The sequence below is a fragment of the Ananas comosus genome, linkage group 10 (assembly GCF_001540865.1).
Source record: "Ananas comosus cultivar F153 linkage group 10, ASM154086v1, whole genome shotgun sequence".
Taxonomy (NCBI): domain Eukaryota; kingdom Viridiplantae; phylum Streptophyta; class Magnoliopsida; order Poales; family Bromeliaceae; genus Ananas; species Ananas comosus.
Window position 1 is genome coordinate 2,486,955 of NC_033630.1, and position 67,054 is coordinate 2,554,008.

General features: G+C 36.9%; 9 protein-coding genes across 14 annotated transcripts in view; 5 read left to right on the top strand and 4 right to left on the bottom strand.

Moving 5' to 3' along the window:
• Positions 4,353-5,430, top strand: LOC109716619 (pentatricopeptide repeat-containing protein At5g08305-like). The gene is made up of 2 exons (XM_020242156.1): positions 4,353-4,947; positions 5,342-5,430. The coding sequence occupies exons 1-2, from the start codon at positions 4,353-4,355 to the stop codon at positions 5,428-5,430; spliced, it is 684 nt and encodes a 227-aa protein (XP_020097745.1).
• LOC109716367 lies at positions 7,835-12,189 on the top strand. Of its 2 annotated transcripts, XM_020241770.1 has the most exons (8): positions 7,835-8,372; positions 9,164-9,352; positions 9,734-9,915; positions 10,168-10,313; positions 10,393-10,660; positions 11,000-11,177; positions 11,266-11,302; positions 11,626-11,783. In XM_020241770.1, exons 1-8 carry the CDS (start codon positions 7,910-7,912, stop codon positions 11,639-11,641), a joined length of 1,479 nt encoding a protein of 492 aa, XP_020097359.1. In that variant the 5' UTR covers positions 7,835-7,909; the 3' UTR covers positions 11,642-11,783. The 2 variants fall into 2 exon arrangements, with proteins under 2 accessions (XP_020097359.1, XP_020097358.1); XM_020241769.1 differs by having other exon boundaries at positions 7,837-8,372; positions 11,000-11,302; positions 11,626-12,189.
• LOC109716620 (RING-H2 finger protein ATL80-like) lies at positions 13,368-17,966 on the bottom strand. Its single transcript, XM_020242157.1, has 2 exons — positions 17,304-17,966; positions 13,368-13,800 (listed from the first exon to the last, which is right to left on the bottom strand). The coding sequence occupies exons 1-2, from the start codon at positions 17,831-17,833 to the stop codon at positions 13,368-13,370; spliced, it is 963 nt and encodes a 320-aa protein (XP_020097746.1). The 5' UTR covers positions 17,834-17,966.
• On the bottom strand, positions 22,831-23,448 carry LOC109716621 (RING-H2 finger protein ATL39-like). Its single transcript, XM_020242158.1, has one exon. It carries the CDS (start codon positions 23,446-23,448, stop codon positions 22,831-22,833), a length of 618 nt encoding a protein of 205 aa, XP_020097747.1.
• On the top strand, positions 27,930-32,816 carry LOC109716791 (protein IQ-DOMAIN 1-like). Of its 4 annotated transcripts, none has more exons than XM_020242368.1 (6): positions 27,930-28,078; positions 29,261-29,359; positions 30,213-30,371; positions 31,090-31,317; positions 31,768-31,881; positions 32,131-32,816. In XM_020242368.1, the coding sequence occupies exons 2-6, from the start codon at positions 29,300-29,302 to the stop codon at positions 32,509-32,511; spliced, it is 942 nt and encodes a 313-aa protein (XP_020097957.1). In that variant the 5' UTR covers positions 27,930-28,078; positions 29,261-29,299; the 3' UTR covers positions 32,512-32,816. The 4 variants fall into 4 exon arrangements, with proteins under 4 accessions (XP_020097957.1, XP_020097953.1, XP_020097954.1 ...); XM_020242364.1 differs by lacking the exon at positions 27,930-28,078 and adding an exon at positions 28,135-28,309; XM_020242365.1 differs by lacking the exon at positions 27,930-28,078 and adding an exon at positions 28,354-28,498.
• On the bottom strand, positions 34,790-36,888 carry LOC109716864 (transcription factor PCF5-like). Its single transcript, XM_020242466.1, has 2 exons — positions 35,270-36,888; positions 34,790-35,177 (listed from the first exon to the last, which is right to left on the bottom strand). Exon 1 carries the CDS (start codon positions 36,549-36,551, stop codon positions 35,322-35,324), a length of 1,230 nt encoding a protein of 409 aa, XP_020098055.1. The 5' UTR covers positions 36,552-36,888; the 3' UTR covers positions 34,790-35,177; positions 35,270-35,321.
• Positions 53,348-54,235, bottom strand: LOC109716723. Its single transcript, XM_020242277.1, has 2 exons — positions 53,907-54,235; positions 53,348-53,827 (listed from the first exon to the last, which is right to left on the bottom strand). Exons 1-2 carry the CDS (start codon positions 54,225-54,227, stop codon positions 53,804-53,806), a joined length of 345 nt encoding a protein of 114 aa, XP_020097866.1. The 5' UTR covers positions 54,228-54,235; the 3' UTR covers positions 53,348-53,803.
• Positions 61,845-63,973, top strand: LOC109716409 (nudix hydrolase 15, mitochondrial-like; the record flags this gene model as incomplete). The annotated part of the gene is given in 4 exon segments (XM_020241838.1): positions 61,845-61,908; positions 62,007-62,149; positions 62,911-63,030; positions 63,518-63,973. Coding segments are annotated over 4 exon segments (552 nt in total), but the record flags the coding sequence as incomplete, so codon positions are not given.
• The window catches only part of LOC109716406 (uncharacterized protein ycf45-like), a 5,445-nt gene continuing 2,474 nt past the window's right edge, over positions 64,084-67,054 (top strand). For both annotated transcript variants that reach the window (XM_020241835.1, XM_020241836.1), the window contains exons 1-5: positions 64,084-64,720; positions 64,825-65,039; positions 65,377-65,527; positions 65,916-66,107; positions 67,011-67,054. The exon at positions 67,011-67,054 is cut by the window's right edge and continues 119 nt beyond it. In XM_020241835.1, coding sequence (XP_020097424.1) covers positions 64,274-64,720; positions 64,825-65,039; positions 65,377-65,527; positions 65,916-66,107; positions 67,011-67,054 — 1,049 coding nt within the window. In that variant the 5' untranslated portion in view covers positions 64,084-64,273. The remainder of the gene's footprint in view (positions 64,721-64,824; positions 65,040-65,376; positions 65,528-65,915; positions 66,108-67,010) is intronic.

Genomic DNA, 67,054 nt, shown 5'->3' on the forward strand with positions numbered 1-67,054 from the left:
GTGCACCATTTAGCTACTATCTGCGTGTTGCACATCTAGGAAAAAGAAAATAGCTAATTATTTTCAGTAAAAATTTCTAAGCAAACATATTTTAGAGAGAGGAGGATAGATTAAGTAAAAAACCAACATTTATAAATATTGTAGTAATTGAAAAAACAGAGCATGAACAATTCAAGGCTTTCATTTTTGAAAGTTTAGACGGTTATCTGCAAATGGACAGGAATTTGCGTGACTACTTAATTTGTAGGGAACAATCAGTGTTTAGAATTTATGATTTTTGAGATGTTGGTATTTTAAACATACGTTCTAGAACGCATCCAATATCAAGGATTATAAAAAATTAAAATGAGCGAGGAGCTAATCAGAAGATATAAAATGGTTATACTAATATGAGAAAAATTAAATTATGTCAACACATGTGAATGTTTAGAAGCAAAAAACTTGTAGGAGCCAATCTGCAAAATCAAAATAGTGCAGGGACTATCGCATATGTTTTTCGCTTTAGCGTAGTCAAGTCAATCCGACAGGCACCCTAATCAAATTAAGCACGGCAAAGACTCAGGTCATCTTAACTTTAGTATTTTTTCCATTTTATTTACAAAATTTAAAACGTGCATAAAAATAAGAGTCATCTTACTAAATTCACGACGTTCATAACATAGATGGACTGTGTGATTCAAGTATCTGATGAGATTCACGATGAGTCACTATCTACTTTTACTACTGAAAAAGCGGATCCTTCTTTGGAAATTCGTGAAGCATATGTTAGCGTAGCATTATTCAAAGAGTCTACGATTAAGTGCGTGCTAGTTTTGCCGAAAGTGAAGTAACGATTGAAATAGATTTTTAGTTGAACTAGAGTATATATGTGTTAATGAAAAATTTAAAATCTTTAATGTTTATTTATTATTTATTTTATTTTATTTAATTTATTTAATGTATTATTATTTATTTAATATTTCTTTTTNTTTTATTTGATGCTAATTAATAAGTTAAGCATTCTAATCACTTTTTTTTGCTCATTTTCTTAATATTCAAAGGGTTTTTTTTTAAAGAAAAAACAAATTTGCCTATAAACCTCCGCATCCATAAAACTTCTTAAATATTCATGTCAATTTATTATCCAAAAAATAAAGATTTTAAATCCTATTTTTGAATCGTAGGCACAAGAATCAATTCCACAAACTCTTCGTCCGCAAATCTTATATAATGACTATTGGACAAGCCTAATAATAATAAATAAATATAATGCGGTGGTCTTCGTTATAATCAATGCACGAAGGACAGAAAGAGAGAGAGAGAGAGAGAGAGAAAAGAAGAGGCCTTAAATAACAAATAAATGTACTCTATTGTTGATTGGCATGCCAGAAAAGCAAGGGTTGTCGGCCAACCAATACAAGATAAGGTTGGCCCCACCATCAATAGCTAAGATGGATTATGATACGGCAGAAAAAATCAATTGGAGTTATGGACCCTAGCTGGATCTGCCACTTTTTTAAATTTTTTCTTTTATTTTAAGTTTGTTCTTGAACTTTCAGTATACACATATTATTTTCGTAAAAAGCAATAAGTAGATTATTTTGAATTGTCTGATCAACCTTTGGAAATTTTGTTTTCACTATATGGCATTTTAAAAATATTTGATTTGAGTCGATTAACAATACTCTGACCTCAAAATTAAAACTAATTACTTAATTACTTTAATAAATTTACATTGCACGTAAAGCATAGTACTAACTAAACATATAAAAATAAATAAATTTTGAAAGCCGAAATATCGTTGACTAACTCTAATCAATTAAATTGAAATGTTGGATAGTTAAATCAAAATTTTAAATTATTTGGATAGCTGAAACAAAATAATCTATGGCTGAGATAAGTTTTGTACATTTTGATCTATTACTTTTAGTACTAAGAAACTAGAGAGCATAGCTTTTTTTTTTTGTGCGAAAATCAGCTTATATGCCCCTATAAAGTTTTCGACTTTCATATTTATCCTTCTTCGAAGGCTAGTATGAAAACTATCCTTCTAAAGTTTTACCCATCTAAAAAATATTCTTATAAAATTTTAAGGTTGGTATTATTGATAGTATAGTAGCATAATTCTATATATATATATAGAGAGAGAGAGAGAGAGTTGGACTGGGCTACTATTAGTAGCAAAATTTCATTGTTGCTACCAGTTTTTTAGCCTTTAGATCAATTCTTTTCATTATTTCTAACCATTGGATTAAATACTATAACCCTGGAGACCACTCAATCCTAGGGGGACCACTCAATTCTAACCGACTAATATCATCCTGACCTTATAATTTTTCATCCAAAGGTTAAAAATTTGATAGCAAAAAGAGCGTTTTACTATTAATAGTATTCCAGCCTAATTCTATATATATATATATATATATATATATATATTCAACTCGCTATGTCCACGCATAACTACACGTACATTTACTACTTAAAATTACAACATCCGTATTATTTAATAGACTGTCATGAGAACTTCAAAAATAAAAAATAAAAAGTGTGGGTCTCATATCATTTCAGCCATTAGAAACATCTAAATTTTAGGTGCAGTCATGATTCGAGAGGCATAATATTTTTTTATTCTTAAAAATAATAATTTTGTATAGAAAAGATATTGAAGTGAGCGGTGGATTGCTAACTATTTTACAAATTATTTATCAGTATATTAGAAAGGTAAAACTTCGAAAGTATTTTTATATTTTTAAAGTTTTTTAAAGAAGTTGCCACTTTTATGTGGGCAGGCTGCAATGGAAATTAATAAATCATGAACGAAAAAATAATAGAGAAGCTATCCGGAAACATAACTAATTGTATAAAATTTATATTTAAAATTTAAAAAAAATTGAAAATAGCAAATAGCAAATGAGGCCTTAGTAGTTATAGCCGGCTTCTCTTTCGATGTTGTTCTTCTACTCTCTCTCTCTCTCTCTCTCTCTTTTCATAAGGGTTCTTCCACAAGATTAATTAAACTCTAATTAATAATTTCAATTTATTAATTAATCTAATTAATATTAAATTATTATTTATGGATAATCTGCTAAGGGTGGGAACAGTTATTTCCACCTCTATTTTTATTTATAAAATTTAAAAATTTAAAAAATTAAAATTAAAATTTTAAATTTTATAATTTGTAATCTCAAAATTAAATTTTATAATTTTAAATTTTAAATTTTATATTTTAAAAATTAAAATTAAAATTTTAAATTTTAAATTTTAAAATTTTAAAATTTAAAATTTGATATTTATATTTTTTAAATTTAAATTTGATCTTAAATTTAAAGTTTGAAATTTAAATTTTAAATTTTAAAATTTTAAAATTTAAAATTTGATATTTATATTTTTTAAATTTAAATTTGATCTTAAATTTAAAGTTTGAAATTTAAATTTTAAATTTTAAAATTTTAAAATTTAAAATTTGATATTTATATTTTTTAAATTTAAATTTGATCTTAAATTTAAAGTTTGAAATTTAAATTTTAAATTTTAAAATTTTAAAATTTAAAATTTGATATTTATATTTTTTAAATTTAAATTTGATCTTAAATTTAAAGTTTGAAATTTAAATTTTAAATTTTAAAATTTTAAAATTTAAAATTTGATATTTATATTTTTTAAATTTAAATTTGATCTTAAATTTAAAGTTTGAAATTTAAATTTTAAATTTTAAAATTTTAAAATTTAAAATTTGATATTTATATTTTTTAAATTTAAATTTGATCTTAAATTTAAAGTTTGAAATTTAAATTTTAAATTTTAAAATTTTAAAATTTAAAATTTGATATTTATATTTTTTAAATTTAAATTTGATCTTAAATTTAAAGTTTGAAATTTTAAATCTTAAAATTTAAAATTTGGATTTTAAATTTTAAATTTTAATTTTGAATTTTGAAATCTAAACGTTAAAATTTTAAATTTTAAAAAATATATATAATTTAAAATTTCAAATTCAAATATAATGAGAGGGTATTATTATTATTTTTTTTATATATAACAACTCACTATTCTTTTTATTTTATCTTATATATTTAAGCACTATTTTTTTTAGGAACAACCTAATTTTTATTCAAACGTAAAATTGATGTACATTTTTACTTATATCTGAACTTATACTTATTCCTGAAATATGCCGTTCTTTCTTATAGCCGAACCGAACTATACCTTAACAATTATCCTCACCTAAACCTCACATAAAATTTTACGATTCGAATAAATAAGGATTTTGAATAATTTTATAAGATCCGACCCGTTACACACATCTCTCGTATCCCCACTAGGTATATGTTGCAACCTGGCGCTAGAAAGTAATTGCTTGATAAAACCTCCGAATGTTTCCCCGTTGTTTACAACAACTAAGACTCCCGCGCTCCTTCAACGGTCGCTACAAACTCCCCTTCTTCTCTCTCTTCTTCTCCCACTCCTCTTCCTCTACCCCTCCATTTCCCGAGGGAGATCCCAATGCCTCCTCCTCCTCCTCCTCGTGGACTGCTGCGATCCGCTCCGCTGCCGATGCCGGCCGCCCTCGCCGCGCCCTCCACCTCTACATCTCCATGCTCCGCTCCGGCCCCCAACCCTGCCCCTTCGCCGTTGCGGCTGCGCTCAAATCCATTTCCCGCCTCCCCCCTTCCATTTTCCCTCCCCTCACCTCCTCCTTCCACGCCCACCTCCTCAAGCTCGGCCTCCGCTCCCACGTCTACCCGCACACCGCCCTCGCCGACCTTTACTCCCGCCTCCCCCAATCCTCCGACGCCGCCCACAAGGTCCTCGATGAGGTCCCCGTCAGAAACATCGTTTCTTGGAACTCTGTTCTCTCCTATCACCTGCGATCCGGTGATCTGCATGCTGCCCGGAAGGTGTTCGACGAAATGCCCGCCAGGGATGTCGTCTCGTGGAACTCCATGGTCGCGGGGCTCGCCAAAGCCGGTGATATNATATATATATCACTAATTATTTTTATTTCCCCTTAATTTTTCTACTTTTCTTATTTACTCTTAAACGATTTTCTTTTTTTTAATTTACTCTTACAAAGATCAGCTTTTTTTCTCAAGCTAAAAAGGAAAAACTTCATCTTTTTTTTTTTTTAATTTACCCTTACAAAGATCATCATGGCCGAAGAAGATGAAGTTGTTTCTTCTTATCACTGTACCCCCATTCATTGGTCCATCCCACTTAACGAATATCACAAAATCAAGCCCTAAATATACAAAAATTCATTGCTAGTCCAAAAAAGATTAAAATTATGTTCTTACATACGAAATGAAAATGAATCAAAATATTCATATTACCTTTATTAGAATTTAGAGTAATAAATTATTAGAGAAATTCTTGGTCGAGAGACCTCTGCCACCGCCACTATCATTGTCGTCGGAGGTGTCGCTAACGAGGACCCCGAAGGAGAAGATCTGATCAACATGAAGGAGAAATCCTAAAGAGAGAAGGGTTGAGAGGGATAGATCAGGATAATAGATTATTAAATAAAAAGGAATAAAAATAGTATTTCATCTCTGTTTTAACTTGGGTAAGACGTAATTAAAATTTAGTCCGAGATGAACTAACAGCTACTAACAAAAGACAAATTTAAATAATGAAAAAGGTTTATAAATATATTTTTAAAATAATTTTTTTTAGAAATATATAAAAATATTTTTTAAGTTTTAGAGTAAGTGGGCAATTATTATTATTATTCCATTTTAATATGCAATATTGTGAACGGATGTCCTCTCTTTGCAAACTTAAGTACTAGCTACTTGACCGACCGTTCCTAGCGCAAGTGGCAAATGGTTTGGTAGTTGGTACTTGAAATTTCAAGTTTGAATCCTAATTGATTCACATTTCTATCTAAATTTATTTCTAACACGTGGATCTTTGGTTTCAAACTATCCCTGTGACTTTGTGGCATAACCACATACGTGGATCCCTTGTTTTCAAAACTGTGAGCCCAACGACAATTTATTGAAAAAGACAACTGCAATTGTAAAATAGCCTAAATAATTAAATAATCACCGGTAAGGATGTAAATAAATTTTAATTGGTGGAGCATCTGTTTCGCTTCGTTCCGAATAACATGATTAATATGAGATCAAAAATAAATAGAATTATTTTCATCTTTTGATTCATTTTAATTTACCAAAAATTCGTCAAAAATAAACTGCATCTCAACCTATTCGGAACAAAAATGGTAAATAAAAATCAAAACTTTCCAAACACTGAGAACGGAATAATCCTTTTGCAGAAAACTCTGAGGAATCACCACCGTCCAACTGCCGGCGGCAAGCGTCAGTGCACGTCCTGCACCATCGGCCCAACGTGATATCCACGCACCACGTGTTCGACAATGTTACTGTTAGAGACACTTTTACATCTCCATCCCTCCGCACAGACAAAAATTTTATGGGCACTGTTTGGGCACGGTGCCCAGATGGGCGCCGCGTGTGCAGCGGCGCCCATCCTCACCCTCAAAAAAAACACAAAAAAAAAAATGAATGGACTCGATTTTTAGGAGAGGAGAAATGAGAGGGAAAGGGCAGGGGTGCGGATGGCGCACTGCACACGCGCGGCGCCATCCAGGCGCGTGCCCAAACAAATTGTTTGGGCACGGTGCCCATAAAATTTTTGTCCTCTCCGCACCACGTGTTGTCGTAATCAGACGTGTTAAATGTATGCATAATCTCCGTACTATTCCGGAATGTACTTCAATCCGACCCCTACACTTTTAATCAGATGAATATTTTGTTCTTGACATTTATTTATATAATATATATATACTTAAAAATAGAATCTATATATTTTTTTTTATTTATATGTTAATTTTATTTAAATTAGATTAACTGTAAGTAAGCTACTTTATTTTGAATATATAAAATTAAATTATTAGTTAAAAATAGATTTGTGTTATGATTAGGAACTAAAGTATAAAAAAGTTTACAGTTGGATTGACTAAGAGCTCATATGGTATTGAGATCTATTTAATGCCAATAAGTAAAGTAGAGTTAAAAAAATGAATAAAAATATACTTTTTGCCTTTTTTTCCATAGAATCGTAGAAAATATGTTGGAGCCGACTCATCGTAATTTGCAAAATATGATATTATGCGCGAAATACCAAATACAATACTATATACAAAAATAAATGTGATAATAAGTTTAACATATTTTCGCTCTGCATGTAATACAATCTTTTCGTAACTCTAAATGAACTCTGAATTTAGTATAAAATTACATTGTCTAAATACATCTTCTTTTGTATTATAAAAAACAATAATGTATGAAAATACCTAAGAAAATTTCTTTTGTAGTGTTATAAAATTTTTTTTTCTTCAGCGATAATTTCTATCACTATTTATAATATCTGAAAAAATATATATTTTTTAAGTTTTCAAGTTTTTTAACATATAACTATGCGTATATTTACTTAGTATTATAATTTCAAACTACGCCCTAAGGAGTGTTTGGTTAGAAAAAAACAATATCATGACTAGAATAATATATATTTTTTTTATCTATTTAGTTCTTAATTTTGTTTTTTAGATTTTATTTAAAAAAAAGAGTGCTGTTTAATTATTTATTTTTTATTTAAAAAGTAAAAACTGTAAAATAAAAAAAAAAGCCATTAACTTTTGGGCAATTTGCATAAAAAAATCACTAGTTTTGGACATTTGTAAAAATAAGTAATATTTTTTATTTTTTCAAGTTCGATTCGATTTTTCAGCAAACTGGTGAAAATACAGTTCAAAACTAATGAATTTTTTTAATGCAAATTGGCCTTAACTTTTAGCGGGCGTACAGAAATTTAAGAAGCACCTTTCCGTAAAACAACTGACTCAATTAGATTCGCGTATCGCTCTCCTTGTCACGCCACTCCGATTCCCACACCCCCCCCACCTCTCATGGCGTGGCGAAGCAAATCCTCGCCTCTCCCTCTTCCCCTCCTCCTCCTCTTCCTCGTCTCCCTCCTCCTTCCCATCGCCATTAGAGGCGCCGAAGCGCGCTCGATCTCGCGCCCCGTCGCTCTAGGCTCCGATCCCTCTCTCTCCGATGGGATCGACACCCCTCATTCCTATTCCCGATCCCGGTCCGTCCCTCTCCTCCGCCTCCTCACTCGGAGCGAGGGATCGAGGGGTTTTAGAGCTTCGGAGGAGGGTTGCGAGCAAACGTACGGGTTCCTCCCCTGCACGACGACGGTGGTGGGGAACCTGTTCCTGGTGGTGGTCTACGGGTTCCTAATGTTTAAGGCCGCGACGTACTTGTCCGCGGGGTGCGAGATGCTCCTCGAGATCCTGGGGCCCGGGATCGTCGGCGGCCTCTTCCTCCCCATCCTCGGGGCTCTCCCTGATGCCATGCTCATTCTCGGTAGATTTCGAGCTCCGATCCTTGTTCTCTGCCGTAATTTAGCTTTAGATGCTTAAGAACTCGGTTTTAGACCTCGGGTTTTACTTGAATTTTACTGTCGATGATTTAGTTTGGATGCGTGTGCGGTGAGGCAGGTATATTTAGGTTGGAGTGGGCTCTTCTTTTTCTAGTTATTTGCTAGTAATGCGTGTTGCAACTAGGAAGTGTATTTTAAGCTCAGTTTAATTTTACTATTTGGTAGGCGAGATGATGCCTGTTTAGTTCTTTTACACCTAAGACGCATGATCGAATCATCCATTGATAGACAAAATGATTTTAACAGATCTATTGTGTTCTAGTATCACATAAGTATGGAGCAGGCACGTGAAGCAGAGTAGGCAGAGAGATGAATGGTTCACATACTCGCCGAAGTGATATTCGCACTCTCAAGGGCTTGATAGTTTTGCTGAGTTAAATTATTTGTTAAATTGGCTCGAAAGATTAGTTAAACCATTTTATTGTAAAGTTTTTTGCCTTTTTCACTAGTTGCGATCAGTTAACTTTATGAAGGTTTCCAATCATAGTTGTGATCCCTCCAACAAATAACAGATATTTCTATCCCATTTCTCTCTATTACATCGCGGAGATGTTAGGTGTCCCATAATTCTGGAATCTTTGGAGAAATTAATATTTGATCTTAGATATAGCAATAGATGATTTAATGCAGATTAAAATCTTTAACGGAAAAAAGTTAACGACTTATAGACTTTTTTTGCCATGAATAGTAATCTGATGTTCATATCTTTTTTCAGTCTCTGGTCTATCTGGGAGTAAAGAAACTGCTCAAAGTCAGGTCCTTATTGGAATGGGACTGCTCGCTGGTTCAACTGTCATGCTTCTGACATTACTATGGGGATCTTGTATCGTTGTTGGCAAGTGCGATCTTTCCGAGAATTTGACCTCCGTTGATTCACAGGATACAAAAGGTTTCAGTCTCTTTGGTATGTTCACTTCTCTCTCACTCATATTGCTTCTATGTGATAAGTCCCTTCATGGCTTGTACCACTGAATATAAATTCTGTTCCCGAGTATGGATATGAGACCTCGCTTCCTTAGTGCGAAATATTTCTTTTTTTTTTTTGTTTCCTTCATTGTTTTCTTGATTCCATTTGAAGCTTTGTCCGTATCCATCTGCCTACTGTCTTTCACTATTAGTCTCAGCTGTTTTCTTGGAAATATGCTACCTTTTTATTCTATTATTAACATTATTATGATTACCAGTTAATAACTCACCAATATGCTCATACTTGCATTGCTCACTAATGGAATACGTTATTAGCTTTGGTACTTTCTATTAATTGAATTTTTGCATATTTTTTCAGGGTCTGGTGTTACAACTGATCTACAAACTAGCTATGCAGCAAGAATCATGGCCATATCAATACTTCCGTTCATCATTGTCCAACTGCCAAAAATTTTCAAGTTTCCTTCTGGGCAGCGGTTAACAGTCTTGCTTTCTCTTATTGTGGCAGTTGCACTTGTGCTTTCATACTGCCTGTATCAGGTATATTAAAAAAATAATATGAACTTCAATCCTTAAGGTTTCTCTCTTTAGGAAGTAAAAAAACAATGGTCTGTTTTCCTGCTTACATTCATGACTTGATCCTGCAAGTATGTTGGCTGCATTGATTGTCTCTATGGGGGTTTAACTTCATTGTAGCAGCGAGAAATAACTGAAATTTATTATATGTTTAGTATTTACTTATGTAAGTAGCTTTGAATTGTTTAACATTTTTTTTTGTATATAATGGGGCAGATCTTTCAACCATGGATTCAGAGGAGAAGACTAGCATATGCAAAGCATAAGCATGTAATATCTGGAATTCTAAGACATGCTCAAATGGAAACCCTTGGACGGCTACTTTATGATGATGGAACACCTAATGTTTCTATAATTAAAAAGTAAGTTGTTTCTTCTGTTTTCTTTAGATTATTACTGATATCGCACTTTTATTTATTCTCATACTATGTCTTACTGCAGATTATTTCATAAAATAGATTTGGATGAAAATGGATTAATATCACGTGCAGAGCTGCGAGCATTTATCATTGGAATTCAATTTGAAGAGATTGACTTAGATAGGGATGATGCTGTAGATAAAGTAATGGACGAATTTGACACATCAGGCAATGATATTATTGAAGAAGAGGAATTTATTCGGGGAATTTGCAAATGGCTTGAAGAGGCTAAACGTTCTATTACTTTTTCTGGTGCTTACTCCAAGAGGTTCTTGCATGACTTTCATATGGTAATAATTTTCCTCTTGATATTGTCCAACATGTGGTTCCAATGCTTGCTTGGCCTGGAGTTTTGGAACATCTGTTATTTGGTTAACATGCTGACTGGAGCTTTAGTTGTGGCAGAAAGCTAAAATAAGCTTTTGGGCCTAAAAAATAAAAGATCGAAATTGAAGCTTTTGCTTCTACTACAACAAGAAGCTGTAGAGGAGATGACAAGATTTTAAAGAGAAAAAAAAAGAGCTCTACTCAGATGGTGTATCTTTAGAAGCGTCTACTGGGCCAAAGAGGTCCTCACTGCATACTAAACTTGAAATAATAACACCTTTCAAATCCCTTAAAATTTGCAGAAAACACGGGATGAACATAACTTGTTGCTGGATAAGGGTGATGAGGTCGTAGAAAATGTTGATAACCCCGCCTGGACCTGCTTTAAAGCCATCTTACTTGTGCTCCTGGGAACTGTTATGGCAGCCATATTTGCGGATCCACTTGTCGACGCTGTTGACAATTTTTCGCTTGCAACGAGTATACCTTCCTTCTTCATTTCTTTCATTGCAATGCCATTGGCTACAAACTCAAGTGAGGCTGTCTCAGCAATTATTTTTGCTTGCAGAAAGAAGCAACGTACTTCTTCCCTCACATTCTCCGAGGTTTGTTTCATTGTCTTGTAAAATGTTGCCTTAGATTGCGCTATAACCTACTTAGCTTTATGGGGCTTCGTCAAAGCACTTCTTATCTAATTGCTTTCATTCAGTAAGGGTCATGTTCTTTTTCATGTAATCTTTAATTAATATAGTGATTTCCTCCTGCAAGAGTCATTTTAAGCTAGAAATTTCTCTTAGTGTCGTTTCTCTTGCTTTTTAAGAGCGTATTCTTGTGAAAGTAACAATATACATCATTAACTGTACTCTTGAACTTGCCATTTTCGCTAGTGTTCTGTGAAAATTCTCACACATTGTTCAATATATCGCAGATATATGGTGGGGTAACGATGAACAACACGCTCTGTTTGGCCGTGTTCTTGGCCCTGGTTTATTTAAGGCATCTGACGTGGGATTTCTCATCCGAGGTACTTATAATTCTAATTGTCTGTATCGTGATGGGCCTGTTCACTAGCTTCCGGACCACATTCCCACTATGGACTTGCTTCGTGGCCTTCCTGCTCTACCCACTGTCTCTCGTGATCGTCTACGTTCTTGACTTCATTTTCGGCTGGTCGTAGGCTTTTTGTGGTTCAATAATTTGAAGACCTATCTTGTCTGGTACTTTGTTCAAACTCCTTCCTCTTTCCTTTTGTCTGCATCTGTTGTGTTCTTATTGAATAACTATTGTAGAGATGAATCTTGTTACGCAGTTCTGCAGTTCTTTGTTGCCGACTTTTTGGTTTGAGTTCTATTTAACCGGGGACTTTAATCTAGAAGCTATTACTGTAATCAAGTATTCTCAAACGTTTGTTGCAATGCTTGCTGCTGGAGAGTTTTTGTGAATCCCTCTGTTAGAACTCCATAAAGTGAATCAGGTTTCGGATGTTCTTCAATATATATTGCACCAAAAACCCAGAACAGGATTTGCTTGCATCGTGGATTTGAAATCTTTTCGGAAATACTAATTTGGATACATATTAGAAAAGTTTCCTGAATCGAAGTTGAGTATCCAACAGATGATTTTTTTTTTTTTTTTTGTCACAGGTGTAATATAAGTTTTGATTCCTTGATCAGGAATTAGTATTTCTTTAAACGAAATAAATCAAATATCATGCTTATCTCGCAAGTGTTTACACATGGCACGAGTGTACATACGCATGGATGTAAATTAACACTCGTGCCGTTTCCGTTGTTTAGACCCCAGTTGCTCCAGCAGTGGTAGGACATGGTGGGGGATAAAGGGAACTAACTCTCTTTATCTTATGGTGTTAAATTATCTTGTGCTGTTAAACTTTTTTAGTGTGTGCTTGAATCAAAAACTTCAAAACAGGGACAATCTGATCATTTTCTGATACTGTCAAATTAGATTGTGGCCTCTTAAGCCATTTCTTACTAAATTAACAAGATGAAGTTTAAGATCAAATAAACCAATGATGTTATGTTCCACATAGGATCGTCCGTGGCAAAGGTGACTGGCCCTAGTCTCAGAATTTTAGTTACATAATGCCAAGACTCTATGTACAGATGCCGTTGATGAATTGGAATGAAGACTAATCAAAGATTGCAACAATCCTCAATATAATCTTTAATTTTTTTTAAAAAAAAATTATTCTTACACACCAGAAACTTGTTTGAATCTCTCCTTTTTTCCTCTATTATAGAGATGTAAGCCACAGGTTGGTTTATCATGAACTTGAAATTTAGTTCAACAGTTAACAATGTTTGTTGCAGTAAAAATGCACCACAAAGTTAAAAGGGATAGTTTCTTAACAGATGTATAATATTGCGCTGATTAAGCCACAACAACAAGGACATCAAATTTCTACTTCGATTTTGCATCAACCACCTATTAATTTTGATGCATATTAATCTTTTCCTTTTATTCCTGCTTCGAGACCCGCCGTAAAATAACTTACAATGTATCATTTTACTTTGCAATTTTACTATACACGAACTGTTGACCCAAATTGTGACAAATTTATTCATCCTGTTCTACAAAGAATATTTTATAGAATTCTATTTTCTTTTTTTTTCTTTTTTTCTTTTTTTTTTTCCATCCTGCGGTGTGGCCTCAAACAGGCGGCTGGGGCGGTGTTCCGGTGACGTCCGACCGACAAAGCGGGCACGTCGAATGCGACGACAACCACTTGTCGATGCACCTGACATGGTACAAATGCTTGCACGCGGGCACCTGCTTAACCATCTCGCCTCTACTTATCACACTGAGGCAGATCGTGCACTGCGCCCAGCCACCGCCTCCGCCGCGGTGATCCACCGTCCGGTCATACGCGAATGTCGGAAGCGCCGCAGCCGCCGAATCCGAGAGCTGCGGTTGAGCTCTCGGTGGTTCATATGGTGGTGCAGCGGCAGTACGTGCTTCACGTCGAAGCCTTCTGCGCCAGCTTGCGACGGCTAATAAGATGAGCAGGCAAAGGAGAGTGACGCCGATGAAGACAGCGAGGGAGCCGACGACGTTGCCGACATTGGGAACTCTATGGCCATAGCTGTTTCCGTTGTACATGTAATATTGTGGTGGGTAGATCCATGAATTCGAGGACATGGTAACGTGCCGAGATTGGCGAGAAAAATTCAGTAGTTCTTATATAGGTCCGGCTATAATGCTTATATATATATATATATATATATATATATAGTATAAATATATATATATACTATATACCTACTATATGCTGGGTTGGTCAACTCGGGAACAATGCAAAGTTTCGTTGTTTAGATGTTTAAATGAGAAGCTACTTAAAGCGCGTTTTCATGGTGTCAAAGTCAATAGCTTTGTTGATTTTTTTTATTATTGTTTTTATTTTTATTTTTTATTTTTACAACTTTAATTATTGATCATTGATCGTTGACATTGCTCTAGTACTTACCTTGCAAGATAGCAATATTCATCTGGTTGACAGGTCTAGTCAGAAAAATATAAACAATTGAGAAAAGTAATATATATTTAGGCTTAAGATGTTTTTTTTTTTTTTTTTTTTTTTTTTTTTTTTTTTTTTAAGAGATGGGTAGCATGCTACTCGCTTTGTTTATTTCATTTAGAAATAAACTTAGCTAGAAATATGAATCAATTAGGATTCGAACTTGGGTTACATGCACCAATCGTTATGATGCTTCATGTATTCCAAAAGTAATATTTGAAGTATTTTGGAGCTCAATGTTTGAATGCAAATTGTGACCGAATCTTTAGTTAGAGAAACATCGATCTCTCTAAAATGTCAAAGCAATTGCCCATCTTTGTAAAATGTCTTTCCAAATTACTCCGTGGAAAGTTGGAATGATTGAATTTGGTAAACCAATAGCGAGCTGGTTTTTTCGGTTCCCATTTTGAACAGATTCAAACCGACTAAGAAACAAGTTGTCAATTTCCAGCATAGTTTTAGTAATAGTAACGTAAACTATATTTTTAGGAATACACAGCGGAACCCGGATTTGGCAGTTCTCATATTCAAAGAGTTGGTAAAGGAGTGGGATTTTATGCTCCCAACCTAAACCCTAAACCCTAAACTTTTTTTTTTTTTTTTTTTTCGGGGCCCGGGTTGCTCCACTCTTGTAGTCTAGTTCATGTTTCTAATGAATGAAACGGGTAGCGTGCTACCTTTCTCTCTAAAAAAAAAAGACATAAACTAAATCGGAGTTTTAAAAAACCTTCAATTAACAGCACAAATTAAGTCGGTCCCATAAGATTCGGCAATCGGAATATTTTTTTTGACAGAAAATCACGCAGGCAATATTTAATGAAAAGTTTGGATATATACCGACTGTCCCTAGAGTAAGTGGCAAAAGGCTTGGTGGTTGATACCCAAGGCCCAAGTTCGAATTCTAGTTGATTCACATTTCCAGCTAAATTTATTTCTAAATAAAATAAACGAAGCGGGTAGCGTGCTACCTATCTCTTAAAAAAAAAAAGTTTGGATACATGGGGAAAAAAGAAAATAACATTGAACTTTTCATTATGGTCATTTTTTTTCACTGAAGAAGTTGAAGAAGAACATGAGGGAAAATTATTCTCTTTCTTTCTTTTCTTTTTTTTATTTTTCCCTCCATCCAAAACAAAATATTAATTGACGAATAAATGGAAAAGTTAGTGAATAAGAAATTAGAGAAGATAATCAAATAATCAATTAAAATAGTCCACTTAGTGAAAGGAGGAAGTCGATACAATAAGAACTTATATAAAACTATATACAAGAAAAAGACTACTATACTATTAATATTAATAGCACCAAGTCATTGGTGTTACTAGATTTTCGGCACTTGGATGAAGGGATGTGCGGATAAAATAATAGTAGTCCTCTAGGATTCAATAAGTGGTTGGTTGAACAATATGATCTAATAGATGAAAATGATCAAAGAGATAGATTTAATGGCTGAAAACTTGATAGCACTAAGCGCTTGACATTATTGACAGCATAGTAGTCCGACACTTATATAAACAGTATAAACTAAATTAGTCCATTTCAATTAACGGGTCTTTTTTTAAAAAAAAATAAAAATAAAAATTTGACCCAAAAAAGCCAATTTCTTTTCCTTTTTTTTCGAAAATTTTGGATTCACGAATCTAACTGAATCCATTTTCTGGAAAACCTTATTTTGGGTCTGGTTGTCGTACTCAACTAACATTCTTTTTTTCTTTTTTTCTTTTTTTTTTTGAAGTTCGGGTGATCATTCCTACGAAAACTGGTCGTTGCTTTTCAGGGTCACACTTTTAAAATGATTCTAATTAAGTGATGTTTATGTTCAAAAATAATGGAGTACTCAACAGAACAAAACAGAAAGAAAGAAAGGCATATGAAGGATTTGCATAGCCAAAACTTCATACTGCAACTTGGTTAATTAAAGAGCTGGTCAATAAGTTTTTATTAAGATAGTTTGGATAGCCATATAATGCATTCGGTTTTTGAACTTTAAAAATCTATTTCAATTTTAAATTTTTCTATCCAAACCTTAGCGCGTCATATTTTGAATAGTGGATTTAGAGGGAGCTCAATAAAATTGCGAAAGTAAAAATAATTACCAAAACTTTCCAACATCATTGGGAGCCTAATGTAGAAGGATCTAATTGGTTTTAATTTACCAAAAATGTCAGTTGAACTAGATTTGGCAATATATTTCACGTGGAATGGAATCTAAGAGCCTGTTTCGATTCTTCCAAATTCCAAATTCCATAGCATCTTGAGAATTTTTACTACTTTTTGAAAAATAATATTTATATTTACAAAGAGATTGACATTTGGATACCTTTTTCAGGATATCAACATACAAACAAAATAGCTCAAACATTGTAATTTTATGGTCAAAATAAAGAGAGGTTATGTACCTTTCTAATTTTTTTTTAAACTATTGTAACACTAATATATATTCACAATAAATTTCAATATTCTAATAAAGAGCATAACACAAATGATCACCATTCATCACTTTCCTTTTGAAAATATTTTGTTCGAAGATATTGCGATCTCAAGCGCTTGTTATTTATTTATTCCTCAAAAAGCGTAATCTCATATCTTTCCAATCCTTCGTTTTCGAAATGAGATCAGTGTATACCATTTCGATTCAAATCTATACATTCTATACTATCCTTTTTTTTAATTTTTCTTTGTTTTCCCTTATTGAAAATTTCATCTCTCATATGTATTTTGCTCATCACTGTCCATACACAATATTTCTAAAACAAAAAACAAATGAGATTCGATGGTAATAGAATGATGACAAAAATTTTGAAAAAATTCGCATTGTATTAAATAATATATTGTTTTTTTTTTTTGAAAGATATGTACCATGCTACCTGTTTCGTTTATTTTATTTAAAAATAAATTTAGCTGAAAATGTGAATCAACTACGATTCGAATTTGGGACATCGGGTATCAATCACCAAGTCCTTTGCCACTCGCACTAGGGATGATCGATAAATAATAATTTTTAAAAAATATATATATGTATAGACACTACTGCAGCCACCGCAACCGCAGCCACGGCGCACTACACCGGCTACAAAATTGCAGCGTAACTGCTGCCCGCCGCGGCCTTTGCGGCGACATTCGCCGCCTCGACGACGACGGTCCGACGGCACACGGGGCACGTCGGGTGCGCGCTCAGCCACCTGTCGACGCACTCGGCGTGAAACGCGTGCCCGCACTCCGGCAGCCGCCGCACCGTCTCTCCTTCCTGCGCCAGACCGAGGCACACCGCGCACTCCCACCCGCTGCCACCGTTGCCGCCGCCGCTGCTGCGGTCGACGTTTCTCTCCAACTTGAACGACGGAAGCGCGGCGATCGCGCGGCCATCGAGCCCGCGCCCGACGCCGAGGAGATCGTCGATCGACGGGACGGTGGTGTTAGAGTTGCTGCTGCCGCCGCTGCCGCTGCCGCTGCGGCGACTGCAGAGTTTGTGAAGGAGGAAGACGAGAGACAGAAAGACGATCCAGCAGCCGACGAAGATGCCGACGACGGCGAACCGCTGGCCGACGTAGCTCGTTTCGCCTCGCCTGAACTTGTCCGGCAGGTTGGAGAAAAGCGACATAATTAATGGCGATCAACAGTGTTGTGGAAAGAGAAAGGGTGGGTTTAGGAAAAGAGGGGCAATGGAAAGGCGAAATGATCGAAAAGAAAGTATGCAGTAAACATGGAAGCGAGGGGCTACGTACGCTGTGGGGTGCGGGCATTTTTGGTGTGTTCACTTTCCGGATCCTTAATTGTCGACAATTTGGAGGTGAATCAGCCTGATATAAGGAGGGGGAGAACGCCTGTAATAGGAAATTAGGCCTAGTGGTTATAAAGTTTGTTTGGAGAAGTTGGAAGCATATATATATATATATATATATATATATATATNGAAAATAAAAAAATCATATGCCTCATAATTCAAGCCAGAAATTGCAACTAATTAAAATTTAAGGGCTAAAGTACTGCGTGCCTTATAGGTTGAGCAAGAAACTGTAATATATGAAAGTTCGAAAACTATAGTTTCACGGGTCTTATAGTTTGAAGACCAAAAGCGTAATTTATCTTTCTTTATATTTTGTTCTTATTTCAAACAAAGTTAGAGTTAAGTATTGATCGTTTTTATTCAATTAGTAATTTCATATGAGGAAAAAAAATATATTAAACTATCGAATAAAATTTAGAATGCCAAATTGTTAAAATTAAAAGTCGACCAATTATATTTTGGGTACTTCAAAAAATTTTAAATTTAAAATTAATTACTCATCGAACTATAAATATGATAATAAAGTTTAATATTAAAATCCAAATAAACAAATATAAAATATTTCTAAACTATATATGAACCATTCTGAATTAGCTATCCAACATTTCAAAATTTTATTTTTCATATCCAGTTTTTTATAGGTTAGATGCGCGACACTTAATAATACTTTGACTTCAAAATTTGAATGTGTTGATGAGCTTTATAGATTTAGTTAATACATTTTGTATGATTCTCGCAATTAAATTTATCAAAATAAATAATTAATTTAAACTCTATCAATCTTTTATTTTCTATTATATAGTTTATATCTAAGTTATCACTGTTATAAAATTAAAATTTATATTTAATACATACAGTGAAAACTATTTCCAAATTATACATAAAAAATTATATATTTTAAATTTTTATAATAAAAAAATTAATTTGAATTAAAGAGAATATTTAACTTTGATGATACCCTTTCACAGCTTTTTTATTATTATTATTATTATTATTTAATATTTGTTATTTTGTTCTTTAATAAAGAGAAGGATAAATGAGTTGGTCTGCCATTTGCCAAAGATGAACACCCAAACAGTTACGGAATTTTGTGTGCTGATAAATTTTGAAGCACAAAAAAATTAAAGCGATAAAGCAGAATAATTACTGAAATCTTTTGTGTTCTGTCAACTCCACACCCCGGCTGTATTGGGTTTCCCGCCGACTCCGAATCCACCGCTGGAAGTCTGTATAGTGTCATAATTAATATTAATATTAAATCAAAAAAATATATATGAGCGGGGACTCTAAATCTAGAATATTATGCCAAAAAAAAAAATCTAAACAAAAGATATATTAATATCAAATAAAAAGTAAACAAAAACAACGATGGGAGAAGAATCAAGAATCAAACCTTACATCAAATCAGCCGGAGGAGGAGGACGCAGGAAATCGAGGAGTAGAAGAAAAGGCGGGTTTGAGAGAGAGAGAGAGAGAGAAAGAGAGAGAGAGAGAGAGAGAGAGTGTGTGAGTGGGAAGAAGAGTGTGGAAAACTATGTATACAAGGTGAGAGGATTTTTGCTTGTTTGCTTTATTATTGTTGGTTCGTTTTATACACCTTAGAGCTAAAGTAGATAATATTGGAAGCACATATATACACCGTAGAGCTTAAGTAGATAGTATTGGAAGCATATATATACACCGTAGAGCTGAAGTAGATAGTATTGGAAGCATAAATATACACCGTAGAGCTAAAATAGATAGTTTTGGAAGCATATATATATATATATATATATATATATATATAGAGTCTGGCTACTATACTATCGGTAGCACGAGGGCTCCGTGCTACCAAGTTGTTTTCAATGATGCGGCTTCCAAAACGACGATTGGCTCCGTTAGATTTGATCTACACTATTAAAAGTATTTGGAAACTAAATTTTAAATTTTTTGACATCATTTGACTAGTGATCAAAAGATCTCAAATTGACAATTTTAATAGCCAATGTGGTGTGTTTGAGAGTTTAACGGTATAAAATAATTCAAATCCGATGAAAATTTTATAGAAAATTATTTTCACTATTTAGAATAAGATCAGTATATCTGATCTTGAATTTAAATCTTTTATCATTATTTTTTATGAGATTTTTATTTTCAACCGTTCAATTTTAGACTACTTATTTGATAGGTAAATGATATCGAAAAATTATGAAATTTAGTTTTCAAATACTTTCAATAGTGTAGATTAAGTCTAACGGAGCCGATCGTCGATTTGAAAGCGGCATCATCGAAAACAATTTGGTAGCACGGAGGCGTCCGTGCAACCAATAGTATAGCAGCCTAGCTCTCTCTCTCTCTCTCTCTCTCTATATATATATATATATATACACTTCATTTCTACATGGCGTAACCAAGGAAGAAAAGTTTGTTGGGGGCAATTCTCAACACAAGATTAATTATCTTAAATAGTTTTTTATTATTTATAAAGAATAAATTTCACAACTGTATGAATCGTGAATAAGATGATCCCATGTAAGGGACAGTCAGCACCGAAAAATTGTCTAGTCTATTATTTATCACGCAAACAGCACGAATTTCAAAACCGCATGAATAATGAATGAGACGATCTCACATAGGGTATTATCCTCTGTCACTTTCTTTTTTTCTTCCCCTCGGCGAAATTCTAAGCCACCGTTTGGTTCGGAATTAAGTAAAAATTTGTTATTTCAGGAATAAGGTTAAGTTCAGGATTAAGAAGGGGTTAGAGTAATTTTGTGTTTGGTTGAGAATTGGGTTTAATCTAGATATAGATAAAATAGTATTTGGTTGGAGTAGGTGAGATAAGAAGGATAGTTGGTAAAATAGTATTTTGTTTGGTTAGAGTAGTGGGGTGGGGTAAAATTAGCTAACCCTACCCAAATGGGCTATCCCACCCCCCAAATTGGATATTTGGTAATAACTTCGGGGTTAACCAAACGGGCGCTAAGAGTACTTAGGAAACAGCCGCGTACTACTGTAAGATTAATTGTCTTGTCGTTTGTTTATCTCACAGACGATACAAATCTTAAAGCTTCATAAATGATGGACGGAACGAGCCCACGTAGGGGACCATTTCTTCTTTCCCATATTAAAATTGTAAAAGTACTTAAGAATCTACCTAGCGCGGTAATCTATTATATAGTGTTGTTCGATAAAATATTAGTTAAGAAGCTAGTGCTGAAAGGAGAAACACAATAAATTGAGATTTTTCTGGCCACTTTTCTTTAAAGCAAAAGTGGAACCTCCAAATTAAAACTTTTTAAGTTTTTCTATCTCAAAATTATATTTTTAATTTTTTTCTTCCTGCAGTAGAAACTTCAAAAAATTTTATTGTTAAAAACTCTCTATTATGTATAGGTAAATACAGTAAAACGCACAAACGGCTACAAAATCAATCCACAGGGATCATACGATCTTAAGTGGAAAGAGCTTGAGTTGCCACATTAATTAATTAGCTCGCAAATCCGGCTGTCAATCTGTGATGCGTTTAAAGTTTTCAAGCATCTTCTTGAGCCTGAAAGCTGAGAGCTCTTTACATAGATTGATGGAATATCCCTCTGAAAAAGGGTGAAAAAAAAATAGTGACTTTTTTGATCGAATATTCCAGTTCTTGGTGAATTTTGGGTAGAGGCTTCCAAATTAGGATTCTAATATATATATATATATATATATATATATTTACGGCAGATGCTAAAATTGAGAATCATAATGATAATAAAGAATAAAGAAAGTTTGGGATATTTTTATCTTTAAATATGCGCAAAGATAGAATATTTGGAATTATGGTCTAGGAGTGAAGTGTTTTTTTTAAGTGACAAATATAGTATATTATTCGCATTCGTTTATTTTTTAAAAAATATAAATGAAGCAAAAAATTTGAAATAATTATATTTCAAATTTAAAACCTAGAGTGACAACTATAAATTTTTTGCCACGCACCCTAGAAAATATAAAGAATGGGCCCATGCAAGAATCATGAGAATATATACCTGGCTAGGAACCAGCATTTATGTGTAAAATTTTCATTAAAGTGTCTCAGAATTTCTAATTTTGACAATTTGGTCTCTAATCTTTTGTGAATAGTTATATGTTTTTACTGATCAGAATCATCCATTTGATTGTAATTATTTTTAAACTAAACACATGAAAAAAAATTATATCATTCTGATTCTTATTTTATAGTTCAATTTTTCATTCTGATTCTTTATTTTAAACCAAATGTGTCTAATTTTTATTTCTACTTTGGTTTTTTTCCTTTTTTTTGGGGGGGCTTTCTCAGCGCGGCGCCGCCATCTACTGCCAAGGTTGAGAATGTCCTGCAGGTTGACACGGCAGCGCACGGCTATGGGGAAAAAAAAACAGAAATCGTATTTAGGAACAATATTCTCTCTCTTACAATTTTTATTTTTTAATCTTAAGTTTATTATATATAAAGAATCTGTTATAATAATATGCAGAAAAAGCTATAGTTCTATAAACATCTTAATTTTTGAAAATAGTAAAAAAAAATTGCTGAATAATCTGATTCTTTAAAACTGCTTGATAATTCTAAAAATTTGGATTCGACAAATACATATCTTTTAATTTATCAAATTTTTGCCAAAATTTCAAAATTTTCTAAAATGCTTAATTTCTAGCTATTATGCACTGATCAAAACCAAAATCTTACCATCCTTCATTTCATGAGGAATCATTTACACATACATTTTAACAAATAATAATAACAATAATAAATAAAATAGAAAAGAATAATGATTAAAAAGTTATAAACAATTTGAATTACTATTGCCTCTCTATATCCTCCCCTCCATACTCATGTTACTCATCCCTATGGGTCCTCCTCCCCATGCACCAACTCCGACCACACCACCTTCTCGACCTCCCCGGGAGTTTCCCTCTCCGTCGAACGCCGACATGTCGCCGCCAATGTACAAGCAATCCAACCGTGCCACCGCGGCCCTCTTCGGCTCCGGGTTGGCCCGACAAACCGGGCACGTCGCATGCAAGCTCAGCCACACGTCGATGCACTCCTGGTGGAACAGATGCATGCAGCTCGGCAGCAGCCGCACTGTCGCCCCCTCCTCGACCGCGTCGAGACACACCGAGCAGTCGACGACGACGGCCGACGCCTTATCCCGACCGCCATCCCCCGACCCCGCCCTGCTGCTGCCGCCGGTGCTGTAATACGCGAAGGAGGGCAGCGAGGCGATGGCCGACGGGTCGAGCCCGTCGGCCGGGGGCGGCGGGTCGTCGTCGAGGGCGTCAGCTGCCGCGGCTTGGCGGCAGCGTCGCAGGAGGATGTAGCAGGCGCAGAGGAAGAGGATTAGGAGGACGAAGAAGACGGCGAAGACGGTGGCGACGGCGCCGAGGAAGCTGCAGCAGCTGCTGGTGTTTTGGACATCCGAGGACATGGTGCATGATTAATTATGGGAGGTGTTCGACTCGGCCCTTTAATTATTATTAATTAAAGATTTGTTGCTAAAAATAATAATTAAGATATATGACTCTTGTGGGGTAGTTATATGTTTGTGCCACGTGATTTATTAGTTAAATAGTGACAAGGTGCTTAATTTGAGGGCATTGGAGGACACGAAGATGTAATTAGACAAAAATTTGAAGGGGACGATCTGTGTCGAAATTAATTTCTTATTTAATTTTTGAGAGGGATTAAGATTGCATGACAGATGTTGCTGGTCTACTAATTAATTAAGCTTTCTTTCCAGGTAGTGAATTAATGAGTCCTAACACCGTTGGCTCTGGGGCTCTGTTTGCGGAGGAGAGCCTTATGTAGGGCTGGCAAATGAGCGAGCCAGCTCGCGTTCGACTCGATATTTGACTCGCTCAAGCTCGACTCGAAATTAAATGAGCCGAGCTTGAACAAAAAAAAAGACTCGAAATTCATTTCAAGCTGAGCTTAAGTATTACTCGGCCTTTTGTAATCGAATTAGGCTCGAAAGCCGCAAAATATATATATATATTATATAATTTATATATATATATATATATATATATTAAAAAATATATAAATATATTATATTTTAATTATATATAGGTTGAGTGAATAGGCTGAGTGAATAATCTGAGTTTAATTAAAATTGGATCAATATTGTTGACCCATAAAAACAAACCCAATAGACAAATAAAAGATCAAAATTTCACTAAATTTATACTTTTTTTCTTTCTTTCTTTCTTTCACAGAGCTCTAAATTTTTAATATGTTTCTTTTTTTCTCTTTTTCTATCTCTCACCCTAAGTGACCAAGCCGGAAGCCCTTCAAATTACCAAGTAACAACATATATCCGCCATTGCCTACCTTGCTATTAATTGTATGCTTGAGAAAATATACAAAATATTTTTAAAGCAAGAAATTATTATTCATATAAAATTTTAATTTTAGTTATATATGATTGGATAGTTTAATCCAATATTTATCTATATAATTTATTTATTTTTGATTGTATAAATGAAAATGAATAATATAGAGATTGAAGGCGAAAGAAAAGATATGTGAGACGAAAAAGATTAGATATTCAACTCATAAATTTTTTTTTTTCATATTATAATACTATATTTCATATAATTATTTTGTACTTTGAACTATTTGACATATTTTTGTATCAAATTATAGATAATGTTCTATACAAATTAAACTATTGATCGTATGATGTTGAGAATTTCAAGCGGCTCGTTTAGGGCGTCGAGACGCTGCCTGACTCGAAATTAAGCTCGCTCGAGCTCGGCTCGAATTAATTTCAATCAAGCTTGAGCTTAAATTTAGCTCGAAATTAATTTCAAGCCGAATCTGAGCGAGATAAGCTCGCTCAGCTCGCGGCTCGTTTCCACCCCTAGCCTTATGTATGGTAACAAGAAAAAAAATTTAGATAAATCACAATTATTTATATTTATATATATCACGTTATAATGAGACATGCTACGAGATATATATATCATAAATATATTATATTTATTATATATATATTATATATATATATATATATATTATAATTTTATCGGATAAATGAAAAAGAAAGATATTCATATATATTTTCGTCCCAACTTTATTTTATTTATTAGTGTGGGTACATGAATCGTGCATAAATTAAAAATAAAAAAAAATCTTTCAAGTTGCTTTGGCAAATACTTCCGAACAAGAAAAATATACTGGCTCTGAATCTCCAACATTATAAAATATATATGATGTTAAAATTAGTTCTAAATCTCCAACATTCTAAAAAATTTTGAATTAATTTTTGCACACATTTTTTTATTATATATTTACAATCAGTACATGTGACATGATTTATCTGATATCCACCGTTGCGCGAAAAATGTTAAGAGAAACATTTCCTGCTAAATTGATTTTTTGAATAGCAACAAAAGTATTCTGCACTATGAAGTTAATGTGAGGGGATTGTGAGAGTCTCTAGCTTTTATTATTATTCGACAGTGCAAAAAGTCCATAACAATAAATACCTCAGAAATCCATGACAATATTCAAGCTTAAGAGTTATTGAATATTTGAATAAACAAAATATAAAAGCACCTTAAGCCTTTGAAGGATAATAGTTATTTCAAATGATATTAGCATAAAAAATTATAAATTTGAATTCTACAAGTCTTATAATTTGAAATAGAGTGTTGAATAAAAAAACATACAAATATTTTTTCTTTTAATTACGAGAGTATTTTTGTCATGCAGCAACATGCATAAGGTTCCTGTACTGCTGCACATTATAATTAAGTTGCAAAGAATTTGCTCCTTGGGACAAATATTCAGTATGAAGCTTCTAGTGCATTTTATGTACATTTTAATATTTGTATGCGTCTGATGCAAACATTTAGTATATTATTCAATGAAAAAATTTCGTGTCCTTAAACAAATCTGGGCTTTATTAAACAATATTTCAGGAGGAAGAGTGGACATAGAAAAGACTTAGCGACTAATATTTATGTGTTTAATTAGTTTTTCTATGTCCGAATCCATATTCATTTTTCACTAATCAAGTTACATTTAATTACTTTCTGTCCCTATTAATATTTAATTTCAGAAAAATAAATAGATTAGCTACAGTGCACACTTAGCCCAACCATTTTACACCCCTTTTCATTGGGCCCATTATGGTAACCAAGTTGATGAATTGGGCCATGGAAGCCCATATGAGGGTTGATGGGCTAGGTCCCCTTTTGACCCATCTTTTTACGCCGCCTATTGCTGCTAAAAACAAGGTATTTTGAAGCGCATGCAATTATAAATACTGTATAATTATAGATTATAGATGTACACAATTGAATATGAAGTTACTGTATAGTTATAGATGTACACAGTTGGACGCACTTTTACGGCGTTGCTCAAAAAGAAAGTTGTATTATCTAAGAGATTTCAAGATAGGAGGAAACAAACAAACAAACAAACAAACATGACCGATGATCATCCAAATCATCATTAGCAGATCCCCTATAAGGCAAAATAAGCACACGCTTAGTTGGCCAACTTGAACGATCTCAAAACGCCACCTCCCCAGTCCCAGACCCCCAACAACTACTAGTGAGATAAGGACGAGAAACCCAATCAATCAGCATCAGGTGCATATAAAATCTCTCCGCGATTAGTTCTCCCGTCGCTGTACGCACTGTTGGCCCGAAGAATAACCCCCGCAACTACTAGGGATGCAAACGGGACGGATCCGAAGGCGAGAGAGTTTTCCCACCTCCCGCTCCATTTCTTATCTAGGCAGGACGGATTCGGGGCCGGTTACTTTTCATTTTATTTTTGGCTCCCACTTACCGCTCCATTCGGGGCGGGAGCAGGGCGGGAGCGGATTTTTAACGGATCGTGGTAGATTAAAGGAAGAAAAGAGTCTCCTGCCTCCCGCTCCATTTACTTGGCGGATCGGGACGAATTCGGGGCGGGCCATATTTTTCTATATATTTTGTTTCCACTTACCACCCCATTCGGGACGGATCGGGGCGGAGCTCCACCAACCCGGATCCATTTGCATCCCTAGCAACTACCTGTCCCCGCAATCATTAGACCTTCGATCGTCGGTTGTGGCCCATTTTTTGATTTTTCTTTTTATGTTCTTAATATTTATATTCAAATTTTTTTTTTTTTAATATCTGGACGAAAAAAAAATGGAGACATGAGATTAAATTAAATAATTCTAGGAATTTAAATTACTTAATATCTATGTTGGACATCCCACCATTCGATTCTTTTGGGGACTTGTTTTAGAGAGTACTACGCGTCTTTCACGTACACACAGGGAAAAAAAAAAAAAGAAAAAAATTGTTTGATGTAAAAAAAATATTAGACTCGAAAACATGCTATTGGAGTTAGTGCTAAATTTTTTTTTGTTTGAAGAGATTGAGTTTAATTTTTTTTTTTTTTGTTACTCCACGCGGTATGACTCATCAAATTTGTACGATACATATAAATGAAAGTATTGAAACTATTTATTTATATAGTACTTTTTATCTGATAAATTCGCTCACCAATTTTTCTATAGTCAAATTAGAAGTGTCAAGTTATATTTGTTTTTTTTTATAGAATAGGTAGCACGCTATCTGCTTCATTTATTGAATGGATGAATTAGACTACAGGGGTGAGGCAATCAATTAAGACCTCAAGAAAAGAACCGCAACGGACGAAACATGGCAAAAAAAAAAAAAACGATCACAAAAGATCTTTCCAATAAGAAATCAGCAGCTCGAGTTTTTGAACGATTATATTTATTAGGGAGAAAACACTAGAGCTTAATTTTAGTTTATAAAATACGTTACCAAAATAGTTATAGTCGGCGAAAGAATAAAAGCAGGGTCATACAGACACCAAATGCGTAAAATCTTTTTGACTTATAAGGCATAGAATTACGCTCTCATATCATATTATGGAGATATTAATCTAATAACAAATAATTCAGAGATAATCTTAAGAGAGAGCGCAAACTAGTCCCAAAGGGAAAGAGATGATTAAAGCATGCGGAGGGGCACGTGGAGAAGGTACTGAAGCTGGGCCATGGCACAGAAGCTATTTAGGCCAAGGTGCACCTTTCTCTTTTTTTTTTTCTTTCCTACTTTCCCTCACTTCAGTAATCTACGTTGCTTCATCTGGGTGGCTTAACTTTCCTGCTACACTGACCCTTCCTCTTCTGAAAGCCACTACATATCTCACCCACCACAACAACTTTACTACCTCATCCTTCGCGTTGGTTTTTGTTGCTCTCTCTCTCTCTCTCTCTCTCTCTCTCTCTCTCTCTCTCTCTTCTGTATCTGGTGAGTTTATGCAAACATGTTGCTTTTGTTTGTTTGTGTGATAGGTTCTTGCTCATGGACCTTTTTGGTGTTTCAATAAGAGGCATGGAAAATTTTGGTTTTTTTTATTTTTATTTTGGCATGTAGCTCATCTCATCACTTGTGCAGTGTGCTGATGTGTTTGATTGATAAAAAGTTGGTGGATTTATGGTACAGTTTCACCATTCAATTTTCTTCAATTTTTATCTTTTATTCTTCATTTTGATAGTTTAGGATCATACTTTGTAGATTGTGTTCTAGATCATTGATATTTTGGTGGCTAGTTCATTAAGAAAAAGGAGACTAATTAATACATGTATTATTTCTTTGGTAAAGTATGTTCTGACTCTTAGGGACTCCTTATATATTGGCAACTTCTGATCTGATCGACCGTACCTAGCGCAGTTGGCTAAGAACTTGACACTTGGTGTCAGAGATCCCCCGTTCGAAATCTAGTTGCTCCATACTCCTTGCTGAGTTCATTTCTAAATAATGAATGAAGCGGTTTGCGTTGTAAAACTTTCTCTCTCTCTCAAAAGAAAAGACTCTGAAAAATTATAATTTAAGCAGAGATTTTCCCTTGTATATAAGATAGTTTGTCTTTTTGAGGATAATTTGGACTAGAATTTTTGTTATTCTTTTGTTAGAAACCAGTTTATCTGATTGAGGACAATTTTGATAGGAAGGATTTGTTTATGGTTTGGTATTTAACAGCAGAAAAAGCTGTTATTTCTCAAGTTTATATGCTTGTGAATCCATAATCACCTGAGATTGTTGGTTTACTTACTAGCATACATACCTTTCACTAATCACTCCTTGCTGTTCCTCTGAATACAATAGTAACATGGCTAAATGACTTAATAGTGATCAATTTGGTTAATTATTTCCTTTTTCCTTTAATCTATTTTTGGACAATTGCGCGCCTTTTTGCAGAAATTACTTTGATGTCTGAATTTCATTCCAACTAGAGAAATGGGTTCCGGAGACTGGTTTAGGACGATTGTCAGAAAGAAGAAAACAAAGCTACTGAAGGTAACTCCATTCTCTTACTCAGTCGTTTAACCTCATCTTGTGTCTTGTGCTCTTACTTTATCCGTTGGAAAGACGACTAAGCTTGAGCAAGATTCAGGCTAGTAGAATATCATCTTGCGACAACATGTTCGTATGATTTCATTCATATCAGGAAGAGCCATTGATTGCTTATGCACTTTGACTTCCACTGAACTCTTATTGATTTTCGATAGTTGATGATAATACCTCGGGAGAGGTAATGCGATGAGTTTCAAAAGATTATGGCATTCATGTTAAGTATATTAATTTCAATTAGTAATCTGTATCAAGGTGCAGTTGGCAATTTGAAAACTAGTGGTGGATGAAATTATTACATCCCTGTAGGATGATGTTCTTTGACTTGTGACACATGCTAATGACCTTATTTTGATAGAGGAATCATATGCTGAACAATCAGAGATAAGTTTGAAAAGTAAAACCAAATATATGGAGTTGGTTGGATATGAATTGGAGGAGGGCGATTAAGGTTCGATTAAAATTGATCGGCAAGATATGCCTAAATAGAAATTCTGAATTTTGAGTAATTAGCCACAATTAAAGAAATATTGAATAGAATTCGAAAGTAAGAAATAATCCTAAATGCATATGTTTTCGACTGCTGCTCTGTGATAAGAAATCGGAATGAGGCTTAGTAATCTTTTAAAATGAAAAGGGCTAGAAAAAAAAAGTTATCGATCGACCGCTTATTCTGTGATAGGAAATTGGACCGCCGAGGCAGTTGCATGATATGTTTTCTCTATTTCATCACTCGGATCTCGTATTGTTTCTTATGAAGTCACTCTGTTTAACAACTCACCATATGCGTATATGACAGGGATCTGCTAGTCAACAATCTAATGGATTCAAGCAGCGAAACCAAGCAAATAAAAAATTCAGCAAACTGCTTATTGCTGCTTGCAACGGAAACGACTCTGGCATAACCATTGAAGACTTAGCAGCCACTCAAATTCAAACTGCATTTCGACGCTACAGGGTATGTAAAAGAGAGTATAATTTTGTGCCCTAACTAGTTTACTACCCCTTAACATTTTCCTTTAGAAGTAGTTTATTTAGGCTAAGTTTCTTATGATGTATACTCGTGACTCACTTTCCCCGTATGCCTAATCAGCTATATCTATTGCGACATCTCTATAAAATATGCGACATAAATACTCAAACTAAGAATGCTAGCTTTCATGAATAGATTTGGGATTCTTTTTCCTAGCGGTTGTTGGGAGTAAAGTTATGTCTTACTGTTTTATTCCTTAGTCATGCATTTATATGCCTAACATTCTCCAACTTTCTATGAAAGCCTCGGATATGCGAACTCTTTAGTATTTTAGATCGGCATGTTGAATATATAATAATAAAGCATTTTTCTAGCAGCTTAAGCTTTCTGAGAAAACGGGTAGAACCAGTTTTAGCTTTTAGAGAAAAACAAGTATTTCGCATGGTATTAGATTACGAGATCCTGTATTCAAGTGTTTCTAGGCTCTTAGTTTTGTTTAGTTTCCTAATCAAATGCCCTCTTATTTAATTAAAGTTCATTCCTTCGAGCTTAGACATAACAAGAAAGCTTAGTGTTTTACATAAAACACTAAAGCATTTTTGTCTCGCAGTGTAAGCTTTTAGAGAAAACGGTTATATCACGCAACCTACCGAAGTTTTTCAGGTGATTCGGCTAAGTAGTGGTTTATGCACCGTCTTTGTAGGCAAGGAAGACTCTCCGATGTTTGAAGGGGATGAAACGATTAAATGTCCTCGCCAACGGTCATCCAGTTAAGAAGCAGGCGTCCACCACGCTGAGCTATATTCAATCCTGGAGCAGAATACAAGCAGAAATTAGAGATCGCCGTGCCTCTATGGTGACAGAAGTCCGCAGCAGGCAAAAGAGGCAGGAAAATCAGATGAAACTAGAGGCTAAGCTCCATGACTTGGAGGTGAGGAATATCACAAACATAAATTGTCTCGATTGTCTTTCGAATTCTCAGTGATTTTAACTGTTGTTAGAAGGTGAAATTGTTTTCTACAAGGTTACCGTGCATAGGTGATATTACAGGTGGTGTTTATGCCGCTGCGATGAATCCTTGTGGTTTTTACTAATAATAGATGTGCTAAAACACTGGCTTTTCTGATTTCATTTATTTTCTTCTAGGTTGCATTTAGCAATGTAACTTAATCTAACAAATGCAAGGATTTTATGCTGCAGATTCTGATTCTGTTTATCACCTTGGTTGTCCACATCTATGTTCCCTTGTCACCCTCTTGCATAAAAATAATAATAGTAATAGTAATCAAAACAAAAGGTCGCAGCAGAAAAATTTGGGACTTTTGAATCTACTCTTAAGTTTTCTATGGATTCTGGATTTTATTCGTGTGTGTTCCGACAGGTCGAGTGGTGTGGAGGCCCCGAATCCATCGAGGAGATAATTGCGAGGATACAACTAAGGGAAGAAGCTGCAGTGAAGCGTGAAAGGGCAATGGCATATGCATTTTCTCATCAGGTCTGTTATTGAAACCACGCCACTACATGTTCAAGTTCATGAATTTCTACAGGTGTTGAATTATTAAACAAAAATGATTTGACTTTATCAAATGGTTAATTTGTAAGGGTGTTGAATTGTTAAATAGTTATAGCTAATTCATGGTTTCTTGTAAATATTTTGTCAACAATCACATACTGTCGAATAGTGCGGAGATGAAATGAGAATGTTGTGACTATGCATGGGACTCATGTAACATTTTCCTTGCAGTGGCGAGCCAACTCGGGCATCGGTCTAGGGCCGTTCTTCTATGAAGTTGGGAAAGGTAACTGGGGGTGGAGCTGGATCGAGCGGTGGACGGCCGCCCGGCCATGGGAGCCCCGGATTCCGGCACTCTCCACGAGCCCAAAAAATGCGCCGACAAAGACACCAAGCAAAGTTAGTAAGAGCACAAACCAGGCACTTCCAAAAGCTCTTTGTCAAGTTAAACCTACCCTTGCCGACGCAAAGAGCTCGACAAAGAGATCATCTCTATCAAACGAAGAGAAAGCTGTCGCCCGAGAGCCGAAAACAAATTCAATCAGCTCTTCCCAGCAGAAACCGAAGAATCAAAAGGCGAAAGAACAGAAGATTTCCTCTCAAACTGGGTAAACACGATAAACGAATCCTTCATGATAAGTAATGAATGATTGTTTGATGTTATGTTCATTGTTTTTTTTTTCTACTCTTTTACCATCTGATTGCAACAATAAAAAGGTTTTCTTTTCGTTTTATGTAAAATTCGTTGGATGTATATACACAACATGTGCCTTCATGTGAAAGCGGCAATTCAGAGTGGCTAGGCAACATGTTACTTGTAATAAGACTAGCATTTGTCTTCCTGGATGATTGCGACGGATAACGCCGATTGGTTGGCCCATGGATCTATGCTACTGTCCATTTGTTATCTGCCTAAACAGATCTTCAGCGCTTCAGTAGTGTTTGGCCCTTTCTGCAATGATATGGACTTGTTGGAGGGTGGAGTATTTAATTTAACAGAATTTTGATAGATCTCTCTAGATATATCTGTTTCTGTAAATGCTGCAGGTTGGTCAAAAGGAGATCTAATTCAAATTGCACCGCGGTAATAATTAGGCATCTAGCATGTGGCCCTTTATCTAATGAAACAACTTTATATATGTACCAACTAAAATTTAATGTACCATCTGAAACATGGCAAATTATACAAAATATGGTCACCTAGTACGAAAATTGAAGATACTGTGACAATCTCCTGAAGAACCTTATAGAGTAAATTTCATCAGCACTAATTCTTCGATGCAAAAATAGAATTTTGTTGTCTTTGTCTGGCAATGTAAATCTTCGATCAATTACTAAGCTAAAAGCAAATAATGCCAATTGAGTGTTTTCAAAGCATTATTACAAGTCATCATTTTGTTTCACTTTATTTACCTATTTCCTGTCGATGAATTGATCTGCTCAGTGTACTTCGAGACTCATTAACATCAGAAAATCTCATCAAATGCAAATTGCAAAGAGTAATCATGCACAAATTTGTGCCGGAAACTTACAATCTAGAATGCATGGCTTGCGAACATATCCTGCATATATTTATCTGGTGAATTAATGTAATACTGGGCTTCATTCTTTTCTTTTTTTGAATAAACTTAGCTTGAAATCTGAAGTAAATAGGCTTCGAACTTGAAACCTCGGGTGTCAACTATCGGGTTCTTTGTCACTTGCGCTAAAGACAGTAGGTGTGATAATGGTTGTTGTGTGCAATCCGTAGCATGTACAGGGACCGTGCTGAAATTGCGGATGCAATAAATGAATGGACTTGGAAGTAAGTAACTTGTTTGGGTTTTAAAGGGCCACATATTAACTACATAGCCTCTTTCCCTTAAATTCACCGGACAAGAAGCTGACAATAGCGACAGACACTTCAAATTGAATAGAAAGTAGTTGGTTTGCCTTGGCTAGAACTTGATATAAAAAAAATTCTCTTAGAAAACATAAACAACTTCTTTAAAAATCTGTTCTATGACTCCTCGACGTAATAATTGGAACTTCGCATACTATTTCAGCTTCGTCATTAGCTGCCAAACGCCTGACTGTTGTTTTTCAAAATAGACAAACTATCCTCGGAATATTTGGCGCATGCTTCCAAAAGCTATTCCAAAAACGCGTTGGCTTCCTATCTGGGGTGATTTTGGCAAAAAAAAAAAAAAAAAAAAAAAAAATTGACGGTTCTCTTTGGAACAGCTTTACTTAAACATCACTTCAGTGAATTCTTTCTTCATAGGAGTTTTGTTTTTGAAAACCATAAGAATTCTCACGGATGAAAAAAGTTTGCAAAAAAGGCGTAAACTTGATAGACCTTTGATGGAAAACAAAGGGGAGAAGAGTAAATGCCAAGGCTTGATGATGGCTCCCAGAAGCAAAACTCACAAGTAGCTTCCTCCAACAAAAGAACAGCCTAAAAGAGCATGCATAGTACAGACAAGAGAAAGCAAGTGGAGGCCAACCAGGGAGGCAAAATATGCAGTCATTGGCATCTACCATCTGGCATAATGCTATCGAACCCACACAAAGTGGAGGGTATTGTAAAAAGGCAAAGGTAAAATAGTGAGAGGAAGGGTCCTTGTAATCAAGTAAATGTTACCAACTTTTGTTCTTTGTTTGCAATATGTTCTCTTCCTTTGCTTGTTAGATGGGAAGCTTTTCTTGTGAGCAATTGAATGAGGGGAAATTATAAAAGTGGCTGACAAATTGGACAATGAAAGCCCCCCACTGCATATGGGATGGGAATGTGAAGCCATGAAAGTGAATGTTGAGTGCAGCTCTTTTGGTTGTTTGGGGAAGTTGCTGAGAGCATCAGTTGTGTCATAGCACAAAGCAAAATAAAGAATACAAAAATAAATCCATAATATAACCAAGGAACAGGGGAAAAAGGCCATCCATTTCCAATCAAAGCAAAAGTCTCTCCATCAACTCATCAGCATCAAAAAACATCATCTTCACCTCCAAGTCACAAAATAAAGCAGTTACTCTCACTGCTCACTCTTTCTTGAAACACTTATTATTCTAGTACCAGAATCCAGAGACTTCCCATAGCCAAAATGGAAAACACTAAAACAGGACTACAACACAAAGCAACTTCAACTACTAACACTAGTGCTAAAATAGCAAACTGAGACTAAGCACATAAATAGAAGCAAAAGGCTCATAAGAAGCCCTTTTGAAACAAAACCAAAGATAAGAGAGGAGAGATCAACCAACCAACCAACCAACCAACCAATGCTTGATGGATTTTAGTCCTACAAGAAAAGGCGGCACAATTCAGAGGAAAGAATAAAAGGGGGGGAGAGGAGGAAGAAGAAGAAACTTTGAAGAGAAATGTGAGAATTACCAATGGAGGTGGGGGTTTAAGTGGTGGCAGAGTCTCTATCATCCTCTCCAATTCAATGGTGGGAAACAGAGGAGGCAGAGGGCGGCTTGTCGCCGTCGTGCTCCTCCTCGCCCTGTATACGAGCCGGGATGCGGAAGCCCGAGAATCCGGCCCCCGACGCGAACCCGAATGCCGGGACCGAGGGATTGAGCCCAAGGCCTTGGTGCATCCGGTGGTGGTGTTCGGCGGCGGCGGCGGTGGAGGCTTCGGCGGGCTCCGCGGCCCACGCCCGGAACGAGGGCGAGTTACTGGACTGAAGGGGTCCCCTCTGAATAAAAAACTGGTTTTGGCCGAGCACCACCGACGGGTGCATCGGCGGCGGCGGCGGTTGCGGCGGCGGGGGCGGGGGCATGTTGAAGGCGCTCGGCTCCGCCACGTTCCAGCAATGCACCAGTCGCTGATGGGGCTCGGACCACACGGCCGAGCCCGGGTCGAACGCGGCGGCCAAGTTGGCTGAGAAGAGGGCTTGGTGGTGGGCGGCAGCGGAGGGGGCGGTGGGGGGCTGGGCGCTGTGGGGGTTGGGAAAAATGGGATCTTGGAACGATTGCAGCGATAGGCGGAGGTCCTGGCTCTGGCCGTGGTAGCTGTGGAAGCCGATGGAAGGCGCCGATGCCGCCGCGGTGGCGGAGGCCCCAGCGCCCATGGGGAAGAAGGACTTGATGGTGTCGGCGATGGCATCGGAGTCCAACGAAGGCGGGAGGAAGCTGGTACTACTGCTTCCGCCGCCGATGCCGCCGTTACCGCCGCCGCCGCGGGCGCCGCTATCGCCGAAGTCGAATGGGGGAGAATTGTCGGCGATGGGGCGCTTTCCGGCGTCGCCGAATTGGTGTTCGGCGGAATGCCGCAGAGAGTCCGGGGGAGCGGACGAGGCGGGGTGCCAGGCGGGGAGCTCGGCGAGCTTGTCGATGGCGTCCTTGGCATTCTTGATGAGCCAGTCGACGGCCTTGCTGGGCCGGTCGTAGCCAAGGCGGTCCTGGACGTCGTAGAATTGGATGGCGGTGTGCGCCGAGAGCCGCACCCGGCGGTCCCGGGGCCCCTTGGCCGTGCACACCTTGCTGTGCCGGTCCTTGCGCCCCGTCGACCGCACAATGTGGCCCCCCTGCACCTCCACTATCTCCCCTCCTCCGCCCCCGATGCTGCTGCTGCGCCTGCTGCTCCTGCTGCTGTCCGAACACCACCAGCTGCTGCTGCTGCTGCTGCTGCTGCTGCTGAAACTGAAGCTGATGATAGTACCCATGCGCATCCCCTGCCCGCTCGGCAAGAATGCTGTAATCCGAAGAGAAAGCCGTGGCTGCGGTGGCGGCAGACGACGAAGGCGCGCTGATCGAGCGAAAATAAGACCGCCGCCTCGACGCCTGCGACGCTGCCTGCTCCTCCTCCTCCTCCTCCTGCTGCTGCTCTTGCTCTTGCTCTTGCTGCCGCTGGTACTGCAGGTTCTGCTGCGGCTCCTCCTCCTTGGGTTCGTCGGCGTCGTCGCTTTCGTGATCTCTTTCGCTTTCTCTTGGGTTTGGAATTGGGTGGTAGTGCGCCCTTCTCGGATCCAGATCCTTCTCCCCCCTCTTCCCCTCCTCCTCCTCCTCCTCCTCCTCCTCCTCCTCCAGATTCCAGAAACNCCCCTGTCCTCACTCCTCCTCACAACCCCGGCCTAACAAAAGAAAACCAACCTCAGCGTTTTAGAACCAAAAAGAGAAACGGAGTAAATAGTTAACAAACAAATTTTAAAAAAAGAAAGAAAAAAAGATTAAAGATTAAAAGAATAAAATAAAGTTTCAAAAAAGAAGGGAACTAAGAAAAGAAGAGGCTACAAACTATAGGCATACTACTACTACTACTACTAACTGTTACTACTAACTGTTACTACTCAATACTTGCCTTTTAACACTTGAATCCAGTGAGTTGGCTCAATTGGAAAGATGGGGTCTTTCTCTTTTCTTTTCTCTTATTTTTTTCCTTCCTTGATCTCTTTCTTTTTTTTTTCTTAAACTCACTCGGGGCTACAAGCCCAGAAACCAAGTGGCCATTTTTCCTATCACATTTTGGCAAAGGGAGAGTTTGAAGCAAAAGGTGTGGGAGCAGAGGCGGAGCAAGAAGACACAGTGGGAGAAGAGATTTGGTTTTTAGTGGTTAGAGAGAGAGAGAGAGAGAGTGCGTATGTGTATGCGTGTGTGTGTGTTTGTGTAAGTGTGTTTATTTCTGTGGACCGGGCCTATCGAAGCCATAAAGGAAGAGAGAGGAGACAAGCGTCAGAGATTAAAGATCCTGATGATATATAATCCAATCGGCCCTCTCCCATCTCCTAAAGGGAGACTATAAACTATTTCTTGCACCTGGCGTATAAGTACATCTCATACACCACACTCGTGAAATCGTACTACACGGTTCTCGACGTCTGAATCCATCTTAATAGCATTCCAAAGACTTTTATATTAAAAATTATACAAAAAGTTTGAATTTTGATGTGTTAATAAGTTGAACAACAGTCCCTCTAAAGAGTTAATTTTTAGAATTATTTAATCCCTCGGTGATGCCCTTTGTATATAAACCTTTCATATATTATAAATCATCATATTTATTAGATTAGGTTTTAGTTTTATATTAGCTGAGACGTATGGCACCTATAAATATGCTCGGTGCGGAGCAAAATAATGCGTCCTAAAAAAACCTTAAATAAAGAACACCCACTTTGTGGAATTTCGTTTAGAGTATTGAGATCGATTTACCAACCAAACATAACTAGTTGGCTAGGAACTTGATAAACTAGTATTCGAGATTCCAAATTTAAAAACTTATTATTCTATATTTCTAGCTGAGTTTTTTATATAGAAATGAATAAAATGAATATATAGTTTGCTACCATTCTCTAAGAAAAACAGTAAAGTATTGAACAGCTTTGGACGAAAAAATTTTATATTATAATAAAACTTTTAGATTCGAATGCGAGTTAAATCGCTCTATTTATATATCAAACCAAACTATCTCATCCAGATCTCGAGAAGTGTTCCTCAGGGAAGTCGCGCTCCCCTAAACCCAGCAAGAAGATAAAAGAATAGACCCCTCCCTTGTTCACAGAAAACCATTCCCCCCTCTCTTCTTTCTTTTGAGATTGGGCATAGCACAGCTTTTGGTTATATCCGGGCTCCTTTAATGCTTTGCCAATTAAAGAGACAGTACCTTTTCTCACCCCCATGGTGTTTGCCAAAATTACAACTAATCCCCTCCCTCATCCCCTTCTCCCTTTTCTAAGCTCATCAAGGTTAACAAAACAATAAATAAATAAGTGCAACTCCGACCATTTACTCTCCTTCTTTTTTTTTTGTTGCTTCTTATCCAACCAGATAGGGACATTAATTCCTATGGGAATAAATACTAAACACTAATTAAAAAACCCAAAAAAATAAACCTCAACATATAGTTTCATATATATATAGTTCATTATTTTTGTTCCGACTCATCTGAATAAGTTAATAAATTAATACAAGATGACATGGGAATAAGAGAGAGTAAATTAAAAAAAAGAGTTAACATAAATTTCCAGAAGAGAGAGAGAGAGAGAGAGAGAGAGAGAGAGAGAGAGAGAGCTGTGGTGGCCCTCATTGAGTCGGATCAGTTATTGCGAGGATAGTGACTCAACGCCATCAACTGTGCTATGATGGGCACCTGTGAAATTACCAAAATGCCCTTTTATTTATTTTATTTCTGTACGTGGATGTAATGCTTTCGGAAATCTATCAAATTTTTGTTCCTGAAATCTAGCAATCATCTGAGATTCCCCTGTCCAATCCATTCCCACACTTTGAATGGGAGCGGAATTGTTACATGCACTAGATGTAGCAATGCATCTCATACACCCCTTTTTTTAATGTAACGAAATATCATTTATGATATACTTTAGAATGTATAAGTTTGATCAAAGAATTTATTATTTGGACATCAGATAAGTAGTTGATTCACAAGAAATAAATATCCTAATTTTAACGTATAATTTTTTATTTATTATAAAGTAATAGGTCTAATTCATGATTTCAAGAGAGAGAAAGAGAGAGTAACAGTTACTCATCTGTTTCCCTAATGACCTTATAAAATTATTATTATTATAAGTTCTCTAAAATATTATCAATTAAATATGTGCACACTCTATAAGTTATCATATAAATTTACATGCACAAAAAGAAACTATAATTTTAAAGGAACCGAAACATTTCTCTCCGATAGAAGAGTTTTATGAGTACGCCGGATGTTACCTGAGTTGTCTTTATCAAAGGTTTGGTGTTTAGTTCCGTACGTGCATTTCACAAATTGAGCTTGTACTTATGATATCCCAACTTTTCAAGAGGTCACCTATTCTAAATGACTATTCTAGTCTTAGTACGCTTAACTTTTTTAACATCTTAGGTCTAACCATTGTCCAAAATATTTTAGATCCTATTATATCTTATATATAGGACTATCTGGAGTCACATAGTACCACCAGCTTCTTAAGCTGCATGCAGAATGATATACGTATACAAGAGGTGTATTCTTTAAGACGTCTACGAATATTTGTGAACCGGGTTCATGAAAAAAAAAAAAAAGTGGAGGGGGTGGGCACTTTTTAAGGTGTCATCTCACGCGTCATTTGGATTTGATGTGGTTTGGGATTGGGCACGCATCGTCACGCCCGGAATGAAGGGAATGAGTTAAAAAAATAATAATAATAAGTAAAAAAAAAAAAAATAATGTTGTTTGTTTGAACGATTCGGTTCTTTTGCTGCGGTCGGTGCCACGCCCAGCAGAATCACAGCCCAAACCAAACGCTTTTTTTCCCTTTTTTTTTTAATATTATATTTTTTTATATTTAAATTTTTTTTTTGTTCTTTATCTTTTTGAGGTAATTACATGATTAGTACCAAGTGTGAGACGAGTGACATTTTAATTCTTTAACTTTAACTTATTATAAATTATAATTTAATTGATTTATTTATTTATTATAATTATGTTTTGAAATCTAATTTAGTTGGCTAAATATTAAAGTATCGTTGATTTAAAATAATATATTATTATAATTATTAGCACATTATCAATGCAATACATTAATATGTAGTTAATTAAATCAGACTATAATATTTAATTGCAATAAATTCTGAAAAGTCGATACAGAAATTATAATTAATTAAGATTGAGAATTGACGTACAATTTATCTATTATTTTATATTTATTCTTTTCTTTTTCTTTTTTTTTTTTGTATTTGAGTTGGGGTGGATTGGAAACCGAAATGCTAAACGCCCGTGACGATAACTCTGGTACGTACGAAATAAATAAAATGAAAAAGTTAAATGGAGAAACGGGATCTATGTAGGCCCATGTAGATCGATTAGCTACAGGAGTTCATGTGCTCCTCTCTCTCTCTCTCTCTCTCTACTTTTATTTGTTTAAATCTCTATGTAAACAAATTGTCAAATATAAAAATATATAAATACCATTTTTTACGGTTTAATTTTTTAGAGCATATATAACAGTTGTTTTACATGATATTAGAGAAGAAGATTCTGAGTTTGAACTACGCCAGACTCCCGATATTATTAATTTCCTCCCTCATGGCCGGTCTTGCAAAGAGTTGTCCGGACGTGAGAAGGAGTGTTAAATATAAAAGTACAAAAACACCGTTATCTAACAGCTTAATTAAATCTATCGATTTCGTTGGTACTGGCTCTAATGAAGGAACAATAATACTGATCAAAACGTCTTCTCAGAACTCTCTATAGCCAATTCAAAAATTGTAAATATTTTTGCCTTTTGCTGCACTTAGAAACTCCATACTTTTTTTATTATCAGAAGTCGAAGCAAAAGCAGGCCAAATATACATACATCAAAGCTTTGAACATAAAACTTAATTAGGAAGGCATTTGTATAATTAATTAATTAAACCGCCCATCTATAATTAATCTCACCATTTGGCTTGGCATGCATGTTCACGTTTCAGAATCCTGCAGGTTCTGAAAGATAAGTACAGAGTGAATTAATTATTAACTTTACAGGTACCTCTCGGGTGGTGAGTACGTAGCCGTAATTTGTGAACATGGTCCTATTATAGAGATAATATCTAATTTGTCCTTCAAAATTTCTGATATATTTTATATACGCACACTTGTTTCTTCTTTTAAATATATTTATTGTATATTTTTTTATTATTAAAAAGTAATCTTGTTGTCAGTACCCATTATGTCATCTCGGATTAAATTTCTATCAGAATTAAAAAAAAAAAAGTCAAAACACCTCTTTTGCCCCTAATTACTTAAGGGCAAATGAAAAAAGTTGATGATAGTAAAATGGTATATTTTAAAAGATAAAAAGTTAAAATATTTCTTTTGTTCCAAACTTAAGAATAAATAAGAAAATTTGATGATGATAAAATAATAAGTTTATAGAGATAATAGATGCTTCTAACCGCTATATTTGAAATAACATAACACGTTAGAAAAACATTTTTAATATTAGTCGTTTAAAAAAATAATAAGTATATAAGTAATTACCCTTTGACTATATATAATATGATTAAATAATTCTTTTTTTTTCTCCTGCATGTATCTGTTGGGAGATGAATATGAATGATACTTGATTATGAGAGGAGAATAATTGGTGGTGATCTGACATGTAAAAAAAGGTGGTATGTTTTTTTTTTTTTTTTTTTTTTTTTTTTTTTTTTTTTTTAGTCAAGAGTGTAGTGTTTGTTTTGCCTTTGTGGTTTTGGTACAGATTTAGTGTTACTTGTGTTCCTTTTTTTATTTTTTAAGATTCAGTATACACCATATATTATTTGTTCTCTCGTGAGTTTAGTAGAATTGNTTCCCACACAGCACCCTCTGAAACCCAATCATAGTGACATCAAAAATAAGATTCTAATTGAGTAGGTCCTTTTTGAATGTGAGAATAAATTATCTAATAATAACTTGTTCGGTAGGAAAATATTTTTTGTGATCGAAAGTTATAAGTTTGATATTTTTTTACTCCCTGAAAAATTTTGGTTTCCATAATTTATTCTATTCTGAAAATAAGTTGATGAGTGAATATACTATCTCATGAGTAAATTAAAAAGATCTGTTGAATAAAATGTCAGCCTTAATATATATTACGGTATTCGAAATGGCGATGATATCGATAAATCCAAAACTACCAGGTTCATTGAATGCAATTACTATTAATTGTTTGATTAATTTGATCAAGATTCAATAAACTTAATTGATCTGTTCTTTATAAATATAAATGTGTTAATGTCACTTTCCTGTTCAAAAAGTCTATGTATCACATTTATTTATAAATTTGAAATTCTGGTTTAATTCTTTTGAATTAATAATCGGTAACTTTTCTCATATTCCATTTTTTTCAACGACTTAAAGAGCCCACATAGCAAATTTCAAAATTTATACTTTTCCAATAGATAGGTCTTTTAAATATTATAGATTAATTACATCAGTCATAGAAGATTTCGATTGTAAGGTACTAATCATCAAATATTCTATGCGTTGCCTGAGATCGTGCAGATACTCCATGTACCCCATAATTTATCCTCTCTCTCTCTCTCTCTCTCACAGTAGTCTCTTGTACATATATAATATGAATTCGGCTGGAATACTATCGATAGTACCAAGTCTCTCTCTCTCTCTCTCTCAGTAGTCTCTTGTACATACATAATATGAGTCCGACTGGAATACTATTGATAGCACCAAGTGTTTTCTGCCATCAAGTTTTCTGCCGTTAGATTTAACTCCTTGACTTTTTTTACCCGTTAGATTATTATACTATTAAACCAATAACTCACTCAGCTCTAGAAGGCTCACATCATCATAACCGTATATTTTTTCATCCAAGGCCTGAAAACTTAATAGCACCAATAGCTTGGTGCTATTAATAGTATTCCAGCTTAGTTTTACATAATATTATATATATATATATATATATATATATATATATATAGACACATGGTAGCAGGAAGCAAGCAGCAGCAGAAGCCACAGCTACAGCTACAGCTAACAGCTACTGCTGAGAAGCTGCTTACTACAACAGCAGCAGCAGCAGCTGCTGCACTCTTTTTGTGCTCCCATGCATGCATTCACTGCAAAAGATTTTAAAATTATTCGGGTACTGAGCCAATCCTTTGGTTCTTTCCCTCTTTACAGTTGGGTCTCTGGGGATCGTCCCACAGGCCTACGTACGTAGCACCATCCCCACCCCCACCACCACCACGCACTCAAATTCAATTTGCAAATTAAAACCCAAACAAAAAATATTTAAACCTTTTTATCCGTTAACTAATTTCTCTCTCCATGCAAATGATTAGTTGTCACGTGGGTAATCAGTACACGTGGAAGAGAGATGGTGGGCTTAGCTGTTGAAGATACAAGAGAGAGAACCGGGGGCGGGATTATTGCTTGCACCCGGTATATATTCGGATGTTTCGTGCACCACACCTTTTAATATATATATATATATAGAGTGAGGCTACTATGCTATCGGAAGTACGGAGCCTTCCGTGCTTCCAACTCGTTTTCGATGTTGCGACTTTCGAATCGTCGATCGGCTTCGTTAAACTTGATCTAGAGTATTTGAAGTACCTAGAAAATAAATTTTAAGATTTTTCGATATCATTTGCCTAGTGAACGAAGGGGCTCAAAATCAACGGCTGAAAATAAAAATCTTACAAAATGTAATAATATGACATTAAAATTTTAAATCAAAGATATTGATCTTGTTTTATATAGTATAAAGAATTTTCTATCAAAATTTCACGTGATTTGGATATTTCTACACCGTTAAACTTGCAAACGGCTCACTACGGCCATTGAAATTTGTTGATTTTGAGCCCCTTCGATCACTAAGCAAATGATATCGAAAAATAATAAAATTTATTTTCTAGGTACTCCAAATACTCTAGATCAAGTTTAACGGAGCCGATCGACGATTCGAAAGTCGCAACATCGAAAACGAGCTGGAAGCACGGAAGGCTCCGTGCTTCCGATAGCATAGTAGCCTCACTCTATATATATATATATATATATATATATATATATATATATATATATATATATATATATATTTGATGTCAATATTTAATTTAGAATTAAAATCAAATTTGACACGCGTGATAGATAGTGTCTAAGGTGTCTTTATGTAAACATGCAACCACCACTAGGGTCGCTGTCCTTGAGGTGGGGGAGTTCAGGTTCTTGGATATAAGAAAATAATATTAGTACTTGAAAGTTAATTTAGGGGCAGGAGCGAGTTTACTAGCGAATTTATTGAAGAAAATGCCTGCATAATCAAATGGTCTTAAAAATCAATTAATGGTAAAAATATAATCATTGTTTGATTTATAAGAATATCAGTGCGTAACATATATGACTTCTGATATTTGGGAGTTTTGTACATACACACATACAATGAGTACGTTGTAAGATGTTGATTTTGAGTTCTCTGGTGTATACAGCTTTACAGGTGTATATATACATGTATGTACGTGTAGGGGACGAGATGTATATACATGTGCGCACATAATAATTTTGATTCACAAATAGGAAATATTGGAGTACGGGGTGCATGTGAGAGGCTCTTTCATGTGTGTGTGGCCCAGAAACCTAACTTTTCTATGTGATTGGGTTGTGTTGCACGTTAAGCTTGGACTTAAAGCAACAAGAGACTATAATGCATTCTATTTGCTTTTCCCCTTCTTATGCAGCTAAAGTGACACTTGCTTTGTTGTGTGGTTGGGAGTGCTCAATTGAGTCAAAAATGGCACCAAAATGAGAGAGATTGATGTGGAGAGAAAGAGAGAGATTTTATGTATGTTTTGATCGTCACATTCATATATAATGTAAGAAAGAGACATTTGAGGTAACATACAGTTGATTTTGATGGATGGGGTAAAGAGGAACATGAAGAATATTGATGGAGGATGATTTTTTTGGCAATTTGACTAGCTAGCGACTTTGCCAAGTTGAGTAAGCTACGACGGATTTGGAGCATCATTTGCGAGAGCAACATTTTCAAATATATACAACATACATAAAATTGACGCTCATATAAAACAACAAGTTCATGCAAGTGCCTTAATTGCGCTTCAAATCATGTTGCAAATGTACAAAAAGAACTCGATGTATATGTTTAAGGGACTGTTTGGAGATTGATCGAGCTGCATCTCTGAGAATATTATACGTTCAAATTAAAGTCTTATTTGGCATGTTTAATTGTATTCGGGTCGAAAAATGGCTCTACTTAATTACTTACTTTTCAAATGAGAAAAGAGCTAGTAATTTTCCTACACTCGGCCCGCCCCACTTATTTACTGCCTTTTCAATAAAATTAAAAGGGTAATTTTACCATGCTGGAGATAATATCAGCGCCCCATATATAAATTAAATGCAAATTATTCTAACTCTCAAGTGCATGCAGCAGCATATATATATATAGTTAATTAATTGTAACGTTAAGCATCGATCAATCAACAGCGTGTAATTACATTAAAATAGTTTGTCAATGAGAAATACTTTTGTAATCCATAGGATAAATTCAACAAATTGACTTTTAAAGGGACTCCACAAAATTTAGATTTCACAGGGATATATGCAATAGATGATATATATTTCGGATAAAGATGTAATTGATCCATAGTGACATAGATAATAAAGACATAATGATCATGCATGTTATCCTTGCTTTTGAAGCACTTATCTCATTCTCAAACCAAGTTTCCGACATCTCATCATTGAAAAAAAAGAAAACAAAAAAAAAAGGACATTAGAATTGTAAGCAACAAGGGTCCACTTAACACACAATTAATGTACTAACTTTTACCGAAGAGGAAAGTTTTTGGAGTATGCTGTAAAGATTGAATTAGCACATATAACATGCACCTCCTTGTCCTCTTCTTTTGTGTGGCTATGCAAGGATTAATTCTTTTCATAACTGTTCAATGATAACTTTTATAATATGAAATTTATCTAGTAATAATCATAATTTTGGTAGGAACATATTTCATCTATGAAATAATTTATCTTATTCTAAAAAAAATGAGTTGAAAGGTTGAATTAATATAGCGTACTTTTCTAAACATTTATTCACACTTTTACTCTGACCACAAAAACTCTATATATATGAATTTGTTTAGTACATATAAAAAAAAGTGTTGCTGAGCAAAACGTTGATGCGTCCGAACAAGCCCTAAGTATCTTACATTCATTGACCTCTGGCATTAAATCTCGGTTCAAGTCGCAGTTCAAGTGCGATGTGGATGTGGACGTGTTCGTGTGAGCTTACATACTAGTTCACAAAAAATAAAAAAAAACAAAAACAAAAAATAAAAAAAAAAACACATTAGGAATTAATGTATAGGTGCTTGCACGCAACCGAGAGTGTAGAACGCAGCGGAAGTATTCGTTCGTAACTTTTTGCGGAAGCGATTCGCGCTATAACGCGACGAGCCCAGATCGTAGAGATTGATTCACGTGTCCTTGGATCGTACTTGAAGGTCTTATAATGCTCCGAACTCGCGGTGGATTTAACTACAAACGAGCACGATCGCAAATCCACCGTTCAAGTCCATCTAGAATAATAGGTTAATGGAGAATGTGGTTTTTCTCTTTTTATTTTCTTATTCTCTTTCTTTTTCCGTTCCGTACATTATGTTATGTGGGATCGTCCGCATATTTATAAGGGATTCCAAAACCCTAATAGCGTAAGAGATAATGTCAAATCGGTTATTAATTGTTAACCTAATATGATTAGATTTTATCTCTAAATAGCTTTCCAATTTAAAAGCGAGATTAATTCTAATCCAATTAGATATCATAATAACCGTCGAATCGAGCCCGATTATGGGCGCACCCGATTCGATTTAACTGAATGCCAACAGAGAGAAAATAACATCTAACAGATTAAGAAATTGCTTCATTATTCTCCGTAGTTTTACAGTTGATTCCAAAAAAAAAAAAGATAATCTAGTTCGCCTACGGTAATTTACTGTTTCGGTTTGGTAAATTTTAATGTAGATGATTAATTTTCTTTACTATTTATCAAAAATCATTAGAGTACAGAGAATTAAAGTTTCTCTTTTTGCATCACTCGAATCACCTGATCTGAACCTGCAACGCACTACTAAAGATTTAGACCAGCGGTTGCATATAACTCCACATGCATTGTAACTTGAACTACCAGAAATTATTAATTTGCTACAGTCAGTGCATTTGTACGTTCCTACATCGTTGGCCCGTCTCATGTCTCATCGTCGATTGTATCTCATATTTTGAAAACTTAATTTTATTATCATTGAATGATTTGCGGTTAGAGTAATAATCAATCAGATCGATTCATCACATGCTAGTATATAACAGGGCTTTGATATCATATTACTCATAAAGCACAGAAGGAGATACAGTTTACGGATATACAGATAAATACGATGCGGAAATTTTTTTTTGCTAAAGATACAGTACACCAAAGAGTCCTTTAGAAACCTACTTAGAATTGACCATGCAAAATCAAGATGAGCAAGAATATGAAGATACAATTGCATGACTCATGAAGTGCCACATAGATATTCCATTAACACCTATGATCATTTAAAAGCCTCTGTCCAAACTTTTTAGAGAAGATCACTTGTCTATATCATCTGCACCTATAAAGCTATAATTTGGGTGGCTTGCTTAGGCAAGTGATTAAGTAACATGGGCCATAGCCAACATATCTAGGGGCAAATTAGTTGATCATGATGGTTCATTGAAGAGCGCAATTAATGGTTGTTGATTTCTTATGACATGCTTGTTTAACAAAACCAAACAATCCACATTCGCATTCTATTTTCGCTGAAAGCAAGATTCAGTTCACGAACCTAATTACTCCGTTGAAAGGCTAGTTGTGTCTAAGAATGCCGATCGATGTTCCAGTATATCAGTGATGATTTTTGTAATAATGTTTACCACATTTATAATATAATAGTAAGTGCCATGTACCAGGGATGCATAGTAAGTTTAAAGAGAGGCAAATCTAACTTAGTTTTGTTATCGATAGATGGAGTTACCTATTTTTAAGTTAAAGTTTAGATTTTAACCTATCTCAGTGCCATTTTTGTGCATATGTTTGATAAATAAGAGTTACATAGCTTTTTTGATTGATTTGAACAGCAGTAGAGGACAATCAATGCTTTCATTTCTCGATCGGGAACTTCTCGGAAACTTTCTTATATATCACCAATTAATCCGTAATTAAACCAATCTAATAGGGTCTTTAGAGAGCAACAAGATCAAAGTTAGGAATAGGAAGATCACTACTAAAGCATTGTCCCCATGTGGGGAGTAAAAGAAAAGTGGAGCTCAGTAGCGTATAAAGAAAACCAAGATTATAAAAATACACACACCTATATAATAATGCACACACACCCATACAAATAAAAAAAAGAAAAGAAAAGAAAGCAAATATGTTAAAGGTGGAAAAGAAAAAAAAAATCAAGTCCAAATAATCGGCACGTGTGAATCACCAGTTGTGTGGAGAGCACGAGCACGATAACGTATAAAGAGATTAAAAATATAAAATTGGGTACCGAAATTAGTATGATACTTAGATGTCACATGGGATATGGCATCCTATATATATATATGTAAACTTTGAAATAAACATATTATTTGTTAGATATCTTTCCCTTGAATGCTTTTTAATTGGCAACAATGATCAAAGCTTGTTTAGTTTCACATGCACCCATCTATATACGAAGCAAGGATATATCCTCATGGAATGTTTGGCACTTTTGAGACCAATTAATATATCGTCGCTTAAAAAGTATATAAGTAGAGATTTTTAAGTTGGAGGTTTTAAGATTAGATGTCACCCATTTACTTTCTAAGTTATCATTAATGTAGAACGCAGCGGAAGTATTCGTTCGTACCTTTTTCGGAAGCGATTTGCGCAACAACGCGATGAGCCCGGATCGTTTAGATTGATTCACGTGTCCTCGGATCGTCCTTGAATGTCTTCTCACGCTCCACGAACTCGCGGTAGATCGAACTACAAACGAGCGCGATCGCAAATCCACCGTGCAAGTCCCTCTAGAATAATAGGTCAATGGAGGATGTGGTTTCTCGCTATTATTTTCTTATTCTCTCTCTGTTTCCGTTCTTTTCGTGTATACCGTTATGTGGGATCGCCCGCATATTTATAAGGAATTTCAAAATCCTAATAGCGTTAGAGATAAGGCCAAATCGGTTATTATTTGTTATCCTAATATGATTAGATTTATCTCTAATTAGCTTTCCAATTTGAAAGCGAGATTAATCCTAATCCAATTAGATAACATAATATCCGTCGGATCGAACCCGCTTATGGGCGTACCCGATTCGATTTAACCGAATGCCAACATCTCCCACTCGCACATGACGGGATCGATGCCATCGTAACCACTTCCTCAACATCACACCACTATTAATTCTATTCATACAGGAAAATGAACAGTGCGACCGCCGAGTCAACCTGCATTTTGGGAGCTCTATACTAGAAACCGCATCCGGCCAGCATAGAGACATCAACCCTCAAAAAAGAAAAAATATTAGACTCGTGATGCCCTAGACCATTGAATTACATCAGGTTCAGCATCTCTAATCCCTCGAAGAGCCATGCTAACCTCTGTTGCGCACATTATGACACTATACTCATGATTGTTTCGCTATACTGAAGCGATACAACCTGTCGACAATGAGTCAAAGTGTTTTAATGTAATTCAACTAGTCTTCCTTGAGCCCTCATGCCACTGAGTTGAGAACTGATTGCTTTCCCAGCAATGCCCCGTAAAGCCGCATCACTCATAGCCGTAGGAAACATGCCAAAGTAGCAACATCAATTCTTTCACTTAATGACATAGTCAAAAGTCACTAAGGGCATCTAACATATATGGGACATCGTCTCAAAATAATGTCCGTAAGAACTCACACGATGAGGAAGCAGGGATCCATTCACTCATCTTCTTTATTTAGTCGCCCAGCACATGTAGTATGAAATACATGCTATGACAGAGAATCCAATAAGCGTATGTCTTTCTCAATGTCATACGGATCTTAGCTCAGTCACTCCCAGAGTGTCTAGCCTGAGTTCTCCATTTGCTCGCTATCTCAAGCGTCAAACGGTGAGCTCACATCCGGCTCTCAATATGCAGGCCATACGAATCGTGGGACTATTCGTATGCGGTCTCATTAATGACCTCATCTTGGTGCCAACCAAGGCGGCTTCCATTAATGCCTCAATTTTCGCTCGCTCTCTACAGCGCCGAAAAGAATGATTGCCCGTGTGAGAGGGCCAATCAGCCTGTGACATACTATCAATCAGTTTAATAATAATGCACGTGTACTAATTTTACCAAATATCTTTTTCAGAATAATAATTTGTAATTAAATAACCAAGAAATTACAAAAAAATAATCGACTGTCTACACAATCAAATCCTACGGAGTCCAAGAGCTTTAACATGAGCCAAAAAAGAATCTCTAACAATAGGCTTAGTCAGAGGATCTGCCACCATGCGACTCGTAGAGATGTGTTCCAGGATTATTTCTTTCTGCGCCACTGCTTCACGAACAAAGTGATACTTTAAGTCGATGTGCTTTGTCTTGCCATGATATTTCGGGTCCTTCGTGTATGCAATCGCTGCCATACTGTCACAATAGATCGTCACAGGAACGGAAGTACAAGCGACAATCCCAATATCTCGAAGAAACCTCCTCAACCAGATAGCCTCCTGGGCTGCTGCAGAACACGCCACGAACTCCGCCTCCATGGTGGAAAGAGCTATACAGGTCTGTTTCTTACTACTCCAAGTTATGGCGCCATTGCCAAGTAAGAATGCATATCCTGAGGTCGACTTACGCTCATCTAGGTCACCAGCCCAATCCGCATCGCTATAACCGATGAGACGTAAATCCGTACCTTGATAGCACAGCACATAATCTATCGTACCTCTGAGGTAACGAAGTATTCTTTTAACAGCCTTCCAGTGGTCCAATCCCGGATTGGACTGAAAACGGCTAACCAAGCCCACGGCATAGCATATATCAGGCCGAGTACACATCATAGCATACATCAGGCTCCCGACCGCATTAGCATATGGAATCCGATTCATCTTGTCCTTCTCTTCAGAAGTTTTAGGGCACTGTTTAAGGTTCAAACTCTCACCTTTAGCAATAGGAGTGTCAATGGGTTTGCAATTTTGCATCTGAAATCGTTCTAAAACTTTTCTTAGGTAAGTCTCTTGAGACAGACCTAAAAGTTTCTTTGAACGATCTCGTAGGATCTTAACTCCGAGCACATAATTCGCTTCACCCATGTCCTTCATTTCAAAATTAGAGGACAGCCACGTCTGAGTGGCGACAATCATCTCCTTATTATTCCCGGCCAATAAGATGTCATCCACATATAAAGAAAGGATAAGAAAAAATCCTTTGGACCGTTTAACATACACACAGTGATCTTCTTCAATCATCGTAAACCCATCTTCAGTGATGGCTCGATGAAATCGAATATACCACTGTCTGGAGGACTGCTTCAATCCATAAATGGATCGTCGGAGCTTACAAACTTTATGCTCCTCACCCTTTACAGAGAAGCCAGTAGGCTGATCCATATAGATCTCCTCATCCAGTTCTCCATTGAGAAATGCAGTTTTAACGTCCATTTGGTAAAGATCCAAATCCAAATATGTGACAATGGCCAAGATCAGACGGATCGAAGCAAACCTTACAACAGGAGAAAAAGTTTCTTCGTAATCAACGCCTTCTCGTTGGGTAAAACCCTTTGCTACTAGGCGAGCCTTGTACCTATCGATAGAACCGTCTGCCTTGCGCTTAATCTTGAGAACCCATTTATTCCCAATTGTTTTGCGCCCTTGTGGCAAGTCAACCAAGTCCCAGACATGATTTGACTTCATCGATTCTATTTCCTCCATCATTGCATCCATCCATTCCTTATGAGTAGGTAATGAGAGAGCCTCTTGGAAGGATCTAGGCTCATCATCATCATGTGCAGCAACCATGAAAGCTTCCCCCTCAATCTCAAAACGACGACGGGGAATGCCTACACGTGCGCTCCTACGAAGTTGAGGCTCCACATCTAAAGGTAAGTCGCTCCCACTATCCCCAGGAGGTATCGGAGTCGCCTCCTCTGCCTCAACTGAGCGAATAGAAGCGCCAATGTCAGAGTCATCCATCTCATGGAACTCAGTTTCATTTCGAACCTCACTTCTATAAGGAAAATCCTCCTCGAGGAATTCAACATCTCGTGACTCAATCTCAGTCAAACTTCCATCAGGCTGCTTTCCGATGAACACGTATCCCTTAGAGTGTTCAGAGTATCTTATAAAGATACACTTTCTCCCTCTAGGACCCAACTTTCCATCCTTGTGAGAAGTATTGTGTACATAAGCTGCCGAACCCCAAGGACGCAGGAGCTCCAAATTTGGTTTCCTGCCTGTCCATAATTCATAAGGGGTGGAAGGTACTGTTTTGGAGGGTACACGATTAAGAATGTAGGCAGCAGTTAACAATGCGTCTCCCCAAAAGGAGACAGGCAAATTTGCTTGCGCCATCATTGACCTAACCATGTCAAGCAAGGTGCGATTTCTTCTCTCCGCTACACCATTTTGCTGCGGAGTGCCAGGAATTGTCAGCTGTCTGATTATTCCCTTTTCATCACACAATTCCTTAAATTGTTCAGATAGATACTCGCGGCCTCGATCAGTTCTTAAGCATTTAATTTTCATATCTAACTGATTCTCAACCTCATTAATATAACGTCTAAAACAATCCAATGCTTCAGACTTATGGGAGATCAGATAAACATGACCGAAGCGCGTATGGTCATCTATAAATGTGATGAAGTAAAAAGCACCATGTCTTGCCCTCACACTCATTGGGCCACAAATGTCGGAATGGATTAATTGTAAAGGAAATTCTGCCCTTGAAGCTTTATTAAATGGTTTTCGGGTCGCTTTTCCCGCTAAACAATGTTCACAAGTGGGTAGGTCGACTTTAGTGAGCGAGCTCAATAACCCGTCTCTAACTAATCTAGTCATTCTATCCTGCCCAATATGACCAAGACGTGCATGCCATTTAATTGAAACATTGTGATCATTCTCAACAGAAGATAGCAGGGAAAAAGAATCACTATTATTAATATTATAATCAATGTCCAAAACCATAAAACCATTCGACATAAAACCTCTTCCATAATAAATAGTTCCAAGATGAATCTTAACTACATCACTCTCAAAACGAAAAGAAAAGCCTAACTGTAGCATAGCAAGAATAGAAAACAAGTTCCGCCGAATTCCTGGAGCATAAAGTACATCATGTAGATATAAAGTTCGACCACCTTGCATGATCAACTTGTATGTGCCAACGCCTAACACATCGACACTTGAATCATTCCCCATGTATACTCTTCTGCTCCCAGCAGGCACGCGACGGTACTCGACGAATCCCATCCGATCCCTCGCTACGTGGTCTGTTGCTCCTGAGTCTACAATCCACACAGGGAGAGATTCAGCAACAAACGTGTTAGAAGAAACAAAAGAGCGAGAATCGGGATAGTGTTGTACCTTCTTCGGCTCAGTGCAATCACGAGCGAAGTGTCCCAGCTGATTACAGTTGAAACAAGTCATCTTTGACTTGTCTTTCTTGCCACCTCGTTTGCTTCTTTTTCTTTTAGTGTTCTTCGCATTCTTAGGCGCGGATCCGCTACGATTTTGAGCCCCAGTAGTCCTCTTTCGCTTGAACCCAGATGTCCTGCGAAAGTTTGACTCAGCAGCATTGGCAGTTGGAGTTTTAACAGCCTCAAGGCGCTCTTCCTCCAACTCCAAATGCCGCGCAACATCCTCAAAAGTTTTGATATTATCGTTATGGGTCAAATTTACTCGCATATGTTCCCACGAGATAAGGCATCCATAAAAAATTATGTTGTGCCAAAAGATTTCATCCATGCAGCATAAAAAGCATTATAATATTTTAAATGCATGCTAATATTTTAAAATCATTGCAACATATATCACAAAATGCATATTAATCATCTAATATGCTATATTAAAAAAAAACTGGTGCAAAAAAGCAAAGAAGAAAAAAAAAAAAAATTGTGCGAGTTCGCTTGTGCCCGGCCTGCTGAGCTTGGCAGTCAGCGCGCGCGACCAGCCCGCGCGCGAGGCCCGCTCGCAGCCAGAGGCGGCCCGCAAGGCTGCGCGCGGCCTAGTTGCGCAGCCACCCTGTGTGCGCGGCCCGCGTGGTCTGATGGGCCGCACCGCCAGCCCGCATGCATGGGCCGCCCGCGCGGCCTGCGCGCCCCCGGGGCCTGCGCGCGGCGCACGTGCCCCGCACGCGTCTCGCGGCCTATGCGGCCTGCGTGGCCTGCGCGGTCCGCCGCCACCGCGCGGCCCGCGGAGCCTGCGTAATAGGCCCGCACAGCCCGCGCGGGCTGTGCGCTGTTAGCGGCGCCCCGCGCGGCCTGCGTGCGCGAGGCCCGCGCGGCTGTAGGCCCGGGTGCGCGCGGCCGCGTGCGCACGGCCCGCGCCGTAGGCCCGCGCGGCTGCGGGCCTGTGTGCCGAAGGCCGGCGCGGCCTGCGTGAGCGAGGCCCGCGCGGTCCGCGCAGCCGGCCCGCAGCCCGTGCGGCCTGCGCGGTCTGCGCGCGGCGGGGTCACCATGTTTTTTTTTTTTTTTTTTTTTTTTTTTTTTTTTTTTTTGTTTAAAGATTAGGAATCTTTAAAAAATATATCTTTATGATTTGGAAATCCGAACATGCAAGAAATATTTCAAAAGAAACTTTGCGAGGAGCCTTCCACATCATGCAAGATTCGCATATAAGATATCCATCACACATCAAACAAGACACCTCAAAAAAATCGTTTAGGTTTCGTTTTTCTTATAAAACACAAAACCGTATATAAAACTCAACTTGCTTGTAAATAAAAACTACAATTTCGGTGCTTCAAGATGTGTAAAAACATACAAAGATATCCACTTTATGAAAAACACGGTCATGAACATCGCATACATGCAAGAAAAAATCTAAAACATGATAGAATTTAATTTAATTGCATGTAATCTCATTAAAGGATGTATACAAGACACGAAATCAACCAAAAAAGGCTCTGATACCAATTGAGATCGCAGGCGAAGTATTCGTTCGTACCTTTTTCGGAAGCGATTTGGCTAACAAGCGGATCAGCCCATGTGTATTTAGTTATATATATTTTGATGTCTAGGGTGTCCTGGATCGTCCTTGATATGTTTTATCTCCTCTTTATCTGTAAACTTGCGGACTAATCGAACTACACCGTGAGCTTGGATTCGCAAATCCACCGTGCAAGTCCCTCTAGAATAATAGGTCAATGGAGGATGTGGTTTCTCGCTATTATTTTCTTATTCTCTCTCTGTTTCCGTTCTTTTCGTGTATACCGTTATGTGGGATCGCCCGCATATTTATAAGGAATTTCAAAATCCTAATAGCGTTAGAGATAAGGCCAAATCGGTTATTATTTGTTATCCTAATATGATTAGATTTATCTCTAATTAGCTTTCTAATTTGAAAGCGAGATTAATCCTAATCCAATTAGATAACATAATATCCGTCGGATCGAACCCGCTTATGGGCGTACCCGATTCGATTTAACCGAATGCCAACAATTAATTTTGTATTCTCTATTAACATTTTGCTTCTTTTTCTCAAAAACACTAACAATTTAAACCAACATTGGTTTTCTTAATAGAAACTAATTCACTTAATTTACTCCTAAATCCAAACAGAAAGAAATGTTACATTCAAAGTTTGTACAAGTATTATGCAAAGAACAGTACAATTTCTTCTTCTAGAAAGTAAATAAGAGTAGAGTGCACACTAGGTCGCACCGCGGTTGACTCTTCTGGACAGTGTGTGGAGTACGTTCAGCATCGATCCCATCATTTGCTTGGATAAAACTTCTGTGGGAGCTTCGCAACGACGTCTCATTGGAAAATCTTAGATTTTCTCCCACATATCAGTATTGCATCCAGTTTTTCAATACTTAAACCCAATTTTTTTAAAAAAAAAAACTCTGAAAGAAAGGATTATAATTTTTTCCTAGTTTGCCTAAATTTATTTTTGATACATTTTTAGTTGTTTAAAAAAACTAAACTTGGAACTTGCTGTGCATTAGTTTTTTTTTTTTTAATAAATAAATTTAGCTGAAAATGTGAAATAATTAGAATTCGAACTTAAAACTTTAGATACCAACCACTAAGCTTTTTTTTTGCAATGATCAGTTTCAAGTGCAAAGTGTTCTCCTGTATGAAATGAACGACTAATAATATAGGCCTAGGATAAGTGACCAACAATTAATAATATCCGGATATATATATATATATATATATATAGAGTGAGGCTACTATGCTATCGGAAGCACGGAGCCTTCCGTGCTTCTAGCTCGTTTTCGATGTTGCGACTTTCGAATCGTCGATCGGCTCCGTTAAACTTGATCTAGAGTATTTGGAGTACCTAGAAAATAAATTTTATTATTTTTTCATATTATTTGCCTAGTGATCGAATGTGCTCAAAATCAACAAATTTCAATGGCCGTAGTAAGCCGTTTGCAAGTTTAACGGTGTAGAAATATCCAAATCATGTGAAATTTTGATAGAAAATTTTTTATACTATATAAAACAAGATCAATATTTTTGATTTAAAATTTTAATGTCATATTATTATATTTTGTAAGATTTTTATTTTCAGTCGTTGATCTTGAGCCCCTTCGTTCACTAGGCAAATAATATAATTAAATAAGAGCAAATTAAAGTGCCCAAATATGCTCGAATAATTCACAACAACACTTCCCAATGGGCCCAAATGGATTCGATTTTTCATGTGAAGGATTAAACAAAGGGAGTAACTCAACACCTTTTAAAGAAAAATCCCAACAAAATAAGATACACCCTACTCATGCCGTACACTTATCAGGCTACATTTATTGGAGGCTTAACTCCAAACCTAATTGTTGCTCACTCTGTTTTGCATCTACTGGTGCTATAAGCAGAGCTGATTTGGTTATTGCTGCGATATATTTTCGGTCCTCGGATAATGAGACGCGTCATTTTTTTATCTTTAAATTTTAATTTATTAAAATTGCTAGCTTAATTTCATTGATTGGTTAACGACGTGTCACTATGTTGCAGTGATGCGACATCATAATAATTGTCATGGTATTAATCACAATACCATTGCAGTAAGCAATAAATCATCAATTAAATTGTGCCGTGAGACTCAATGGCAACAATCAAAAAGTTCATATAAGAAATAGCAAAGTTAAGCTTGAGAACCAAGTGTAATATGACTCATAGTTTGAAAACCAAAAGTGTAATTTAGCCTTTTCTTATTCAAAAGTAAATTTTTAAATATGATTAGTATATACAGAACAATGCTCCTATACCATCTATATATAGTATGTGAGTTCTGGTATTATAGTATCGTTTTCGATTTTAGAGTACTTAAATCGATGATTCACACCGTTAAACATAATTTAGAGTATTTGAAAATCTAAAAACAAAATTTTTTTAAAAAATTTTTTTTGTATTGAATTGTGTATTTGCATAGCCAATTTTGGTATAAGCTGATGATAGATTTTTGGAATCGGAATGTATGAGTTTAATAAAATTATATCTAAATCTACGTACATAACTTTGAAACCAGAATAGGATATTAAAGAGTTACAGTAAAAAATATACTTGTCTTCGTACGTAATATCATATTCTGCATATTATAATAAATTAGTTACCATATATTATTTGCATTTCACGGAAAAATAAAGAAGCTTATTTCTATTTGCTTTCGCTTAAACTTTGTTTGACTTGCTGGCGTTAAATGGACCGTTATGCCAGACGTGGCCCAAGGACTACACTTGGGTGCACATTGAAGTGTGCTGGGCCCAAGAATTTGGTCCATGGGTTGCCAATTTGAGTCAAGGGCTTGGTTACTCCGCGGCCGATCAAGCAGACCATAGAAAAAGGCTCGACCCTCGCTTGGCCCTGCTTCTACTTTTGCTTTCAGATTCAACAATTTCTCGTAAAGTTATATAGTTGGAAAAGGAATTTTTAAAACTTCCGTTGTAGAAATTTTAATTCTAAATTTCTTTTTGTTGAGAAGAGAAGCTATTGGAGGAGTTAAATTTCCAGATAATGCTAAACATTGCCGAATCTTAAAAGCAGATTAAAATATTCTCTTTCGAACTACCAGCTTTGGGTGCTTACGAAGGAGAGAGTCTTATCCTAATTAAGTGAACCATTGTAACATGTTTTTGGAATCACAAATCAAGTAGCTAAACAACTCTGAAAATCTCATATTAGACTCATCTGAAAAAGAATAAAAAACATCTGCTGATAGAGCAATTGTTTCATCAAAAATTTGAAGAAAAATTGATAGTTTAACTGAAGCTGAAATATTTGAAGTCATATCGATGAGCAGAGATATAAGAACAAAAGAAGCATACCAACATTTCTTGCATGAGAGCAACGAGAGGATCATATTGTATTCCACGGACAATCTTATTTAAGTCAATAAATTTTAGGCCAATTTGCATAAAAAATTCACTTATTTTGGACTTTTGTAAAACCGGACCATCTTTTTCGTTTTTGCAAATTCGGTCCGCTTTTTCGGCAAACTGACCAAAATACCCTTATACTTTTTTCTCTTTCCTCTTTCTCTCTCCTCTTCATTTCTCTCGTTCTTTTTTTCTTTCTCTTCCCAGAGAGCGGCGGAGACGGAGCGGAGGCGCCCTTATACCTTTTTCTCTCTCCTTTTTTTTCTCTTGTTCTTTTTTTTTTTTTCTTTCTCTTCCCAGAGAGCGGCGGAGACGGAGCGGAGGCGCCCTTATACCTTTTTCTCTCTCCTTTTTTTTCTCTTGTTCTTTTTTTTTTTTTCTTTCTCTTCCCAGAGAGCGGCAGAGACAGAGCGGAGGCGACCTGCTTCGATTTTGTCCGGCGCATCTTTACTCTCACCCGCACACCCCCATCTTCCTCGCCTCCGATTCCGCCGAGGCCGCGTCGCGACTCTTTTTTTACCTCTCCGACTCTCCTACACTGTCTCCGACGACGACGCCTCTCTTGCCATTCTCCGTCCTTCTCGTCCTCTCCCTCTCCCTCCTTCTCTGCCGCCTCTGACAACGATTCATCTTCGCCGGCGCCGACGTCGACACCGTGGAGGTCACTACGGCGCTGCAGCCTCGGAGTGGGGGTTCTTAGCGGCGTCGTTGCCGGCGCTATGACCGTTGGCAGAAAGGGGTGACCAAAAAAATAATAAAAGAAGTAAGAAAAAAAATAAAGATAAAAACTTATAGAAAAAGAAGGATAAAGATGAAATTCCATCGTTAACTGCAAAAAAAATTATAAGTTGCATTACTTAAAATGTAAACTGCAGCTTTAAAATAAAAATTACACTTTTTGGGAGATATTTACATTATTTTTTCTCTTATTGCACTCTTTCAGATGTAAATTGCATCCATTAAGATGAAAGCTATACTCTTTAAACGAAAGTTGCACCATTTCTCCTCTTGTTGCACCATTTCTCCTCTTATTACACTATTTTTTATCTTAAACTGCACCCCTTTAAGAGATATTTATACTGTTTCTCCTCTTGTTGCACTGTTTCTCCTCTTGTTGCACCATTTTTTCTTCTGTTATACTATTTTTTTATTTTAAACTGCACCCCTTTAAGAGATATTTATACTATTTCTACTCTTATTGTACTATTTTTTCTCTCATTGTACTATTTCTCCTCTTGTTACACTGAGCACAAGAGGAGAAATAGTGCAATGAGAGAAAAAACAGTGCAACGAGAGGAGAAATAGTATAAATATCTCTTAAAGGGGTGCAGTTTAAGATAAAAAATAGTATAACAGGAGGAGAAATGGTGCAACAAGAGGAGAAACAGTGCAACAAGAAGAGAAACAGTATAAATATCTCTTAAAGGGATACAGTTTAAGATAAAAAATAGTATAACAAGAGGAGAAATGGTATAACAAGAGGAGAAACAGTGCAACTTTCGTTTAAAGAGTGTAACTTTCATCTTAATGGATGAAGTTTATATCTGAAAGAGTGCAATAAGAAAAAAATAGTATAAATATCTCTCAAAGAGTGTAATTTTCGTTTAAAGAATGTAATTCATCTTAAAGCTGCAGTTTACATCTTAAGTAGTGCAACTTATAATTTTTTTTTGCAGTTAACGATTCAATTTCATCTTCATCCTTCTTTTTATATAATTTTTTATTTTTATTTTTTTCTGTTTTTTCCTATAATTCTTTTTTGTCACCCTCTCTGCCAACAGCCACAGCACCGCCGACGACACCGCTAAGAACCTCCCGCTCCGAGGCTGCAGCGCCGCAGTGATCTTCACGGCGTCGGCGTCGGCGCTGGTGAAAATGCATTGTCGTCGGAGGCAACAGAGAAGGAGGGAGAGGGAGAGGCGAGAAGAGCGGGGAAGAGCGAGAGAGGCGTCATCGTCGGAGACGATAGAGGAGAGTTGGGGAAGAAAAGAAAAGAAAAAAAATTAAAAAAAAATCGCGACGCGGCCTTGACGGAGTCGGAGGTGAGGAAGGTGAGGGGTGCGTGGGCGAGGGCAAGGACGAGGGCGAGAGCATGAGGGTAAGAGGCGAGGCGGACCGTTTCCGCCTCCGCCTCTGCCTTCGTTACTTTTTTCGGCGAGAAAAAAAAAAGAATGAGAGAAACGAAGAGGAGAGAGAAAGGGGAAAGAAAAAAATAATAAGGGTATTTTGGTCAGTTTGCTGAAAAAACGGACCGAATCTGTAAAAACGAAAAAGGTGGTCCAGTTTTGCAAAAGTCCAAAATAAGTAAATTTTTTATACAAATTGGCCTAAATTTTATCAAAATTATAATTTTTTTTTGTTCTGATTAAATAATTTTTATTTTGAAATAGAATAACATGTACAGATTTTCTGAAAACTAGTAAACGGAGAAATCAATTTTAATTTTTGACAAATAACAACACAGCGTAACGCCACTCAGCGTTGTTCAAATGTAGTTCCCACCAAATCAGGAAAAAAAAAAAAAAAGAAAGAAAAAAATTAAAAAAAGCACAAAACAAACGTGTATGATATGTACTATGAGCAGGGAAACCCGGATTAAAAAAAAAAAAAAATGTTGCTATGAGATCATCTCTCCGACGCTGCTTCTTCTTTGCACTGTCCATGGCGTCGTCATCTCCCGCGCCGCTCCGCGGCCCCCAAACCCTCCCCAAATACCCTACCGCGCGCCTCGCCCTCCTCGCGCAACACCTACGCCTCTACAACCCTCCTCCCTCCTCCCCCTCCTCCTCCGCCACCGCGGCCGCCGAGGAAGACGACGCCGTGGACGCCCGTGGCAAGGTCTTCTCCCAGCTCGCCGTCGCCGAGTCCGCGGCGCCGCCCCTTCCNCCTCCTCCCCCTCCTCCTCCGCCACCGCGGCCGCCGAGGAAGACGACGCCGTGGACGCCCGTGGCAAGGTCTTCTCCCAGCTCGCCGTCGCCGAGGACGCGACCGGGGACCTCCGCGTCATCCTCACCAAGCGATCGTCCAATCTCTCTACTCACTCAGGTAGGATTTGTAGATTTGAGAACCTATCTATGTACTACTCTTCGCTGTGAATTTGGGGATTTCGTTGTGTAAAATTAGCCGTTAGGGTTTGGTTGCAGGGGAGGTGTCGTTGCCAGGGGGGAAGACGGAGGAGGGAGATGCGGATGAGAGGGAGACGGCGATTAGGGAGGCGAAGGAAGAGATCGGCCTCGATCCGGCGCTCGTTTCCGTCGTCACCGTTCTAGAACCATTCATGTCCAAGGTATAGCTATTGATTTCTTAATTAGAAACTCAATTTGAGTGCATATTAGTGATCAGGAGATCTTATGATTGAGTTCTCAATATTGAATAGAATTTGAAATAAGATAGCAGTGGATGAATCGGAGTATCGGTTCTAATTGGTTTCTGATGCGCTTGCCTAATGCACAATTTGAAAACAAAAGCATATGCATCATGTCGAGTGTTCACCTTTTTTTATCTAATCAGTGGAATATATACTCTGAATTTGGGTTCGTCTAGGTTTCTTTTACCTGCGAACTGATTGAAAAAATATTTGTAGCGTTGATAGGAAATTGTGACGATAGAATTTGTTCGTAGAACAAACTAAAACTGAGGTGTCAAATCTGCGAGAGGACACTAGCTTTCAAGTGTATACCGATAAAACATCTCTTTTCATCAGTTTTTTTGACGTTTATTACCATGGGATATTGTGACAAGGATCATTAGATGCATTTTCTTGTATAAACTTAGAGCCTAGATGATGATTCACGATTTCATGGTCATGATATTATTGAAATTGTGTTGCACAATCCTGTCATGCCTATTTATCTATTGCAATTGTACTCTCGTTTCCTAGTCTTACAAACTTTCGTGCATGGTATTGTTGGGAAATTCATGAAATGATGAAAATTAATTCGAAGCCACACTATTTTTCGCATGCGCAGTTTGAATTTTTAATTCCATTTCAGATCTCATTTTGATGTATCTTGCATCATAGACCATAATGCATTGGTTATTTTGCAGCATCTTCTCAGAGTTGTACCTGTGATTGGCTTGCTTCCTGATAAGAATGCATTCAAGCCTATATTGAACACGGCTGAGGTGGAAGAAATGTTTGACGTGCCTCTGGAGATGTTTCTGAAGGTATTTATGACTGCTAATTCTTTTTCATTTTCAAACTTCTCCTTCCTTTGAGAGTATGATTCGAGTTCGCTTGTGTTTTTTGGATGCTTTTAGTGTTGCTCATGATTCCCTGTGTTCATACTTTTGAAAAGGCAGAGATATATGTAGATTGGGAATTTAACACGTGTAATGAAGGCATTCCGCATATGTTCAATTTATTTTATTGATAGATTTGAAAGACCAAAACATCCTATTAAAAACTTCAAATTGCAAACTGTTGTGTTAGAGATTGTTACAGATATCAAATATTTGTGAACTACTATGACACTGAACTGCAACTAGTAGTCCTTTTTCGGGGTGAGCTCCAAGTATCTTCGTAGTTTACTCCCCTTGGTTTGTGTTCTTTCTTTTGGATTCTTTTTTTCTTTTCCCCCAACATTGTACTGAATTCTCATACTCTTGGCTATCCGATTCAAGTATCCTATTCATGTATCATTTGTTTTCTCAGGACGAGAACCGAAGGTCAGAAGAGCGAGAATGGATGGGAGTTAAGTTTTTAGTACATTATTTTGATTTCTCGTCGGAGAAAAAGAAATTCGTGATATGGGGTCTAACTGCCAGCATCCTGATCCGAGCGGCATCAGTTGTTTATCAGCGGCCGCCTTCGTTCCCTGAGCAATATCGGCAGTTTAAACTTCCAAGTTCCCTTAATGCGAATCAATCAACATCGTGAATTCAAAATTCATAAACGTCTAACTACAGTGTTGAAAGAATATACGTTCCTTCTGTATAAAATTGAAGCTGCTTAATTTCTCATGTTGTAGCAGTAAAATTTTTTAAAAAAATGTTGGACCCATTTATTAAACTGGGCCAATCAGGCCAAACTCTCGTAGTTTTGTGGGTAAAATATGTTTGTATACATTGCAACAGAATGTAACAACAATGTATCTACTTGTATCTTAAAGTGCTTTTTGTACTTTCGCTATTGTATTGGAGAAGTCAAACTCTAACATAGCGGGCCCTTTTTAGTTTTAGATATCAAATGATGGCCCGATTAGAGTGCACCCACATACGGCCCGAAATAGGCTGGGCCTATGTAAATTGGGCCAGCCCAGTTGCTTTAGAAGCCCGAGGTCAGTAACTTCTCCGTCTCCGCATCGACACTCCCTCCTCCTCGCAAATCTCCTCTCTTTTCCCTCCACTCGTAAATCGTAATACGCTCCATGCCCCGCCGTATCGGAGCATTCTTATTCGTCTCCCTCCTATGCTTCTCCTCCGCCCCTCTCTTCTCCCTCCCTCCCCAACCCTAACCCTAACCCAAACCCCCCACCGCAACCCCTCGCTCCCCACGCCGTTTCCCCTCCGTTCCCCGCCTCCTCTCCTCCTCCTCCTCCACCACCACTCCCCATGGCGCCGCCCCCGCCGCTCCTCTCCTTCTCCGATCCCCTTCGCTTCCGCTTCGGACAACGCCCGCCCCGCCGCCGTCGACGCCGCCGCCGCCGCCGCGGGATTCGAGGAGGAGCTCCGCCGCCTCCTCGTCCTCCTCCCCGCCGAGATGCGGCGGCGCGTGGAGGACCACGTGGAGCTCCTCGACCTCGTCGAAATCGTCATGGACCTGGGGCGCCGCCCCCTCGCCCGGTTCCCCTCCGGCGACTTCTTCCTCTCCGATCGCCCCATCTCCAACCTAGATCTCCGCCACGCCACCTCCCAGGTCATCTTCTCGCCCACCCCCCAGAAGCCTAATCTACGAAGGAAGCGAACGAAATAAGATCGAACAACCTCTGTAATCTAATCATGTAATTGGCTTTTGGGTAGGTCGGGGACTTTGCGGCTGATAACCGAGCTGGGATTAGTCGAACCTTGCATAGGATTAGCGCTATTAGGAATCGGAAGGGTGCGATAATCGGTCTCACGTGCCGCGTTGGGCGCACGTTGACTGGAAGCGCTAATTTGCTTCGCGATTTGGTGAAGGATGGTGGGTCTCTTTTGCTTATTGGTCCTCCGGGAGTTGGGAAGACAACAATCATAAGGTTCCATCGGCCCCTCCGTATTGCCCTTTCCATATTTTAATGCTAACTTTTGTAATCCATTATCTTAGATTCAATTATATATTCATGTTATACAAATTTATACTGATGTTTGTTATGGGATACATCAATAATTGCTTTGTATCTTATTTGTAATACTGTTTACTAAAGTTACGGAGTTCATGATAGGCAGCGAGAATGTAATTGCTTGTATTGTATACCTTAGAGGTGTTGGTATGAAACATATGATCATCATTTGGCGCATTTTCCATTATTGATTGATATTTCTATAAATTTAATTTTCCATGGATTTGTATGATGGTATATTCAAATTTTGCAGAGAAATAGCTCGGATGCTAGCAGATGATTATAAGAAAAGAGTGATGATTGTTGACACTTCGAATGAAATAGGAGGAGATGGTGATATTCCTCATGCTGGAATAGGCGGCGCTCGTAGATTGCAAGTACCCAATGCTGACATGCAGCATAAGGTTTATCTCATTTCGAAAATTCTCCTTTTTTGTGTAAACAAATGGATTTACTATTGAATGGCTTTTTGTAGGTTTCTGCTTCTTTACACTTTTCCATTCTAGATGTCGAGCAATCTTTATCCTGTTTCCTTATGTAGAGAAATAGTAATCACATCTGAGCTTGAAATATTCCATAAATATGAACTTATTGAAATAGCATGAAATCAACTCAGACATGATAGCTAGGTATCACAAACGCATTATTGGAAAGTAGGAGATGATAGGAAAAAGTGGGTGGCTTTATGTTACAGGCTTGCGGTTGTTGGTATCCAATATGACTATTGCATACATGTGCTGCTTGCTGTTCGTGCTGGTAAAGGACTAATTCTGCTGTTTGCGTGCTAAACAGGTTCTGATTGAAGCAGTAGAAAATCACATGCCACAGGTAATTGTAATTGATGAGATTGGAACAAAGCTTGAAGCAATGACTGCTAGTACCATCGCACAGCGTGGCATCCAGCTTGTTGCCACCGCTCATGGGGTAACAATTGAGAGTTTGGTCATGAATCCTTCATTAGAGATGCTTGTTGGAGGAATACAGGCATGTTACATATTGTCTCTTTCACAGATATTGAATATATCGTATATTTTCTTCAATTTATATAAAAAATAAAAGCACATAAAGACATGAAAGTACCTGGCTTTGCACTTGAGGAGTCTGGGTGCTGTTCTTGTAGTTTCATGGTAGTCCACATTGTATGCTATTCTTGCCCGAACCCTGAATAAGTTCTGTGTGCTTTTGGTGTTTGATGACATGTATAATTTCCCATTTCTCTATGTGGTTGACAGATCAGGAGTTTGGTGTTGGTTTGATAGAATTCTAGATTGGTCATCTGTGCTGTGTCATATTTTTTTTATGCTTGCTCTACTAAGCTGAAAAATTGAGTTTGCATGGGGAGAGAATTGATTTAATCAAGGCATTCTTTTCAAAAGCAACTAGGGAAATCTCACTCGTCAGTTGTCTTTCAAACTTTGAAGTAACTTTTCTCAAATGCATTCTGAAATTTTTGAAACAAAAAATGAAACTACTCGCTAGATGAAATGCTATAATAAGAGACGTGCAAAGTCTTTCAGCTGAAAATTGTCTAAATTTCGAGGAGTACTCTGTTCTAATTTCTAAAGAATGAACATGCCAAATAGTACAAGATTAGACCAGATAGCAGGAGGAACAGGCAATCTGACGGATATTACAGATTTTTTGTCCTTAAAAATAGAAGTTCCCTACCAATATAACACTAAGTTCACCTATCTGCATAAGCAAGTTTTTCTATGATTATATCACTAAAACTAGATTACATGTCTCATTGTTGAATCCAAGAGAACTTATGATGATGGTTAAAATGCAATTTTTCCAACATTCATTTATTATAGTTGTCTATATCCATAATATCATTAAATTAGCCCTTCTTATCTAACTTATCACATTTATGCATGCCTTCAAAAGAGTGTCACCCTAGGTGATGAAGAGGCTAGCAGGAGAGGGGTTCA

Excerpts from the sequence above, each read along its gene's own strand:
- LOC109716367 (XM_020241769.1), top strand. The coding sequence starts at position 7,910 with ATGGCGTGGCGAAGCAAATCCTCGCCTCTCCCTCTTCCCCTCCTCCTC. Across the intron at positions 9,353-9,733 it reads AAAAGGTTTCAGTCTCTTTG|GGTCTGGTGTTACAACTGAT; the intron begins GTATGTTCACTT and ends ATATTTTTTCAG. Across the intron at positions 9,916-10,167 it reads TTTCATACTGCCTGTATCAG|ATCTTTCAACCATGGATTCA; the intron begins GTATATTAAAAA and ends ATAATGGGGCAG.
- LOC109716864 (XM_020242466.1), bottom strand. The coding sequence starts at position 36,551 with ATGCGCATGGGTACTATCATCAGCTTCAGTTTCAGCAGCAGCAGCAGC.
- LOC109716620 (XM_020242157.1), bottom strand. The coding sequence starts at position 17,833 with ATGTCGCTTTTCTCCAACCTGCCGGACAAGTTCAGGCGAGGCGAAACG. Across the intron at positions 13,801-17,303 it reads AGTTACGCTGCAATTTTGTA|CTATGGCCATAGAGTTCCCA; the intron begins GCCGGTGTAGTG and ends CAACGGAAACAG.
- LOC109716621 (XM_020242158.1), bottom strand. The coding sequence starts at position 23,448 with ATGTCCTCGGATGTCCAAAACACCAGCAGCTGCTGCAGCTTCCTCGGC.
- LOC109716791 (XM_020242368.1), top strand. The coding sequence starts at position 29,300 with ATGGGTTCCGGAGACTGGTTTAGGACGATTGTCAGAAAGAAGAAAACA. Across the intron at positions 31,318-31,767 it reads CTAAGCTCCATGACTTGGAG|GTCGAGTGGTGTGGAGGCCC; the intron begins GTGAGGAATATC and ends GTGTTCCGACAG. Across the intron at positions 31,882-32,130 it reads CATATGCATTTTCTCATCAG|TGGCGAGCCAACTCGGGCAT; the intron begins GTCTGTTATTGA and ends TTTTCCTTGCAG.
- LOC109716723 (XM_020242277.1), bottom strand. The coding sequence starts at position 54,227 with ATGCGAGTAAATTTGACCCATAACGATAATATCAAAACTTTTGAGGAT. Across the intron at positions 53,828-53,906 it reads ATTGCACTGAGCCGAAGAAG|ACTCAGGAGCAACAGACCAC; the intron begins GTACAACACTAT and ends TGTGGATTGTAG.
- LOC109716619 (XM_020242156.1), top strand. The coding sequence starts at position 4,353 with ATGTTTCCCCGTTGTTTACAACAACTAAGACTCCCGCGCTCCTTCAAC.